This window comes from Panthera onca, chromosome C2, assembly GCF_046562875.1.
Source record: "Panthera onca isolate mPanOnc1 chromosome C2, mPanOnc1 haplotype 2, whole genome shotgun sequence".
Taxonomy (NCBI): Eukaryota; Metazoa; Chordata; class Mammalia; order Carnivora; family Felidae; genus Panthera; species Panthera onca.
This window is the reverse complement of record NC_138347.1, coordinates 113688389-113758202: the sequence shown is the minus strand read 5'-3', so window position 1 is coordinate 113758202 and position 69814 is coordinate 113688389. Positions and strand designations below refer to the sequence as shown.

The 69814-nt window shown below is 43.0% G+C and overlaps 1 protein-coding gene and 1 pseudogene across 3 annotated transcripts; one reads left to right on the top strand and one right to left on the bottom strand.

Annotated features, from left to right (window-relative positions):
- The first annotated feature begins 9138 nt into the window (after window positions 1-9138).
- On the top strand, window positions 9139-9311 carry LOC132684515 (U2 spliceosomal RNA; annotated as a pseudogene).
- A 3200-nt stretch (window positions 9312-12511) lies between these two features.
- ERICH6 (glutamate rich 6) lies at window positions 12512-41776 on the bottom strand. 3 transcript variants are annotated; one of them, XM_078432247.2, is made up of 14 exons: window positions 41300-41776; window positions 40175-40232; window positions 35852-35943; window positions 32787-32849; window positions 32466-32521; window positions 32256-32372; window positions 29793-29906; window positions 28450-28607; window positions 27244-27314; window positions 25758-25903; window positions 23183-23268; window positions 20453-20608; window positions 17100-17328; window positions 12512-12775 (listed from the first exon to the last, which is right to left on the bottom strand). In XM_078432247.2, the coding sequence occupies exons 1-14, from the start codon at window positions 41694-41696 to the stop codon at window positions 12512-12514; spliced, it is 2007 nt and encodes a 668-aa protein (XP_078288373.2). In that variant the 5' UTR covers window positions 41697-41776. The 3 variants fall into 3 exon arrangements, with proteins under 3 accessions (XP_078288373.2, XP_078288375.2, XP_078288374.2); XM_078432249.2 differs by having other exon boundaries at window positions 41643-41709; XM_078432248.2 differs by having other exon boundaries at window positions 25758-25852; window positions 41300-41562.
- Between the last annotated feature and the right edge of the window lie 28038 nt (window positions 41777-69814).

The following is a 69814-nucleotide window of genomic DNA, read 5'->3' as shown; positions in this document are numbered from 1 at the left end:
TAGGGCTTCAGTATATTGGAGGGAACACAATTGAGTTGGTAACAGAGGCACTTTCCAGACCAACGTGCAGAGATCCCAAGCAGAGCGCAGTCGTTTTACTAAGCTGAGGAGGCAGATTGGAGTTCAAGGAAGTGGCTAGAATTTTAGGAAAGAAACCACAGAGGTGGGAGCTATGTGAAGAAAGACCTCCAGAAGTCTCCATAGTTCTCTTGAGTGTAATGCTGAAACCCCATGAGGCTGTACAAAGAATGGAGGGTTGTAGGAGCATGATTCCCAGAGCTCAGAAAGGCTGAGAATCATTCATGTGTTGAGCTGCTAGAATGGAGACGTATACATGTAGGACATTCAGTCAAGACTCCAGAAGGTTACCCCTTGGCAGTAGGGCTGAACTAGCCCAGAGTAAAGACTGCCCTCAGCTCACACCAATAAGCTTAATAACAAGCCTTGAAAGGCTCACCATGATCCAAAATTAACCTAATTGCCTCACAGAGTGCTCCTAACGCCCTGTAAAGGAAACAATAAAATTTAACAATCCCCAATATAGAGTTTGTGATGCTGATTTAACAAAAAAATTACTGCGCATGGAAAAACTCAGGAAAACGTGAGTCATAGCCAGGAGAAAAAACTGATAAATGGAAGCTACCCAGAAATGACTAACATGATGGAATTAGCAGACAAAGATTTTCATACAGTTTTTTGTTTTTGTTTTTGTTTTTTTTACCATTTATTTATTTTTGAGAGACAGAAACCGAGAACGAGCAGGGGAGGTGCAGAGAGAGAGAGAGGGAGACACAGAATCTGAAACAGGCTCCAGGCCCTGAGCTGTCAGCACAGAGCCAGATGCGGAGCTCGAACCCACGAACCATGAAATCATGACCTGAGCTGAAGTCAAATGCTTAACCGATTGAGCCACTCAAACACCCCAATGCAGTTTTTATACACATGTTCAAATATTTAAAAACATGAATACAATCACAAGAGAAATTGGATGTATAAAAAAGGAACCAAATAGAACTTCTAGCAGCGGAACAATGCAATATCTTACATGAATAATTCACTGAGAAGCTTATAAGAAGATTAGACACTGATGAAAAGGTCAGTGAATTTGACACAGCAAAAGAAACTAAACTGAAGGAAGAGACAAAAGACTGAACATCAGTGACCTGTGGGACAATATTATGAGAGAGAATTTTTGAGTAACCAAAGTTTTGGGGCAGAGAGAAGAAAATATTTGAGAAATAATGGTGAAAAATGTTCCCAAAAGTCTGTGTTTTGTTGAAATACAATTCACGTGCCACACAATTCACTCATTTAAACTATACAAGTTGATGTCATTTAGTATATTTACAGGCTTGTGCAACTATCATTGCAACCTAATTTTAGATCATTTTTGTCCTCCCTAAATCCCCTCCAATCACAGTCGGTTTTAGAGTAATTTCATCACCTTCAAGAGAACCTCCAATACGATGATAATTAGAACTGGCTGGAGCAGACATCCTTGAATATTCCTGATTTTGGTGGAAAGCGTCTAGTCTTTCACCTTTAAGTCTGATACTAGCTGTGAAGTACCTAGAGATGTCCTCTATCAAGGTGAGGAAGTGCCCGTTTTTTCTGCGGTTATTAAAATGATCATATTTTCTCTTTATTCTGTGTTATTGTCTGTTACATTAATTGATTTTCAGATGTTAAGCCAACCTTATATTCTTCGAATAAATTTCACTTGGTCACGATGTATAATCTTTTTTATATGTTGCTGGATTCGGTTTGCTAGCATTGGTTGAGAATTTTTACATCTGTATTTCCAAGCCACATAGATCTTTAGTTTCTTTTCTTGTGCAATTTTTGTCCAATTGGCTATCAGGGTAATACTGGCCTCATAAAATGGGTTAGGAAGTGCCTATTCCTCTTCTGTTTTTTGGAACAACTTGTGAAGAATTCGTATTCTTCTCTGCATGTTTGGTAAAAATTTACCAGTGCTGCTCTCTTTTCTTTGGGCCTGAGCTTTGTAGAAAGTTAAAAATTACTGATTTGATCTCTTTACTTATTATAAACCAAGTCCCATTTTCCATTTCCTTTTTTTGAATTTTGTTTAATGTTTATTTATTTTTGAGAGACAGAGTGCAATTGGGGGAGGTGCAGAGAGAGAGGGAGACAGAATCCAAAGCAGGCTCCAGGCTCCATACTGTCAGCACAGAGCCTGATGTGGGACTCAAACTCTTGAATTGCAAGATCATGACCTGAGCCGAAGTCAGACGCTTAACTGACTGAACCACCCAGGCGCGCCTCTTTTATGTCAGTTTCAGTATTTTGTGTATTCCTGGCAATTTCTCCATTTCATTTAAACTACCTGATGTTAGTATACAGTTGTTCTTAGTTTTCCCTTATAATCCTTTTTATTTCTGTAAGTTTGGTAAATGTCCTCTCTTCCTGTTTGAAGTAATTTGAGCCTTCTCTCTTTTCCCTTGGCTAGTCTAGCTAAAGTTTTGTCAATTTTGTCTGTCTTTTCAAAGAACCAAATTTTGGTTTCATTGATTTTTTTTTTTCTACTGCTTTTCTACCTTGTGGAAACCAGTAATAAAGAGAAAAGTCTTTAAAACAGCCAGTGGAAAACAAGACACATTGATTACAGAGGAAGAGGTAGCCTTGCAATATAGGAGATAATATAATAGCACTACACTTAAAATGCATGCATTGATTCTTTTTAAAAGTTGATTAAACAAACAAAAAATCACATTTTCTTTGAGTCTGAGGTTGTCAGTTTGATGTCTGCATGAGACCGTATGCTTTACCAGGAAAAACGCTTCTTCCGTCCCTGAATTCCTAGACAACCACTGTGTCCCTGAGTTCTTCATAGTAGAGGTGGTGATTTTTCTTTCCGGCACAAAGGGAAAGAACAGAACTAATAGGTCCTGCTGATACTACCCACAGTGTAGGCACAAGTCTGTGCTGATCATGATGCTTGTAAGGAAATTTTTTTCTCGCTTAGTTTAGCCCTAACCCAGTCATTATCAACCTTGGCTGTTCTTTAGAATCAGCTGGGAAGCATTAAAAAAAAGGCTGAAGCCCATCCACATACCAGACCAATTTAAATTTAGAATCTAGTGGTGGAACCAGGCCCTCTGGTTTTGTGCGTGAATGTGTGTGTATAAATATAAAAAATAAGTGTATATAAAATATGTATGTATAGGTATTTGTATGTTATGGGGATTTTTTAGTGTTTTTATTTACTTTTGAGAGAGAGAGAGAGAGAGACACAGTGTGGGCAGGGGAGGGGCAGAGAGAGAGAGGGAGACACAGAATCCGAAGCAGGCTCCAGGCTCCCAGTCGTCAGCATAGAGCCCGATGAAGGGCTCGAACTCACAAACTGTGAGATCATGACTTGAGCCGAAGCCGGACAGTTAACCGACTGAGCCACCCAGGTGCCCTCTTTGTTTGTTTGTTTGTTTATTTATTTTATTTTTTCTATCACATGCGTCTTTTAAAATATATAACAAAGTGGAAAGAATAGTGATTTTCAAACAGGTGGTATGTTAAAGAAGAGTGAGTTTATGTATTTTTTTAAATGAATAAAGGTGGGCATCATATTGCCATAGCATTTAGAGTCCATCAGTCTCATTTTAGAAAGTAATGTTTTACTTCAAAATGTCCAGGTTTACAGTACATTATAAATTACATTCTTCACAACCACTTAAACTTATTATGAGTCCTTATAGATATCAAATGAAAATTGTGCAAGGGAGAACATGTATTAAAAACATTTTTTTAAGGGCAGGAGAAGGGAAGAGTTAGAAGATCACCAATCTGGATGGATTGCTTTCTTCCTTCTGGAGGCCCAAGGGCCATTCACTAGGATATAATTTATTTCAAACCTTGTCTTTATAGTTCAGTGAAGCAGAAATGGACCTGTGCTTTACAACTTCATCTATTTTATGATTGATGAACAGTAAGCACTACAGAAACTTAAATGTGTGCTTGCAGAATTGTGTGGGTGTTTCGGACATGGCACTTTCTATATATAATCTGTGGGCAACGGAGAAACACGTATGTCTTTGTGGCACAAAGTTACTTTTACTATTGTTAAAATGTATTAACATAGCTTATTTTAATAGTAATAATCAAATCATTCTCTTCTAACGGCATCTTTCACTTCCCGTTAGTACTTTATCTTGTGGGGCGCCTGAGTGGCTCAGTCAGTTAAGCATCTGACTCTTGTTTTCGGCTCAGGTCATGATCCCACAGTTTGTGAGGTCAAGCTCCATGTTGGGCTCTGCACTGACAGCGTGGAACCTGCTCGGGATTCTCTCTCTATCTCTCTCTTTGCTCCCACCCCCCCCCCCCCCCCACACACACAAAATAAATAAAAACATTTTTAAAAATCTTAAAAAAAATAAAATTATCTCACCTAACTGATCTATTTCTAGTTCTGTTAATCCTCAGAAGAGAGGTGAGATCCTTTCCTGGTTTGGGAAGGACCATGTGAATGGACTGCTGGGATCTGTGCACGTTTAATTCTGGGTCTTTGTAACAATCACGGTGGCTCCTTCCCGTCACTGAGCACAGCTTACCAGCAGGCCGGGTAGCTGTACCCACGTTCTCTCTAGTGGTCACTACAGCCGTGGGAAGTTGATTCTATCCTTTTCAGTTTATAGCTGAGAGAAGTGAGGCTTAGAGAGGTTAAGGATCTAGCCCAAGGGCACAGAGCTACTTGTGGGGAGGTGGGACTTGCCCCTGGATTGTCTAACTGATGATTTCCACTTCAGCACACACCTCTCTGGGCTCTGGCTCTTGGTGAAGAGCATCCAGGTGAGTAACAGAAGGAAGAACATTGGATGGGATCTAAAGACCAGGGCTCGCTTTCTAGTTCCAATGCCTGGTTAGCTGTGAGACCTAAGTAAGTCACTTAGCATCTTGCAGGCCGTGTTGTTCAAAATTTGCAGCATCATGTGAGATTTAAACTGTAATCAGTACAAGAGTAAGACAGAGGATTCATTTGTCCTGTTTCCTAGTTCTTATTTTGTTGTAGAAATAGTGAAAAACCATCATACCATCTTTTGATTACAGAAGAGTTCATAAAACATCATTTGATTTTGTGGAATTGGGAATGAGATTGTTTTTCCCCGTCTCTGTTGAATGGCGCAGTGAGTGGATTGTCAAAGCTTGCAAGCACATGGGTGTGTGTAGCATCCCTGCCTGATCTTGGGATTGGGCAAATGAATCAGGTGGTATGGGCACAGGAAAATGTAGCACATCTTTTTAGATAGAAAAATATCACCTGCGTGCATTCCAGACAGTCCACGAATTGAATGAACTCGAGTAGAGAATGCCTAAATTGTTCACGTTAAGCTCTGAATCTGGTCTCTGTCTCTGGAGAGTCGTGTAAGGGTTGAGTTAAAGAAAAAACAAGAATACCATTTGTATTAAAGGGACATCACTTATTCTGATGAGGAGAGAAGAAATTTCTAAGTTCCAGCTTACATGGCCTGATTCCCTACTCTAATTTCAAGAGCCCAGCTAAAGCTTCTGCTGACTCAAAGAATTGTTGCTTCTCCTAAAAAAATTGCTTCAAATGCCTTCTGTGTTTGCTCACCTGCTTCTGGTTAGTCTTGTAAAAAAGTGAAAAAGATCAACTTTGGCTATTAAATATATATATAAAGAATAATTAACGAAGGCCTATGAACTTATTAGCACCTTGCTTGAGAGCTAGTCAAAGCTCCTGTCCCCCCTGTCCCCATCACATACGCTTCAGTGGTAGCACCAGCCTGAAACTTGATGTCTATCACTCCCCTGCCTTTCTTTATACTTTCCTGCATAGGTAGGTGTGTCTACCTAAAGGATATATGGCATTGTTTTGCATGTTTTGAGACTTTATATAAATAGAATAATACTGAAGTATTCCTCTGCCCTTTTGATTTTTTCCTTCAAAGTGAGACTGTTTTTGAGGGTTATTTGTGTTGATTCAGATAGTCTAGTTCATTCACGTTCAATGCTGTTTGATATTCCACTGTATGAATACACCACGTCTTAGTTGAAGCTGGTAAAACAAGCACCACAGACTAGATGGCTTATCACCAACATGAATTTATTTCTCACAGTTCTGGAAGCTGGGAAGTCTGAGATCACAGTGTCAGTATGGCCGGGTTCTGGTGAGAGCTGTCTTCTGGGTTGCAGACTGCTGATTTCTCCTTTCATCCTTACATGGAGGAAGGAACGTAAGCTAACTCTCTGGGTTCTTTTGATAAGGGTACTATTCCCATTGTTTTGTTTTTAATGGTTATTTTATTTATTTTTGACAGAGAGCGTGGGGAGGGGCAGAGAGACAGGGAGACAGAGGACCTGAAGCGAGCTCTGTGCTGACAGCTTAGAGCCCAACGTGGGGCTGGATCTCATGAGCCATGAGATCATGACCTGAGCCAAGATCAAGAGTCAGACGCTTAACCAACTGCACCACCCAGGCGCCCCAACTATTCCCATTCTTAAGGGCTCTCTATCTTCATGACCTAATTATCTCCAAAGCCCCCACCCCCACCCCCTCCAAATACCACCACACTGGGAATTAGATTTCAACGTATGAGTTTTGGAGGAACACAAACATTCAGTCCATAACAACACAGTTTACCTGTTCTTCTGTCGGTGGACATTGTGTTTTGTGATTACAAACAATGCTGCAAACACAAGCTTGTTTTTTGTCCTCTTGTGTAAATGTGTGTTTCTCTAGGATTTATCTGTGTAGGGCTGGAACTTCCATGTGTTGGGTTCGCACATCCCCAGCTTTACCAGGTAGTGTAGATTGTTGTCCAGAATGATGCCACCAATTTACATTTTCTCCAAAGGTATTTGAGTGTTACTGCGTTTCATCCTTGCCCCCAGCTTATCATTACTGGGTAGGACAGAGAAAAAGTACAGGGCGATGAGCCGTTAGATCAACTCTGCAGACTTGAAACTGTCCTTAAAGAAAAGGACAAGTGTTTGCGGAATAAAATCCAAACTCCTTACCATGGCATACACAGCCCTGCCTTATCTGGCTTCCTCTTACCTGGCCACCCTCCCCGGCCTCCCCTCATTCAGGGTGGCCTTTTTTCTATGACTGGAACATACAGGCAAACTCATTCCCACCTCAGAACTCGTTTTGTCTGCCTGGAACACTGTCTTCCCAGTTCATTGCATGACTGGTTTCTTCTTAGCCTTTAAAAATCAGCCCTTCTGAGAGGCCTCCTCTGACCACACAATTTAAAGGAGTCCCCCTCTTTGTCTTCCTAATTACCCCATGGCTCTCATTCACATTACTCTGTGTGTTTTTTCATTGTATTTATCACAATTTGAAATTGCTTACTTTGTTTCTGTCACCGGAATGTAAATGCCATGAGAGCCACAAACAATGCCTGACACGTGCCAAATCTTTACTGAGTGAATGAATTGACGCTTTCTCTACTTGGTAACTTGTTATCCCTTCCTATCGCTTCTCTCGCATTCACTGTCCCAGTATTTTGCTGACCACTGGTGTATAGATTGGGGTGAATGTAGAGGACCCTGATAGTATCCTATATAGACACCCTGTCTAGTGCTATTTATGTCCTTCTGAGACGTCCCAAGATCTCATGCGTTGAATCTATCCACAGTTGAATCTTTCTCCTTTTCTTTTTTTTTTTTAAATGTTTATTTATTTTGAGAGAGATTGAGATAGCGCTAGCAGGAGAGGGGCAGAGAGAGAAGGAGAGAGAGAATCCCAAGCAGGCTCCCTGCTCTCAGCATGAACTGTGAGATCATGACCTGAGCCAAAATCGAGTTGGGACTCTCAACCAATGAGCCACCCAGGTGCCCTTGAATCTTTCTCTTTGGAGTAAAGTCAGACCATCCCCCTCTAGCCTCAGTGCCTGGAACCGATGACTATCATCCTTCTCTCTCCATCTTTCTGGAGGTCATTGTGGCTTCCATAAGTGCTTGGTAGAGGATGGGGTTTGCCTTAGTCATCTCTGGCCCTTTCTTGCCAACTGATGGTGTGGAAGACTCCTCAAGGGGCCGAGCATATATGCATTTACTCCTCATCTGGGTAGTGGCGACTTTGTGAGCATCACTTGAATCAGCTGTGATTCCTGAATCCAGCTGACCTACTAAAGGATTACTTGTTGCTTCTGGGAGAACATACGATGATTATTCTGAGACTGACCAGTTGATTCACTCACCTTTGTGCCCTCCGCCCCTCGTGACACCTCGTTCCTGGGCTGGGACAGGCGGTCTCTTTGGCGTTCTCCCTGTACCACTTCCAGTCACTGCCCTTAACCTCATTGTTTGTCATGGTCTCTTTTTCCCTGAGGAGAGGGAAATAGGTTTTTAAGCTTTGTATCATTAGTGCTTGGCACAAAGTAGTCATCTAATAAGTGTTTATTAAGCAGATGAACAAATAAGTAGATGGAATGAATTCTAGACCTGTAATGAAAACCTGGTTTATTAAGACATTCAGGGTGTAGAGAGACAGTGCCAGCCGTGTGTCTGCCAGGAATTTGTAACCCATGGCCGCTCAGCTCCAGAGAAAACCAGGTTTTCCACAGACTGTTGAGGTAAGAACCAGACTTTGAATGAGGCACCGTTAGTCTGTCCTCATCCCGCACTATCAGGCATGGATAGAGCGGCGACCAGGCGCCCAGAATTCTGCTCCACCCCCGTGCGTATCCCCGGCAGAGATTTCACTTTGTTTATTCAGTCAACATTTGTTAAGTGTTTATATGTTTTCACGTGAACAAGGGAGCAAGAAGCAGTGTGTTGCCACTTTGCTTCATAGTGTAACACAGAGAAAGCGTCTGTGTTATTTGGACAGTGATTCAACTGAGCATCATCTCTGAAGAATATGGGTAGACGTCGCACTGTCATCTTCGTTTCCCAGGGCCAGTCCTGTAGAGCGGTATGTCAAGAGTGGATGCGAATAGCGGTGTTGTTTTCCGCCCACACTCTTGTGTGCATTGTCTACTACTGGGTCACCACGAAGCGTGACAGAGAAACTTCAGGGGTTCTCTTTCTGGCTGTGGACACACATACAGTCTCTTTATCACCCGCTTTTGAATTGCTAGTTTGGCTCAAATGCGGGTATTCCTAATTTCTGGATTTCACTCTGTGCTGTAGTGGAAAACTGAAAAGACAGTCCCCATCGCTTCTCAGCCTTTTGGCTAAGATCAAGTGTAGTGTCTGATAAGACCCTCCCTCTAAGGAAACGCATAATTTGAAGAGGGTTATCTTTTCATTACAGATTGTCTTGTGCCAGCTTTAGCAAGGGGATTAGGGAAGGTGTGTTTGAAACAGTTCAACTCATTCCATATTGCCTCAATTGTATTTATGTTCTTTAAAATGATTTTATTTTTCTATGTTGAATATATTCCTGAAGGATTCCATACCTTGTGTCTGGAATAAGGTAGAGCATGAAATATACACACACAATATTTGTTGTCTTGTAGGAAAATAAAGCAACAGAATAATCATAATAAATTAATTTGAATGAAAATCTATTGTTAAATCTTCTTTTGTGTATTATCTAACATAGTTGGAGAAAAGTGCAGTGCAGTTCTGTGTTTTTAAAAAATTATTAAGTATAACATTTGCTTGTAAATATGTGATTGGCATCCCAAATGTTACCAATTTTATTTAGCACCTCCGTGAAAAGTTAGACTCTAAAAGATTTTGCTTTATTTGTTCATTTAGTTTTTTTATAAGCTGGTGGAAAATTTATAAGTGAAAAAGGAAATACTAACAGTTCCAGAAGATACTTGTTTCTTTACTAACAAATAATGTGCATTTAATTTAGTTGGCTTATTTGGTGTCTCTCTGTTAAATAGAGTTTAATTTTCTATAACTTTCTTTGGGGAGTAGAAATTTAGTTTTCTTCCTATCTTTCAAAATTCTTTTTTTTTTTTAATTTTTTTAACGTTTATTTATTTTTGAGACAGAGAGAGACAGAGCATGAACGGGGGAGGGTCAGAGAGAGGGAGACACAGAATCTGAAACAGGCTCCAGGCTCTGAGCTGTCAGCACAGAGCCCGACGCGGGGCTCGAACTCACGGACCGCGAGATCATGACCTGAGCCGAATTCGGCCGCTTAACCGACTGAGCCACCCAGGTGCCCCATATCTTTCAAAATTCTTATTGGCAATGACTGATTTCTCTGCGTGAATTTTTTTTTTCTTCAAAAACACACCCATACATGAATACAGATAAGGGCCTAGAAATAAATAGAGCACAATATTAGAGATGGCCATCACCATGTGGTCGGATTATGAGCACTTTTAAAATCTTTATACTTCTCCGTAATCTCCCAAATTTTCTACAAGGAGATGGTGTTACTTTAACCATTTATGGTGTTAGCATAAAAGGCCACCAACAAAATGTACTTTAAAATATTTGGCTCATACAGTGGAAAAGGTTTGCTTCGGCTAATACTCTGGACATGTTTTTTTACATCTTGATCCCGGCAGGGCTTTGCTGAGCACACTTTGCGGCCAACTTTACCTGGAGCAGAGTGTTTTCATCCCTTTACTTATCAGTTTCATTGAAGTGCATATATGTATCTTCTTAAAAGGTGATCATTTTATCTGTCAAAAAACATGTAAGATCTGAACTGTGCATAAACAAAATAAAAAAGTAATCCTGAGGTCAGGAATAAAGAGAGACACAGATTTGAAGTACTGCTTTAAGCTCTAAGTACATCAGTAGTTTCTTTAGCATTTACATCTGGAGAAACCTACACATTTAAAGTGTTTTCTTCTCCCTCAATTTATGCAGTACTAGTATATGACAACCTTGTGGCCCCAAGAGTTTAATTTTTTTGAAGAGGCTTTTATTGTGAAAAACTGAGAAGAGAAAAAACCACCCATGAGTTAGCAGAATGGATTATTCAAAACTGAGATTACCTAAAATAGACATATAGAAAAGCTGACAGCGATACATAAAATGTGTGGCATACCCCAATATATGTAGATACTCAAAATAAGATTTATTATTATTTTTAACAACTCAATCCTTTAAATAAAACTGCCTTGAAATATGACCCTAATAGAGTAGTAGATACAGATACAACTATTTTTCACTTGGAAACATTTTTATTTTTAATACATTTTTAAAGAAGCAGCATCAATTTCTTTATTACATGTAATTATCATTTTTAAAGTAACGATAATTTTTTTTTGAGAGAGAGAGCATGAGTGGGGAAAAGAGGCAGAAGGAAAGAGAGAGAATCTTTTTTCATTTTTTTTAATGTTTATTATTTATTTTTGAGAGAGAGAGAAAGAGTATGAGCAGGGGAGGGGCAGAGAGAGAGAGAGAGAGAGAGGAAGACACAGAATTTGAAGCAGCTCCAGGCTCCAGGCTGTCTGCAGAGAGCCTGACGCGGGGCTCGAACTCACGAACCGTGAGATCATGACCTGAGCTGAAGTTGGAAGCTTGACCGACTGAGCCACCTAGGCGCCCCCCGAGAGAGAGAGGATCTTAAGCAGGCTCCATACTCAGCAGGGAGCCCAACGTGGGACTTGGTCCCCTGAGATCGTGACTTGAGCTGAAATCAAAAGTTGGGTGGGTGCTTAATGGATGGAGCCACCCAGATGGCCCTACAGTAAAGATACTTTTAAATAACATTCTGTCACTAAACATGAAGCGACGAGGGAAAAGATGGCATCTCGTTCTCTCTCCAGTCTCCAATTAACCAAGGCTTTATTCAGTATCCACTATGGGTTTCGCACCCCAAAACAGTTCTTACTGTCATACAAAAACAGATTCAGTGAAGGCTTTGTTGTCACTGTTAGGAGTTGTACGGTTGTGTGCTATTTTTCCAGAGCTATATGGATGCATATTATTCCAATTAGTTTAATATTTGTCTCACTTGATAGAAACTGAAAGTTCACTCATGAGTGAAAAGAGAGGGGAAAAGGCAAAAGTTAAAAAAAAAAAGAGAGAGAGAGGCATCTAACACTGATCAAGCCATGAGTCTAGGCACCTCTGTTGACTTCTGGGGAGAGACCTGAGGTTTGCTAGGTGGGAGAGAAGCAGCAGCCTGGCTGACGGCAGGCGGCAGGCGGGGCGCCCGTGGGGTAAATGGCACTTTGTGACCCTGCGCTCCTGGGTGAGGCTGTAGCCCGCCCGCCCGAAGAGCTCCTGCCTCTCACTTTGGTGCTGTTGGCTTCACGGCTTCCTGAGACTCCTTCACTCCCAGATTGCCCGAAGGCCAGCAGGGGTTCTCCTTGACCTTCACTTCCTGAGGCTTCCGGGAGGTTTGGGAGCCATCGGATCCTCCTGCTCTCTGTCTTCCTGACAGAACTCTAACCTAGAATGGACACTGATGCTCATTTGCTCCTCCTCTGGCGTCCTGAAGAGCGGATTTCGTTTTCCAGCTACAGATGTAAGCCAGTGATGACTCGGGCTGTATTCTAAATGTGTAATAGAGCATATTTCTTGGTATTTCCTGGTCCTTACACTTACTTGAAATCTCGCACACACCCCCTCCCCCCGAAAAACAAAACAAATGGGAGTGCCGGCATTAAATATTTTCGTTTATTATAGCCGCTATTGTTCTTACTGTATCTTGCTTTACACCAGAATTGTGACAAAGGGCAATTAGTTTTAGAGAAAGTGAAGACAGGTAGGAAGGTAGCTTCAACTTTTCCCAAACCTGGCTGGAGGGGAAATTCGCACATCCTTCAAGTTTGTGAAACAGGCGTCGAATCTTTATTAAATGGGCCAGCAGAAGAAGGTCATCCCCATTCAGGTATCGGAGAACTGGAATCTCCTCAGGGTTAGGTAGCTTTTCAGCACAGAGAAAGAGAAGAGAAGCTCAGGGTCCATCTGCGGAAACTGGGAGGCAGGAGGAGGTGTAGGGTGGTACTAATTTGGAGTTGGAATCCCTCAAGTCTCGTTAGCTACACAAGGGGGCTGTGGTCGTGTTATTCTAACCTGGAGGAGGAAGGGGCTGAAATGCCGTGGAGATATGAGAGACCAGAGCAGGCCAGAGCACATAGAATTTGGGTACTTTCAAGGGCTTACAATTTATGCAAGTAACTTATGAGCATATGCTGAGGGGAGCACAAAGATGCCGCAAACACAGTCCCTTCCCCGGGAGATGCCCCGTGGGGAGAGCATGGTCCGTGCTGGACTGGAGCTAGGAAAGGCACTGAGTGGGCAGCCTTCCTCAGAGAAGGTAGCAGCTGAGCCGAGTTTTCAAGAAGGACCGGGATGGCTGAAATTCCTTTCCTTCCAGAACGTGCCCCTCCCACCAGGAGGCCATTCCACGTTAACCTCTCCATGACCCCTCCTCACAGCCTTTGGTGATTCAGGCTGATGGTCTCCTTGCAGCTGCAGGTAGGGAAATGGCTCTGCAGGACGGTCTTGCCTGAATGTTTCCAGAGCGTGGATTCAGGGCCGGCCTCAGTGGGTGGGCTAAATACAAGCTGAACTGCTACGTTCTGCAAGCAGAGTGACCACTTACCTGCAAGGGATACAAGAACTCACAGCATTTTCATCCCTCCCTGCATCAGAAGGTAAGGAGGGAGGGAGGGAGGGACAGAGGAATATGAGATGGATGAATAACAGGAATGGACCAGCATTTTTAACTTCCCTTCAATCCCAAATTCCAGAAGATGACAGAAAACTTTTTAAGAGAGTAAATCGACAATGGCTATAGGAAATAGGAAAGATTTTTGGGGCGCCTGGGTGGCTCAGTCGTTTAAGTGTCCGACTTCAGCTTGGGTCATGATCTTGCAGGTTATGAGTTCGAACTCCGCGTCAGGCTCTGTGCTGACGGCTCAGAGCCTGGAGCCTGCTTCGGATTCTGTGTCTCCCTCGCTCGTGTTCTGTCTCTCTCTCTCTCTCTCAAAAATAAACAAACATTAAAAAACGTTTTTTTAAATAAAAAAATTTTTAAAAAGGAAATAGGAAAGAATTTGATCAGCAGGAATAATCTTATTGAATTCCTGAAAATCATAAAGCAAACAGGACCATATCCACAGAGAGATAAATGACCAAATGAAACCACTAACCCAAAACACACAATCTGAGATCAACGTTAATAAAAGTGAGAAGCAGGAGGGGCCCTGAGGTAAATATTAGGATGACCAGTTGGGAGCCAGCCCTCACCTCGCCCTCCACGTTGAACCATGGCGCCCCCAGGCTGGGGCTGGAAGTCTGGCACTGGGGCCAGCCTTCTGCCCCTCTGCAGTACATACTACTTTCCCACAGTCCCCACAAACTAACTTCAGTAAGCAGAACATGCGGGAAAGCCAGGATCCTCAGTTACAAAATGAACACATGGCCAGGAATCACCAAATATCTGAGGAAAATTGAGGCCTTGAAAGAGAGGACAGATTTACTTATAAGGGATACTAATACTCAAGGAGACAGCATTCGTAGCCAGAGGGAGGCCTTGGAATATATATGGTTAATATTTTCTGAGGACTTTGAGAGAACAGTTGTCAAAGAGAAGAAATAACTAGAAGACTTGGAAATTAATTCTATGCACATAGAAAAAAAAAGATGTGTTAATTTTAGAGTGACCATTAAAATACAATGTATTAAAAGATTGAGTCTAATAGGCTGAGGAAAACAACGAAATCCAGTTATATACTGTTTGCAAGAGACGCGTCTAAAACTATATAAAAACACTGAAAATCAAAGAATGAAAAAAAAAATGTACCAAGCAAATGCTAACTAAAAAGAAAGCAGGTGTGGGAATTTAACACCATGTAGAATAGCATTTAAGGCAAAGGTCACCAGGAGGGAAATTGGGAATAACACCTATTGATAATGTTACAGTTTTGTTGTTGTTGTCAAAAAGAAAAACCTTCACTGATACACTGACTCACATAATGGGTGCAGCTGAAGAGCGAATAAGCGAGGAAAACCCCAGGAAGATGGTCAGCATCTGTAATTTCCTAGCCTATATTTCTAAAGATACAGAAAGCAAAACCTGATAGGAATAGTGGGAGAAAGGAACATGTTCGCAATCATCTTTCATAGGTTGCACAGAAGTAAGCCAATAATATAAAAAGAAAAGGATAGAGAAGTGTCAATGGGACCATTAGACATACACAAGCTTGTGACAACAGTGCACTTTTTTGGGGGGTCGAATATACATGGAACAGTCACAAAAATTCTGGACTCGGCCACCAATAAAAATGATCAATACATTTCGAACAGCAGGGAAAACAGTGCAAGCCATATTCCTTGATCATGTAGAAATGAACAAGAGAAGGATGGCAAATTGTAAAAATCTATTTGAAAATGCAATTAACTACGGAGTTGAAGAAACCAAAGCAGATAGGACAAACTATTTAGAAGGGAAAGAAAACAAGAGGACTCCATATGGCCAGAGAGGCACAGAGAGGGCAGGGTGGGGGTGGGGAGGAGGCGCTACTAGTTTAGATTGGGTCCTGCAGAGAGGACTCTGAACAGAAACCTGAAAGAAGTGGCGCAGCAGCTGTGTGCTAAGTGGGGGAGGGGTGTTTTAGGTTGAGGGAAGAGCAGGTGCAAAAGCCTGTGGCAGGGATATGCCTGGTGTCGTTGAGGAACAGTGAGAAGGCCAGCGTGGCTGGAGCACGCCGAGGGAGGAGAGAGCAGAACAGAGGGAACATTAAGGAAGTCCAGAGCCTGTACAGGATTGCAGGTCTCTTCTAGGACCTTGGCTTTTACTCTGAGTAGGATTAGAAGCCGCTGGATAGTTGGGAGCCTGAACAGCTGACTGCGGTGGCCGGACTGATGGCAAGTGGCGGGGATAGTGCTGAGCACTTCGTAGATCCTCAGTCCCTGTTGGCTGGATCTGAAGTCTCCCTTCTGTTTGGTGTGTATGAGATAGGCCTGCCTGTACTGAATACGGAGGTCCTATTTCCACTTACCGAGAAGTGTAGAATTTTTAGAGGTTGACAACACCTTTGAGGTCTGGAGCAATCTCTTCCTTTAATCATTGATGAAATGAAAGGCCTCAGAGGTGAAGGGGCGTGTTTGGAGCCGCACACTAGATATGCTACATAGATCTCTCTTTTTTTAAATACATACTTTTGAATGTTTCTTTTTGGGAGGGAGCGAGAGCCTGGGAGCACACACCAGTGGGAGAGGGGCAGAGGGACAGAGGGAGAAGGAAGATCCCAAGCAGGGCCTGCACTGATGCAGGGCTCAAACCCACAAACTGCAAGATCATGACCTGAGCTGAAGTCGGATACTTACCCAACTGAGCCACCCAGTGTCCCCCATAGATCTCTCTTTATATCTATCTAAATTTCAACTTTATTGAGGTATAATTGACTAACATAGAGAGCTATCATTTACTGAGTACTTTGTCGGTGCCAAGCACCACACCAAGTACTTTGCATTCCCTTTGAATCTTCACAGCCATCTATTTGGTAGGAAGCATTATCCACATCTAATAGAGAAGGGCCGTGAAGTTCAAGTTCACCCAGTAAGCTAAGTGGCAAGGTTGAGGCATGAAACTACATCCCCGTAACCCGAAGACCAGGATATTAACCATTGCCAGTCGCTGAGCATGTCCTCTAAGCCGTGCCCTGGGTGGGATAGAGGAATCAGTAAGGCAGAGATTTTGTGCTTCCGGAGCTCACCATCCAGTAGGAAAGGCAGCCATAAGGGCAGGTAAGGCAGCATGGTTCAGTGAGCATAGGGACCAAGGGCAGTACGTGCACGACCCAGAGAAGGCCGTGATTGGGCAAAGGACTAGGAGGTCTGGGAAGTGTCTCCAAGGAGATGGCACATATGTGTGGTCTCGCACATGGTGAGAACCCAGGTCTCCTGACTCAGTCCAGGGCTTTCTACTATAGCACAGTGGAGAAACAAACACAGTACAAAACCCTAAAACCAAACCCCCAAAGCAGCACTACTTGGTGTCAGAGTAAACACAGTCAATGTTAGTTGGATCTAAGTGTGAACTAAAAGGAATTTCTGAAGAACAAACAATAAGGCTGCCTCATTTCCACCTGAAATTTTCACTATGTGTTTTTTTCATTGAATTCCAAAACTCTTAATAGGCCGTAGATTACACGCAAGTATAATCTGAGTAATAACACCGACAAAAGCCATTTACTCTTATTATTCTAAGTGCTTTGAACTGTTTTCAAAAATGTACCTACCTTCACTTTGGTCCCGACACTGATTCTTGCCTGTTGGCCCATTGCCAGAAAGGCGATTGAAATCTTGTCTTGTTCTAAGATGCGAACTCCAATGTAATGATTCAAAGCCAGAAAGACAGGTTTAAATGACACAAAGGGTGAGGTAGGGGCAGAACTGGACCAATTCCAAGCCCTTACTCTGTTGCCAGCTTGATCTGAATATTGACCTCCCAAGATATTGATGTATACCCTGGGCAGAAAGGAAATTAAAAATTATAAACAGGTAACGTTACGATCCAACCTTGAAATTAGCCCTGTCACTTGCTGGCCAAGGGGAGCTACAGTTCATGCTAGCCAGTAGCGTATGGAGAGTGCGAAACCGCAGGTAACCTTTGGCATGGTGATACCGCCAGTGAATTTTATGCTAATTTGAAGTAGTGGGTCCAGACTGGGTCCAAAAGGCAGAACCAGGATGGTAAAGGGGTCTGGAAAACTATGCGCTGGGAAGAATGAAGGGGAAGCAGGAAAGGATTAGTCTGGACGAGCAGACATACAGGACACCAGGCGATCCCTGAAAGAGGGGAGAAGAACAGTGGTTGGATTTTCTCCAGGACGAAATGCAGAGCAGCGGGGGAAGGCCTAGTTGGCCTCAGTACAGAATGGGTGTGTTTTCGTAGTACCCAGCAACTGGGAGCCCGGAGTCCTTCCGGGAGGGCTCTCAGCAGGGCCGGGTGTGGGCAGGAGTGGCTCGGGGAACATCTCTGAGATGGCTCAGAGCGCTGCTGAAGAGCCCTGTGATGGAGCACAAGGTGGAAGTTAGACTAATGGGGCCTCTCCAGTCTCTCAGCATAGCTGACACTACATTTTACATCATTACATACATATCAAGCCTGACCAAGTGTGGGGATCTGGTGGCACTAATGACTGCCCTTCTACCTCATGCTCTCTCACCTAATTCCAACTTGGATCACCACCCCTTTCTTGAGCTCTGGGTATTTAGAGTTGGCTGAATTTGATAACAAATTATTTTTTTAACTAGACGAGTTGGCCATGACGGCCCCTAGAGTAAGATAACTAACATCTTCTTTCCCCACTGTTGATTAGTGGTAGTGATCTAATAACAAAAGCGCAAATGAGAAATTGAGGTAATTATCTTACTGTATCTGGGAGGAGGAAGGCTTGGTTTCATCTCGAAATGTGGATGAAAATAATATTTGGCTAAAATTATTTACATAGATTGTTCATTTGATAAATATTCTGTGAGTGCAGATACATGCTGGTAGTGGTAAGGATTCAGAATGTGGCTTCAAAGAACATCCGTCTAAGGGCACCTGGGCGGCTCAGTCAGTTAAACGTCCAACTTCCGCTCAGGTCATGATCTCATAGTTCATGAGTTCGAGCCCCGTGTCAGGCTCTGTGCTGACAGCTCAGGGCCTGGAGCCTGCTTCAGATTCTGTGTCTCCCTCTCTTTCTACCCCACCCCTGCTTGTGCTCTCTCTCTCTCTTTCTCTGGCTCTCAAAAATGAATAAATGTTAAAAAAAAATTAAAAAACATAAAGCAAAGAACATCGGTCCAGCAGGGGGATGGGCTTGCTGCACAAGAGGCAGCTAGAAGGGGTCTGTGAGAGTATGTGGAAGTTCCATCAGAGCACCAGGAATTGAGCTGCTGGATCAGGGCACTTCACAGACAAGGGAAAAGTCCTAGAAACCAATGAATATTTATTTGGTGACAATACAGTACCCCACCAAACGTAATAAAGCATCACTATTGAACCCGGAAGGATGAGTAGAAATTCTCCAGTAATACAAATAGGGATAATGGACTGAGTGCTGCTTTGGACTTAAAAAACACAGGGGCACCTGGGTGGCTCAGTCGGTTGAGCGTCCAACTTCGGCTCAGGTCATGATCTCACAGCTCGTGAGTTCGAGCCCCGCGTCGGGCTCTGTGCTGACAGCTCAGAGCCTGGAGCCTGTTTCAGATTCTGTGTCTCCCTCTCTCTCTGCCCCTAACCCACTCGCATTCTGTCTCTGTCAAAAATAAATAAACATTAAAAAAAAGAATTAAAAAAAAAAACACAAATGTCCTAAGTTTCTCAAATACTGGCAGAATGTCCAAATTTTGTCAATTACTGACAGAATTTCTCAAGATGAGATTGCTATTCCTGTAAGTAATTTAAAGGGGGGAGAATATCTCTTTCTGAAAACTCAAAGAGTTTGAACTGCATTTGAAGGTCAGCCCGGGTGGCTCAGTCAGTTAAGCATCTGACATCAGCTCAGGTGATATTCTCCCAGTTTGTGGGTTTGAGCCCCATATCGGGCTCTGTGCTGACAGCTCAGAGCCTGGACCCTGCTTGGGATTCTGTGTCTCCCTGTCTGTGCCCCTACCCTGCTCGTACGCTATTCCTCCCTCACAAATAAATAAATATTAAAAAAATAAAAATAAATGAAATTAAGACCCAAATTTCATTTTTTCAGGTTAAATGAAATAATGTGAAGTCATAGAGTATATAAGTTAGTAGGTCAAAATTGGATCAGGATCTTAATTTCTCTAGAGATTTTGTTTGTATGTTATTGTTGGTTGTGGCTATAGGAATATAGGAACAGTTACAAATATATCTCAAATTATGATAACACACACACACACACAAACACAAACTATAACAACACAGTGTAGCAGCTATCCATTGTAAATTATTTCCATAGATGAGTCAGTATAACATTATCAGGGCACAGGCTCTAGGAAGATCACTAGATTCATATCCCAAATCCTTAGGGTGACCATATAGTTTATTGAGAGTTTTTTTCTAATATTGAAATCATATAGTTCGTGTTTCTTGCTGTTTATAGAAAGAATATGATGAGCTTTGTTTTACATAGTTGCCTGGGATTTTTCCACTGGGAAGCAAATGGAATGACATAAATAAAAAATTTCTCTGAGTTGAATATTACTGCCAAAGACTAACTTAAATAAATCTTAAAGCCATTTAAAAGGAAAAAGAAAGCTTCTAGTTATAAGATGAATAAGTTCTAGGGATTTAATGTACAACATAGAGATTATAGCTAGTAATACTGTATATATACTTGAAAGTTGCTAAGAGAGTGTATCTTAAATGTTCTCAACACAAAAAAGAAATGGTAATTATGTGATGTGATGATGTTAGATAATGCAATGGGATAATCATTTTGAAATATATCAAGTATATCAAATCAACACATTTTATGCCTTTAATTTACACAATGTTGAATGTCAATTATATCTCAATAGAGTTGGAAAAAATAAAAGAAAAAATGAAATTTCACAACACCCCCACCGCCCCCCTCCCCCCCCCCCCCCCCCCCAGCCAAATGGCAGCAAGAGAAACTTAGAAGCCTACCAGACATTTCCATTGGGATGATAGCAGGAAATTCTGCCAGAAGAATCTAGCAATGCTAAAATTGCAGGGTCAGTGGGCATGTCTTCTTGGACTATACAAGTGAAGCCATTTATTTTGTTGGGCACTCGGATGATGGCTAGGTTTCCAGATGGGTAGCTGAGATTAGATAAGGTTATTTGAGTTGTTCTAATGGTCCTTGACTATTCTGGGTATAAATTTATGAGAGAGCCCTTTGAAACCATCCTAGAATGGGAGTTACTGTTATTACAAAAAGGATTTTATGCTTTTTATGGGCTCAAAGTATATTTACAAGACGCAAAAATCCTCAACAAAATACTGGTAAATGGAATCCATGACATATAAAAAGGATTATATAGTATTAGATAAAGAGGAATTTATCCCATGAATGCAAGGTTGGCTTAACATCTAAAAATCCATCAATGAAATATACTATATTGATAGAATAAAAAGAAAAAAAAATCATCTCAGTATACACAGAAAGAGCATTTGAGGGGCACCTGGGTGGCTCAGTCAGTTAAGCGTCTGACTTCAGCTCATGTCATGATCTCACAGTTGGTGGGTTCGAGCCCTGCGTCGGGCTCTATGCTGACAGCTCAGAGCCTGGAGCCTGTTTCAGATTCTGTGTCTCCCTCTCTCCCTGCCCCTCCCCTGTTCATGCTCTGTCTCTGTCTCAAGAATAAATAAACATTAAAAAAAATTTTTTTTAAGAAAAAAAAAGAAAAAGCATTTGACAAAAACTTACACCTCTTCATGATAACAACTCAGTGAACTAGGAATGAAAGGGAGACTCCTCAATCTAATAGAGTGTCTAACAAAAACCCACAACTAACATCATACTTAATGGTGAAAGACTGATTTCCCGCTAAGATCAGTAACTAAACAAAAATGTCCATTCTCCCTACTTCTATTCAACATTACACTAAACGTTCTAACCAGGGAAATTTTATGCAAGAAAAAGAAATGAATGGCATCCAGATTGCAAATGAAAGATGTAAAACTTTGTTTGCAGATGACATGCTCTTGTATTTAGAAAATCCAAAGGAATCCACAAAACAATATATTAGAACAAACAAGTTCAGCAGGGTTGTAGGCTACAAGACCAACATATAAAAATAAATTGTATTTCTATATACTAGCAGTGAACATTCTGAAAGTGTAATTAAGAAAATAATTCCATTTACAATAGCATCAAAAAGAATAAAGTCTACTGAGGATAATTTACCGTTAATACTCAGTCCTATCTAAGCTGATCAGAAGCCCAGAGGTGAAGTAAACACAAGATTGACTCTGAATCATTTTGAAAAGCAGCCATGGCCTTCAAGAATTAAAGCCAGGGAATTAACTGATAATAATAATAAAAGAAGGGGGGATTTATTTAAAATGTACTGTATTTATTTAAATGTATTTATTTAAAACAAAACTTGCACTCTTTCTCATAGGGCCTACAGACTAAAACTTCATTATAATTCCTATGACATGAAAGTTATTTTTCTGGTTGATTATTGGGATTTGACTAGACTTTTAGGAAACTATGACTAAACATGACTTTCTCCTAAAAATTGGGGCCTTTAGTCACCAAAAAGCCCACCTCATTTTATAGTTTTGTTTGTTTTTTACTTTCCTGAAAGTATTAAATGGCCTTTATGTCAGAATAGCAAATGGCTTGGCCATCAGGCAGAAGTTCAAGTGATGAATCACTTAGCGTTTCATAAAACAGATACTGAATTTTTGTACTAAAAAATAATGTGCTGCTCACAGATGTGTAAATCGGTACATATTTTCTGGGGGAGAAAGTCTACCAAAGTTTTAAAATGCCTGTAATTTCTTTTTTTAATAATTTATTCAGATTTCTTTAGGTTTTTTGTTTGTGTGTGTATGTGTTTAAGTAACCTCTACACCCAATGTGGGGTTTGAACTCGCATCCCTGAGATACAGAGTCAAATGCTCTACTGACTGGGCCAGCCAGGTGCCCCAAATATCTGCAATTTCTTACCCAGAATTTCTACCCCTAGGCATCTAGGCATTTAATTCAAAGAAATAAGTGATAAGTACGCAAAGAAGTCTGCACAAAGCTGTTCATTTAGCTGTTGTATATAGTAGCAAAAAAAAAAAAAAAAAAGAAAAGTGAAACAACCTTTGTGGTTAGGTTAAATGAATTATAATACATCCCCATTATTAAATACCTTATGGTTATAAAAATGGTGATGTATCTCTATATTTATTGCATATTATATACTCATAACATTATTACATATTATGCAGAAAGGGAAAGTTATAAAATATGAATAGCTAGTTGAAGAATTGACTTTTAAAGAATTATATAGGGGCACCTGGGTGGCTCAGTCAATTGAGCGTCCAGCTTTGGCTCAGGTCATAATCTCACAGTTTGTGGGTTCAAGCCCCACATTGGGCTCTGTGCTGACAGCTCAGGGCCTGGAGCCTGCTTCATATTCTGTGTCTCCCTCTCTTTCTGTCCCTCCCCTGCTTGTGCACACACTCTATCTCTCAAAAATAAATAAATAAAAATGAAAAAAATATATATATGCTCATAGAAAGAAATAGGAAAGTTATATAAGATGTTAATAGCTTTTCATTGGGTGGTGGGATTTGGGGTATAACTATTTTTTTCTTTATAGTTTTCTATATATTTTTTCTATATCATTTTTGTAAAGAAATAAAACTAATAAAAATAACTTGTTGAAAGGATACAATATTTGTGTTGTTCCATCTGGAAATGAAGTCAGAAACTTGCTCCCATGTTTGTAGTGCTTCTCTAAGAGCTCATTCCTCATGATCTGACCACGAAAAATGAAAGGACCCTTAACCATTAATTGTTCCAGATATAACACATCAATTATGATAGTAACAAGCATCCTTTGCTTGCTAGACAGTGATACAAAGTATTTCTTAATTTAAATTTTTGGGGGACACCTGGGTGGCTCAGCTAGGTAAGCGTCTGACTTCAGCTCAGGTCATGATCTTGTGATTCATGGGTTTGAGCCCTGTGTCAGTCTCTGTGCTGACAGCTCAGAGCCTGGAGCCTGCTTCAGAGTCTGTATCTCCCTCTCTATGCCCCTTTCCCACTCACACTCTGTCTCTCTCCCTCAAAAATAAAATAAACATTAAAAAAATTTTTTTAAATAAATAAATGTTTGGCCCTGCAACAGTGACCGGGAATAATCCTTAGGAATCATTAAAGAGTATTCCTAACCCCTGCAGATAACTTGATAAAAGTTTTCAGGCAGGGATCTGACATTACATATCTGTTTGATTTTTTTTTTTTTAATTTTTACCTTATTCACATCTTACTGTAAAAATAAAACAGGAGATTACAAACCAGCTCTAGCCCAATGGAAAGATTCAATATACTGATTGTAGTAGTGATTACATAACTGCCAAAATTCATAGAGCTGTACATCCGAAAAAGGTGAATCTTACTGTATATAAATTATACTTCAACAGACTGCAGTTGCATTGGATGTATAAATCAATTTGGGAAGGATGTCATCTTTAAAATATTTAATCTTTCAATCCATAAATATTAGGTCAAATTTATTACATGGATTGTACAAATATTCTATTGTATTGCTACTTTTTTTATCTAATAGCCCTTGCAATTTTTGAGACAGGTAGGCTAAAATATCCCATTATAATTATGGATTTAAAAGTTTTTCCTTTTGTGAAATTTTGCTTTACATATTTTGAGCCTATCTTAAACTGGGAAAAATATTTTGTAATGTTGTATCTTCCTGGTGGATTAAAACTTTTATCATTATGAAGTAATCTTCTTTATCTCTAGTAATACTCTTTAATATTTTCATGATATATCATTTTTATTTATAATCTTCTTGTATCCTTATATTGTAGATGTGTCTCTTATAAACTATCTAGTTGGAATTTTTTCCCTAAAAAAAGAACTAATCTGACATTCTTTGTCTATTAACTGGAATATTTAGTCTATTTACATATAATTACTCACATTCCTTGATATTTTCTATATGTTCCCTGTTATGTGATTTTTTTTCCCTTATGCAATTTTGTCTTTTGGAGGGGGGGTAATTAAAATATATAATCCTATTTTCTGTTCTGTCTCTATGCATTTGGAACTTATACTCTCTGCTTCTGTTATTTTTTCTGGCTACTCTAGAAATTTCAGCAAGCAAACTTAATTTATCAAAGTCTGAAGTTAAGCTTTAATATTTGCCCTTCTCCCAAACCAAGGGCTTTATAGTACCATAATTACATTTAATCTATTTCCCATCATGTACTATTTTTAAATGTATTTTTATTCTTTTCTGTTTTTTGAAGTGCCACAAGCTATTATTATTGTTGTTTTATTAGCCAACTTTTAGTTTTATCCATAAAAACTATGTACCACTTTCTTTTCATCTTTCTTGAATCTCAGACCATCCAGTGACACAAAGTACATTCTTTAGAATGTCCTTTAATGAAGGGCTACTAGTGACAAATTATCTTTGACTTTACCAGACAGTGTTTTGGGGGGCCATATTTTCTTGAAAAATATGTTAGCTGGTTATCAACTTTCTGGATTGACCACTATTTTCTTTAAGACATTCCACTGTCTTCTGACTTCCAGTGTTGCTGTTGGGAGGTTATCTGACAGTTTCTCTATTTTTTTTTAATGTTTTATTATTTTTGAGACAGAGAGGGAGACAGAGTGTGAGCGGTGGGGCAGAGAGAGAGGGAGACACAGACTCTGAAGCAGGCTCCGGGCTCTGAGCTGTCAGCATAAAGCCTGACACAGGGCTCGAACCCATGAGCCATGAGATCATGACTGGAGCCAAAGTTGGATGTTTAACCAACTGAGCCACGCAGGCAGCCCTCTAACTCTTTTCCTTTAAATGTAAACAGAATTTCTTTTTCTGTGCTGCTTTTAAGGTTTTTTTTTCCTTTGGTGTTCTCCAGTTTGTTCATGTTGAAATATTAATAATGATTTTGGGAAAGTGCTTGAGGTTTTGGTGATATTTCTCCCCTTCTTTTTTAGTTTTTAAGCGTTCCAGACATTTTTTAATGTACAACAATCACATTTTAAAATAAAAAGGCTTTAGCCAAAATAGACTACCATAAAACATGTAAAAGCATTGTTTTAAAGTCTAGGAGAAGTTAAAAAGCCACATCTGTACCATTTCTTCTTGACAAAGAGTTAAATGTGTCATGTAGCCAACCTGTTATATTCATTATGACAGCTTTTACAACTTCAGGTAAAACTGATTTTAAAGAGTAGCAAGTAAAAAAAAAAAAAAAAAAAAGGCAAGATAATTACCTTTCCACATGCTATTCTAGCATCACAACAAACAATGGATATGTTTCTGTTTTCTAGTTGGAAATCAAGTAGTCTGTCATCAAATAGCTCTTTTTCTGGAATATCCACGGAAAGTTGGTAAGAAATTGTTTTTAAGTGCTTTGGCTCTAATGGGAAAAGAATCACATATTTGTTTTAAATTTTCCAAAGCCTCTCTTCTAAAATGAAATTTCAAACCTTATTACAAATGTATTGATTCATCAGACTTCTTTTAATGGCAGAAAAATGAGGCTTTTCATTAAATTAAAGTGAGTGTGTTCTTTTGTTAAAAAATTCCCTTGTTAAGCAAAGACGTTGTTAAAAAGACATTCCCTTGTTAAGCAAAGAATGATGATTTTCATTAAGTGGAACTTTCTGGCCTTGTGTTTAGTAGGAAACACTTGAATATTAAGGAACTTTGTACCAGGGATTTAGTTTAAACCAAAACAAATGTCCGTCTTTCCTAAGTATCTTTTTTTGTTGTTGTTGTTGAAATTTTTTTAACGTTTATTTATTTTTGAGACAGAGAGACAGAGCATGAACAGGTGAGGGTCAGAGAGAGGGAGACACAGAATCCGAAACAGGCTCCAGGCTCTGAGCTGTCCACACAGAGCCCGACGCGGGGCTCGAACTCATAGACCGCGAGATCATGACCTGAGCCGAAGTCGGCCGCCCAACCGACTGAGCCACCCAGGCGCCCCCTAAGTATCTTTTTTTTTTTAATTTTTTTTTTTTGTTTTTAAGTTTATTTATTTTGAGAGAGTGCATGGACGGGGCAGAGAGAGAGAAAGAGAGAGAGAATCCCAAGCAGGCTCTGCACTGTCAGTTGGAGCCCGATGCAGGGCTCAAACCCACGAACCATGAGATCATGGCCTGAGCTGGAATCAAGAGTCAGCCACTTAACCTACTGAGCCACCCAGGCGCCCCTCTAATACTTTTCAATAGCTCTGAGTGGTAGAGGAGGAGCCTGTGCTCAGAAAGATTAAATACTTTGCCCCAAATCGGACAGCCTATAAGGAGAAAAGCAAGTACATAAATCAAGAACTTGATTCTAAAAATCAGTGCTCTTTCCATTTCACCCACCCTATAGCTATACTGGTCCACGTATGAAGAAACAATTGTGATTTATTTTTTGACGGATTTTTCCATATCCCAGCTTGAAAACAGAAGGGAATGTGTGCTTAATAAACCAAGAGACAATGAATTCAGTAAGCTCTTTTCAGCTATCTGTAAAGTGTTCTATAGATGTTGCTAATTTATTTCAGTCAATAACAATAGTAAGCTGAAGACTAAAAACTTCGAAAGCCAGAAAGCTGAAACACCAGCCTTTCTGAGCCATTTTAACTGCTACATTGACTGAAATGAACATTTTAAATATATTTTTTAAAATACCAATTGTAGCTCTTGGTCAAACATCTGAGCTTTCTGATGTACAACTGACCCATAACACCAGCATTGAGGAACTCACCGTCTTCAGCTAAATTAGTCTGTTCATTTGTCATTAGTGCAAATTGTCTGGCCATTTGTCGCTCCTGTTTTCTACAAAATTAAAAAATATGCTGTATAAATCCAAAATGTGTTTGAAGCTTAAAACAGAATTTTAGTACAAATTTTAACTGTTTACATACTATCCATTATTATTTTTATCTATTATTACTTGTGAATCCAGGCATTTAATCCATACATATAAGTTTCTACTCTCTTCAGGCAACAAATTCAACAAATTTCTCCAATATGGGAATTCCAAATTGCCCTGAGAATTTGCAATTGGTAAATTTCTTTTTTTTTTTTTTTTTTAATATTTTTTTAATGTTTGAGACAGAGAGAGACAGAACATGAACAGGGGAGGGTCAGAGAGAGAGGGAGACACAGAATCCGAAACAGGCTCCAGGCTCTGAGCTGTCAGCACAGAGCCCGACGCGGGGCTCAAACCCACGAACCGTGAGATCATGACCTGACTCAAAGTCAGACGCTTAACCGACTGAGCCACCCAGGCGCCCCACAATTGGTAAATTTCTACTTTATTTTATTTTTATTTTTAAAAAATGTTTATTTATTTTCAGAGAGAGAGCACGAGCAGGGAAGGGGCAGAGAGAGGGAGGGAGGAGGAGAATCCTAAGCAGGCTCCATGCTCAGCACAGAGCCTGATGCAGGGCTTGATCCCACAACCGTGAGATCACGACCCCAGCCCAAATCAAGAGTTAGACACTTCGCTGACTGAGCCAACCAGGCACCCTGGTAAATTTCTACTTTGAATTGGTGAGTTTCCAGAGTTTCTGGGAGCTTCTGAATCTCAATAACATCTACCAGGAATTTTATTTTATTTTTATTTAACAAATTAAATTTTTTTCTTAATTTTAGAGAGAAAGCTCAAATTGGGGAAAGGGGCAGAAGGAAAGAGACAGAATCTCAAACAGGCTCCAGGCTCAGCTTGGAGCCCAGCATGGGGCTCGATCCCATGACTCTAGGATCCTGGCTTCAGCTGAAATCAAGAGTCGATTGCTCAACCAAGTCACCCAGGCGCCCCCACCAGGAATTTTTATAGGTTTGCTTTGGCCAATTTTTATTTCATTACTGAGAACACATCTTCAAAATTAAATATTTTGAAAAAACAAGGTTCATTTACAAAAAGCTTAAGTGGGCCTGAGTCTCAATATCAAAGGCTCAATGTTACCTCCGCAGGGCTTTTTCCTTTGCTTTGAGTCTATCAAGTTCACTGCCATGGGCTGCATGAGGGTCAATACAGATTAATTCAGCTTTAGAGCTTTGAATTTTTTGTTTTTCCTCATAGATGTAGTCAATCAGATTTTGAAAATAACTACAACAGGAGACCTGGAAAACAAAGAGGTCATGTTCATCTCATTAGTCCTAGAGGAAGATAATTACAGGGGGCAAAAATGGCTAATGAAATTTGGATAACAATCTATGGTAGCTTTTTCCTAGTAACAGCTTGATTGAGATAGAGTTCACATACCGTACAATTCATCCATTTCAAATGTACTAGTCAATGGCTTTTAGTGTATTCACAGAGTTGTGCAAAACCATCACTGCGGCCAACTTTTAGAACACGAACTCTTATCCGTTAACCCTCCCCATCTCTCCCCTCAGCCTCTGGAAACCACTAAGCTAAATTCTGTCTGCATACATTTGCCTGTTCTGTTCAGCTCATATATGTGGAATCATACAATTGTGGTACTTTGTGATTGGCTTCTTTTGCTTAGCATAATGTTTTCAGGGTTCATCTATGTTGTAGCATGTATCAGCCCTTCATTTCTTTTTATGGTTAAATAATATTCCATTGTATGGATACATCACATTTACTTACCCATTCATCAGTTGATGGATGTTTGGGTTGTTTTCATTTTTGGCTGTTAGGACTCATGCTGCTATGAACATTGTGTGTTAAGTTTTTGTGTAGGTGTATGTTGTCAGTTCTCTTGAGTATATATCTAGAAGTGTAACTGCTGGGCTATAGGTAACTATGTCTCTAACTTTTGGGGGAATTGCCAGACAGTTTCTCAAAGTGGCTACACCGTATTACATTCCCCCTTTCCAGTATATGAGAGCACCGGTTTCTCTACATCCTTGCCAACACTTGTTATTATCTGTCTTTTTGATTATAGCCATCCTAGTGGGTATGGAATGGTATCCCATTGTGATTATGATTTGCATTTCCCCAACAGCTAACATGTAACTCTTTTAAGACTTGCAGTGCGGGGGAGGAAACACTTCGTGTGTTTAAAAATAACACCATTTCCGGGGTGCCTGGGTGGCTCAGTCGGTTAAGCGGCCGACTTCGGCTCAGGTCATGATCTCGCAGTCCGTGAGTTGGAGCCCCGCGTCGGGCTCTGTGCTGACAGCTCAGAGCCTGGAGCCTGTTTCAGATTCTGTGTCTCCCTCTCTCTGGCCCTCCCCCGTTCATGCTCTGTCTCTCCCTGTCTCAAAAATAAATAAAACGTTAAAAAAAAATTTTTTTAAATAACACCATTTCCTCAGTGAACCTGCATTAGAACTCACATCTTCTATTGGTTTAGAGCTATCATCGTCACAGTAAACATCCATATTGGAAAGAAATGATTTTAGATCGCCTCCACAAAATTCACACGTGGGCGATATCTCCTCCTCTTCTTCCTTCAGAGAGAGGAAAACAAGAATAAATGAGTGCCCACAAGAGGGTCCAGAGCCCCTGGGAGCAGAAGATGCTGCTGGGACTCTGGGCAAGGCCAGCAAAAGTCCAGAAGGAGAGCAGGGCTGGTGGGCTGTGTGCCAACCTGCCTGAGAACTCCTGCCGGAATCCCTGGGGGCCCCCTGAACTAGCTGGTGGGGAACTTTCAGGGGGCTAAGATCCTCTACCAGAAGGCACCAAGCTAGTAAGATCTGTGTATTCCAGTAATGAGACATTATTTCTACTCAAGGGCTGGTGAGGACTGAAGAGGCTGAGGTGGTGTATTGAGGGCCTCTTTTTGGCACCGTTCACCAGAGCACAGCTGAGCCCATCAGGAGCTTGTGGATCCTTAGGATGTCTCCTCATCGCAAGAAGAAAGTTGCACAAATGACTTTACTATTGACAGCCGAGTTCCTCATGGGGGAGGGGCGCTATGGCGTGTAACTGGAGGCACGAGACAGAGGATAACGCGTTAGCCCCAGCTTGGGGCTCTGGATTCTCCTGACTGTGCTGTGAAGGTAATTCAGAAGGGGTGGGGGAGACCCGGAGAAGCAACAGGACACAGGGGAGTTAGGGGTTCAAGGGTTGGTGCACTATGGCCATGTTTATGATCTGAGGTCACGACTGTGACTGCAGGGGCTCTTGGGCAAGCAAGCAGCCTTAGCACAGGCCTCCAGGAAAAACCCACATCATGTATGAGTCGCAGGTCATGAACACTACCAAGCCAGCTGTAATTTGCCATTCTCTGGGACTAGCAAAATGGCCACTGTGGGGCCAAAGGGTGGCGAGGGGGCCTGTGCAGCCAGGCATTCACCACCAGAGTGATGGCCCGTATCTTGAGGTTACCGAAACTACCCAATGGCAAGTACTGCACATCGCTGACAGCAGAACCCTTGGAGAGTAAAGCCCCACCATAGAGAGATGGTGGTGACACATGTAGTTTGTCACCTAAGTGACAGAGCAGGCAGAAAAAGAGTGTGGCGATTCCAGGCCATCCACAGCCCTTCCATATGAGGGTCTTGCTAATGAGCTCCTCAGCCCATGGTCCCTTCACCCCTTCACCTGTGGGGGAAGCAAGGTGGAGATTCTTCCAAAGACCATGAATGGGGCTGGAATCTGCTCCTGGAGACAGTGTAGCTGGAGAGGAGAGCTGGCGAGCCAGCTACTGCCGCCCCTGAACTACACTAGTGTCAAAGCCCCATCTAGGCGGACCTGAAGGATCTGCCCAAGATCCAGGAGAAGCCAGCCCTGCCTTGGTGCCAATGCAGGCACAACTCCCTGGAAGAAAGGCTACAAGGCTTTCCTCATGTTTAGGACCATCTTCGGGTGTCAGCAGAAGAAAACTCGAGACACTTCCTTGACTACAAACTTCTGTGGTTCAGAAAGAGAAAGGAGCTAGGTTTGAATAAAAGAATTTCAGCCTGAAGAGTCTATAGGGTGGCCATAAAGTTTAGAAACATGGACAGATATAAAGAGCAAATATTGACTGATACTACATGACATTTAGTGTGCAACTCCTTGTGAGACTTGCATAGTTTAATGTGCTGCACAAAGCGGCAATGAGCAGCACGTTATTGTGTCCACACAGCGTTCCCATCGACCCTGCGTAACATCTGTGGGGCGCAGGCTCACACAATTGATGGCTCTTATTTCCAGTGGATAAGCCTGCACCGTTAGCAGACCCCAGAAGAAATAAGGGGGTGCCAATCTGGGGAGCATGCTGTTCTCTCCACATGGCCAGGTCACCAGAGTTTGCAAATAATCATACCACCATTCGGTCCCCCACTGCTCTGGTGTGTTGAATTTTGTCCCCTGAAAAGATAGGTTGAAGTTGTAACTAATTTACGTAATCTACATAATTTACATAATCTAATTTAAGTGGTGTGCCTGGAGAAGAGGGACATTTGGAAACAGATGCAGAGAACGCCAGGACAACTGAGGCAGAGATCGGAATGGAGAAGCCACAAGCCAAGGAAAGCCAAGGGTTGATGGCCACACCGGAACGAGGAAGAGGCAAGGAGGGATGCTCCCCTACAGGCTGGCCTCGCTGACATACTGATTTTGAACCTCTAGCCGTCAGAACGACGAGACAACAAGTCGCTACGGTTCTAAGCCACCCAGTTTGTGGTATTTGGATACAGCAGCCCCAGGAAACAAACACAGCCGCCCTAAGTGCTATTCCAAATAAATGAGCTCTTCGTGTATTTTTTAAAAAGCATGTTCATTGTCTTGTGTGCAAATCATCATGTGGCTTATGACATCATTTATCAATAAAAAACATTTTCAAATTTAAAAATAATATGAATTAAAATCACCTTGAAGTTAATGCCTATATTGGAACTCTCTTGTTTGAATTTCAGAATGGATGGTGGCCCAATGCTGGGCAGTGTTTTCAGAGCTGGCTCAAACAGTGTTATGAAGTCTTCTTTAAACTACATTTTTAAAAAGAGAGAGAGAATCGACGTTTGAATAAGTGATATTTACAACGAACCCTGTGTACTATTGGACTGATAAACATTTCTTACCTCCAACTCACATAAAACATTCAGTTTTCGCTCTTCTGGATTAATTACCCATTTTTCTGCAGAGAAAAGCATCAATTTAGAAAGGAAGTTTAAAACCTTAGTACAGTGTGTTCCATTTTCTCCTAACCCACTACCCCGTGTCAAACATACACACACACACACACACACACACACACACACACAGAGTTTAAATGCCCTGAAACCTTTTCACCACCTTCTTGAGCATATTCTTAGGGGAGGGCTTTTCTAGAGGGGGTGTGCCCTGTCTGAGTTAAGGCTGGTTTGCCTTTGCCGGCAGAGGGAAGGACTCTATCTATTTACCTCTTAACTTAGAAGCCAGATTTTCATGTTCAGGTTCCTTAATTATAGAGGGTACTTTCTTCCCTGTAAAACGAGCATACACTTGTCATCAATCCTGACAAAGTAGAAAAGAAGTTTAATACAAAAGAAAATATGCCTTTTGGAAAAGTAAGTACCCTTATTTGTGTTTGTTTGACCTTTTACTTTTTTGCTCTTTCCAAATAACATTTTATCAACAATAAGGAACAGAGGGAAGGCACCACTGATCTATCACATCGAAAAAGGTTTCCCTGTTCCTTTCTAGTCCTAACATACTACAGAGATGCATACTTCACTTGACTATAAACATTGGTGCAGACTCTTATGTTTTCTGCTTTTTTTTCCAGCTTATTTATTTTGAGAGAGAGTGTGTGTGTGCGAGTACAAGTTGGGGAGGGGCAGAGGGCAAGAGAGAAAGAATCCCAAGCAGCCTCCACATTGGCAGCACAGAGCCTGATGCGGGGCTGGATATCACGAACTGTGAGATCATGACCTGAGCCGAAATCGAGAGTCGGATGCTTAACCAACTGAGCCACCGAGGTGTTCCCTTTTCTGGTTTTTAAAAGTACTATGTTGTCTACCTTCTACCTGTTACTTTGTAAAAGATTTTTCAGGTAGAAGGGTGCTAGAGGTTCTAACTCAAGACTGTTAACTCAACCAGGAGGATTATTCCCTCCACAGATTCCAGGGCAGTATTAGAAATGGGGAAGGCGGACATCAGCAACTTGGAATAACCGTCTAGGAGATTCAAGCTGATAGAATTGGAATGATGAGAACCAGTGAGATCAACCTACAGTGGGGCAGGGGTAAAGGGGGGGGGGGGGAGCTGGCCCATTTCCTCCCAGAGCCATGGGCGGCAAGGACTGCTACTGGAGAAAGAGGTGGGCTTCAGAAAGTGATGTGTTTTCCTATGTGGAGTATCTGAAAAAATTTTGAATATGTTTTAGGCATGTTGTCCAACAGAAATGCCAGTATAGGTATGAAAAAATTAATGCACACAGATGTTTATTAAGGCATTATTTGTTATAGGGACGAGCTCAAAACATCAAACCACACCAACTCTGAAATACCTAGCAATCCGTTTTATTACATAAGCCATAATAACTGTATATAAGGGAATATTATGCAGTTGTTTCATTGAATTAGATCAATCTTTCCTGACATGGAAAGATATCCATGATAAACTGCTAAGTAAAAGAATTAGAGAAGAGATAAAGTTGCCGTTACAGGAAATATAATTGTTTCCTAGACTTTCAACTTAGAAACTATTAGAATAAGAAATTTCAGCAAGGGGGTCCGATACAAGATTAATACATAGAAATCAATAATTTCCTTCTTGTTGACAATAATCAATTAGTAAATATAACAGGAAAAAAGTTTCCAATTGTTACATCAATACAAGACTATAAACTAGTAAGAACTGCACGAGTCCTATATGGGGGGGGGGGGGGGGGCTATAAAAGAAGGTCTGAAAGAAATGGAGAGCTACACTAGGTTCCTGCTGTTAAAGTAATCAAGTGGCCATCAGATGAGGTGGCCCTAATGCCTTCGTGTGTAGCCTAGGAAAGCAAACTGAAACCTGAGCCAGAGTCAATTTCTGTAAATGCCTCAAGGTTAGGAACAGCCAACCACGAACAGCCAACCAGGCTTTCCCAAGTAATACAACCCCTTAAGCCATAGCCAGTCAAAAAATGTCCTCGTTTTGCTCTGGTGTCTTCTCTGTAAAAATCTCCTTACTGTTGTCTGGGAAGCCCTCCCACCTATTTCCAGTTTGGCACTGCTCCATTCCATTCATGTTTGCTCAAATTTAGAAATCTGAAAATACCTCAGTTTGTCTTTTAACACTGCGAAGCAAGGGCGACAAATCGACTTGTCAAATTCCATTGAAACATCCCATCAGAATTACACTGTGTAGATTAATTTGGGAATTATTAGCATCTGCCTAATATTTGGTCCCTTTTTATGTTCGATTTTGTCACTCTTCTGTACAAATCCTCAGGGATCTTTCTACTTCATTCCCATTGAAAAAGATTTGGTCCTCAGTTAGTCCTTTGACCTTATCCCCCCCTCAGTTCTCCTCCTGGTGACTTTACCGCAACCACACCAACTGCCTCCTTGTTCTAGGGGGAGGCACCTGCTAGTCCGTGTGCCTGGAATAATCTTTCCCTAAGATCATCCTGGCTCACTGTCTCATGTCCTTGAGGTCTTTGCTCAAATATTTTAGCTTCTTAGTAAAGATTTCCCTGAGCACCCTGGGTAAACTTACCCCTCCCACCCAACATTTTCCATCCTTTCCTCTGCTTTTCCTCCTTAGCACTTAATGTATTATATATAATATATGTAATGTATATATAATACATATATTATCACCTAATTATATATTATATATATTTCCTTATTTTCCTTATTTTTTATGATCTCTCTCACCATCACCTCCACCCTCCACACTTTCATGCCAGATCACGAGGACCGGCATTTTCGTTTTTTTGTTTTTGTTTTTGTTTTCATTGCCATTTCCCTAGAACAGGGTTTGGACTATGATGGGTGCTTGGCATATGATAGGTGCTCAATAAACATCTGATGAATAGGTGACATAAAACAAATACAAAAGTTACCAGGAAATGCTATTCATAAATCCTTATACTGGGATAAATTAAAATTTTAATTTTTGTATTATCTATCTCTTGATGGTTGACAATGAGACTACAGCGTGCATGTTACTGCTTTGATAAAAAACGAAGATACGCATCAACATAGAATGGCAGATTTTTTTTTTATGAGAACATAAACATTAGCATTTATTACAGACGAAATGCCAAAGGGCTTCGCTATTTAATCTCATTTTGCTTTTCATAAAAATTCTGTGACAGAAGTATTACTATTATTACTGACAGGGGAAGAACCTGGGACTCCATGAGGCCCTCATCTCCGTGTCAGTTTGTGTTGGGCTGGGATTCAAACCTGGCTCTCCCCCAGTGCCTGCAGCTAGGCTCTTTCTGATGTGCAATCCCATCTCTGAGCAAAAGCTAAGAAATCAAACTACTCACTTGGCCGCCTTTTGCCAGAAAATTTTTGAAGCCAGCTTTCTTCTGTTTGTACTGACGTTGGAATTCCTGGATACAAACTGTGATACATAGTCCTGAAGTTGAGACAAAATCTTAATTGTGAGTATGCCTACATAATTGTTAGCCATTCTTCCAAATATAGCACATTTAGCCATCAAGTAACACACGTAGGCAGAAGATCCGGCTTTCTATTTTCTTTGAAATATTTTCCTCCATTCTTACCTCTCAGTAAAGTCAGGCACAGTGTGTTTGCATTATAGGGAAAGTACTCCTTTCTAAGTGCTGGAGTCTCCCGATACCATATTTTTCCCCCCAGAGAATAAATTACGACCACTATGTCTGTGCATGTGTGTTGATGGTGGTGGTGATGGTGTGTGTGTTTAAACATATACTTGAATTTAAATGAGACATATTATTCATTTTATTTTTATGTATTTTTAAGTTTTATTTATTTAAGTAATCTCTACACCCAAAATGGGGCTTGAGCTCACAACCTCGAGTTCAAGAGCCCTATGTACCTCCGACTAAACCAGCCAGGCGACCCAATTAAGTAGCCTAAAAATAACCCAAACTTTTTTTTTTTAAGAGTTGAAGTGAAATGTGCTGTAATCAAACAATTTGTATTATTTATTCTTTCTGCAGGTAGTTCAGTTACTTGAGTTGTCATTGACATGATAGGAAGGCAGAAACGTATTGATTTTTACTAGTTACAATGACTGTTACTGGTAACAAGTAAGTAATAACTAGTGCTTCAAGTTCCTTTGCCTCTTTGAATTTCAATTATTTTGCACGATTAGCAAATTGTGATGATTTGCTGGATCTTCTAAAATTATCACATTTTTTCAAATGATTGAATCAATTTTAGGGTTGTCACTTTTTCACCTTTCTTAGTTCTTTCTCCACCTTCCTTTCTTGGTGCTTTGTTCCTTGGCACATTGCATCGGTGGGGTGCTTTAGTTCCAAAATGACTCTGTCTTGTAATAAGCGAAGAACGACTCAGCCAAAGCCACCTGTGCAAGTCTCTGGGGGAGTCCTGTTTGTCTAACTTCCCAAACAAGCTACAGGGACCGAGGGTAAAAAAGAATATTAAGGAGCAATCCCTAGACAACATTGAACGTTTGGCCATTTTTCCAGTTCAGTGGTGAACAAAATGAGACCTACATGGCTCCTCTAGGTCTCTCTGCCTTCCTTAAACCGACACCAAAGATTGTTTCTGAAATTCTGCGGAAGGGTGGCAGATGACGAGATGACGGAGGCTAACAAAATGAACATTTCCTGAGAACTGACTGTGTAGTGGTACATTCGTAGTAGTTGCTTTATTCACATGATTTCATTGATATTAACAGACTAATCAAGGCATGTATCGATCTTCCCTCCTCTACAGGCAAGGAAACTGAGACTCTAGGGAACCCCTGAAAAACGGTATTGTGCCAGATGCAAATGGGGCCTGGGCCTGTTTGGCTTCAAAACCTGTGTTTCTCCGTATTTATCTGCCATGTATAGTTGGCCCCATTTTCAACCAGAATAGTAATAGGGCAATAAAACATAGAAGGTGAGCCAATATTGATTGATTTTTATGACATTTAAGGATAGATTTCCTTCAAAACACAATCTCACCAAATTCACCAGAGAATGCTTTGAAATATAAAAGAAGCATCTTAGGAAGATTTATGAGGAGAAATTAAGAAACTGATCAAGTAAGGAGAGGCTCCCATATTAATAGGAAGTCCAGGTCAAGATGGCAGTTGAGCACCCAATTCTCCTTCCCTTCCTTTCCCAGATCTTACTGAAATAACAAACACAAACAAATAAACAAATAGCCCTGGAAAATAAGAAAGGTGTCATTGGTAGACAAGTAATATTGAAGTCCCAAAAGAACGAAAATAAATGGCTTTAGTTTGATGGAAAACCAGGGTGGAGAACACCACAGCTCAAAGCAAGAGAAGTAAGTAAAATTCTTCTGGGAAGTCCCTAGCTCAGACTCAACCAAATGCAGAGAGGAGGGGACTGGAGACTGCAATCAGAGGAGTTCAGGGAGTCATCTCAGAGCAGCTGGCCAGGCAGCTGTTCTTTTTATTTCTAGATAAAGCCCCCCAAGCTGCTTCCTACAAAGAGTGGGCAGCCTATCTCAGGAGGTTGTAGGTGTGAAAGAGAAGCAGAGCATAGTATGAGGTTACACAGAAGCTGCCCAATAGGCCTGGATGAGAAAGGAGGAGGGGACATCCCGCCCAGAAGTGAAATTCGTGAAGAACTCCAACCACACAGTGAAGTGTCCTTATCCAAACTCCAGTAATAGTGGGGTATGCAGCTTGCCTGCCTCCTACCAACGCTCCACAAGCTGCCGCCTCTTACATCCCCCATCCACCCACGTAGGACACAGTCAACCTTCCAGATACACCCTGTTAAGAGCTACTCAGCTGCAGAAGGACTCCATTCTGGTTACCTACTGGCCATTCATTTGTAAATACAAATTGATAATGAAGGATTGCCAGTTACTTAAGGGCAATCAATAGCATAAAAGAGAAAGACCAAGACAAATAGAATTAATCCCGAAAAAAGAACTTCAAAGAACAACAACAAAAAAGAACCTTAGTATAAAAGTACCCTTAAAAGAGATTAAAAAATAACTATTTGAACAGAAAGAAATTCTGGGTTCTTGGGAATTACAAATATGAATACGAAAATAAAAACTTTTGTACAAGGGCTGCATGTTATCATAAATACAAAAAAATCTTGATATCCAAGAGGGCCAATAGCCATCTAGTAGGAGTTCTAAAGAAGACACATGAAGGGGAGGAAATAAATATCAGAAGTGTTTCAGAATCAGACTGATCAGCAATACCGGATACTAGAAGGCAAAAAAGCAATGTCTTCAGAGCTCTGAGGAAAATGGTTTTAAATGTATTCTTTAATGCCAGGTTATGTTATTAATTAAGTATGATGGTAAAAATGAAGAAATCTCCAGACAGGCAAGAACTCAGGAATCTGACTACCCATGAGATCTACATGAAATAATTACCTGTGGAGTTTCTCCAGCAAAGAGAAAAGGAATAAAAGAAAGCAAGCAATATGGGAATCAGGAAAGTGTGGCCCTTTAACCCCAATCAGGAAAGCTGAAGACAATTAAAAACTGAGAGTTGAAAAGTTCTCCTTTTAGGAGTCAAGTTTTATGGACATAGGAATCTGGGGTTTTGTGCAGAATCCAATCACATTATTGGCTTCTTAGCATGAAATTGTGAGTATTGTTGATTGTTTTTCAATTTTCACAATTAACCTGTATTGAGTTAATTATGATTATAAAATATAATACAAATACAATAAAACTTGGCAAAGTAATATGACTTTATATGAATTTATATGACTTTATATGAATATATAAATACTCATATATTTATAAAATATATAATTTGCTGTTAACTGGGAGAAGAAAGGGTGAGAGGAAAGATAGAAGTAGAAGTGCATTGGCTCAATCTGTAGAGCATGCAACTCTTGATCTTGGGGTTGTGAGTTCGAGCCCCATGTTGGGTGTAGAGATTACTTAAAAATAAAATCTTTAAAATAAATAAACATAAAATTAGAAACAAAATAAGCTGTTAACAATATGTTAACCCTGGTGGGTGGGAGTGTGGGGGTGAAGAAGGGCATGGAATTTTTTTTTTTATTTTACACCTTTGTATACTTTAATATTTTAACCATGTACATGTATTATTTTTGAAGTTGAATTAAAAGGATAAATAAAAACGTAAGAGCGGGACAGAACAATCCTGTTTATGCTTAGGACTTTAAAAGTTGCTTGTAAAAGCAAAGCTTAAGTGAACAGTAATTCAAGATCGTGGACTCAGCTTTATAAAGATTTATAAAGATGTTCCAAAAGGTATTTCTCTGGTGTCTTCCTGTGCTTGGCAGCTAATAGCAATAACAACAAGAAAAAGAGAGAGGAAAAAAATAAGACCATAATTTCCACTTTCCTTCACAGGAGGTGTGTCTAATCACGGTCTCATTTCGCCAATAGAGACCAATGTCCTAAATGTTCAGAGCACTTGCTATTGTACAGTGTTATTATTTCATGTTATATCAAGTGGGCATGTCTTCTCTGTAGGTAGATAATAAGCTGCAGATGGGCAGGGACTGTGTCTCTATCCCCAAAGTGTCTAACAGTAATAGATTTTTAAAAATCCTTTTTTAATAAATTGGTTGTAAGTGCCCTGGATTATTTTTCCTCTACTTCCAGACATATTTATCCACGAGGTAAAAGTAAACATCATCAGCTTCAAAAAATTATATGAAAACAAAACATTTTCTTACCTATCTAAATCCGCTTCAGACATGTCTTTCCTAAATGTCTGGAATATCTTAGGAAAACCTGTTGAATGAAACGTTGACGAATTTAGCCACTCCTTCTACATCAGTGGTTCTCAAAAGGACAACTTCTGCCCCCCAGGAGACATTTGGCAACTCTGAAGATATTTTTTTTTCTTATCTTTTTAATGGTTATTTATTTTCGAGAGAGGGAGCGTGAGCGGGGAGGGGTGGGGGGGGGGGGGACAGAAGATTGGAAGTGGGTTCTGCACTGATAGCAAAGAGCCTATGCGGGGCTTGAACTGAACTGAGTCGAATTCAGATCATGACCTAAGGTCATGACCTGAGCCAAATTCAGACACTTAACCCACTGAGGTGCCCAGGCGCCCCTGAAGACATTTTTGATTGTCCCAGATCAGAGTGGGGGCTCACGGCACAGCCAGGGCTAGAGGCCAGGGATGCTGGTAAACATCCTATATTGCCAGGGACACCTCCTCCCACCTTCTTCTACTCAACAAAGATGGTCCTGATGGAAATGTCAACACTCAAAATAAGTGCTGTCTTTCTTTTTAAGGAAGTGACTGAAGTGGTTTTAGCATAGGAACCTAAACACAATTTTTTTTTTTTTTTTTTTTTTACAGGACTGTCTTGGTAGCACAACACCCTGAAGGGACTGCTCTTCTGGGAGCGGCATGTTCCTGTGTGTGTTTCTGAGAAAGAGAGAAAGAGGGACTGGGAAGGGGAGACAGGAACAGAGGGGGAGACGCAGGGAGAGGGAGGTGTGAGAGAGGCCTAGACAGAGGGGAGGGGGTGGGGAGAGAGAGACGGAGGGAGGGAACAGCATCATGGCCCGAATGCACATAGAGGTATTGCAAATGCACTCGGTGAAGCACTACCCAAGTTTCCAGTCTCACCAAGCGTTACACCGATGTCCTAAATCGTGAGCCAACAGAACGCTCAGCCAAGATTTCAGTGCCTTTGAATAAAGGGACCAAGATAGACTGGGTTGTGTGTGGGGTGGTGCATGTGTTTAGAAACCAGACACTCAGGTAGACCAAGGCTCTGGAGTGGCGGGACCAGCGGTCCGAGGGCCAGGGAAGCCTTAGGGTAAGGGGCGGGCAGGGGATGTACTTTTCTGGGAGGAGACGCTCGAGTGTGAGCTCGAGATCGGTGTCTCGCTCCACAGCGTCCCGCTGAGCGTGGGGGTCGGGCTCAGGCTGGGGCTGGTGATGCTGGTTAATCGGGGAAGGAAGGCCTTTGAGTTTTCGTCACTGCTGTCATCGATGTCCATCATTTTCCAGAAGTACTCTTCGCTGAACGTCCCTTGGACCTCCAGCTTCTTCTCCTCCGCGTCCCCTGTCTTCCCCTCCACTGCTTCCACCTCCTTCTCCTCCACCAACTCCTCCTCCTCCTCCTCCTCCTCCTCCTCCTCCTCCTCCTCCTCCTCCTCCTCCTCCTCTTCTTCCTCCGGGACCTCCTCCTCCTCCTCCGGCTTTCTGGAGCCGTGACGCGGGTGCGGGTTGGCCATGGCTGGGGGGAAGCAGGGTCGCCGCTAGCGCAGTGGCGGGTGCGGCCGCCAGTCCCAGTCAGGTGTCCAGCTCCCTACGGTGCGCGCGTCTCCCGTCTCCCGGGGCAACGGCCAGCGGCGCGACGCCAAGCCTCTGGGATTTAAAGCGGCAGCACAGAACCGGAGGGGTGGGGACAGGGGCGTCGGGGCAGAGAGCCGCTAAGGAGCCAGGACCTCTGCAAGCTTCTTTCTCACCTCCTTTCCGGGGTCACGGAGACCCCTCACAGCATGTGGCGAACTGATCTCCCTTTCCTCCTCCCTCCTTTGGAGCGTTGTTTCTTTGTTTGGGGTAGAGGCTACCAGAGATGGACGCTGTTAGGCCAGTGGTATTGCTGACGCTGGACTTTGGTTTTTCAGTAGACACATGCTTATTCAAACTTAACGATAAAACTTTATAATAAGATCAGGCACGGGTGGGAGTTTGCTGATTTGATTTTTTAAGATATTGCCTTCATTATTTATCTTGATTAATGAGATTTTTGATGCCGTTTAAATTCTGTGCCCGAGATGGGTGTCTCCCTCTAGACCCAGTCGTGCTTGTTGCAAGGCCTGAGACATCTGGCTACCTAGGTAACACCTGTGTCTTTCTGGGTCTTTGTTTCCAGTTCACTGTATTTTTGTTAAAATGTTTGTACACACACAAAGAGGAATACAGTATAAGGTATAATGGACATCTGTTTACTTACCACCCAGGCTGGAATGTACATGTTCAGTGCAGAGTTCAGCTTCCTTTCAAAGGCCTTTCAAGACTGAGAAATGTTCCTGGCGGGAGGGATTGTGTTGCTGCTGTTTGACTTCTAAGGTAAAGAAAGCAAAGGTAAAGAAAGCAAAGATTTTCTGTGGCTGAAGATATCTGGGTGTTGTAAAAAGGGCCTGGACTGATTCTTAGGTTAAGTGAACAGTATGAGGCCTAGAAGTCTCCTTGTATGAGCTCTTAAATCACCTGACGTCTTTCAGCTTCGCTTTCCCTCTGTGTAAATTGGGACTAGTACAACTTTGCCCCTAACTTGCTTGTGGGTATCCGTGAATGTGAAATGACAGCCTACAACTGTCAGTGCATTTCAGCCAAAGACCACCAGGAACACACAGGTAGTTAAATAAGTTATCCCCTATTACAGCAAGGTGTCTTAGTAAGAAAACGGTAGAAAGAACCTCCAGGGTCTAGGCTTTGGTTAGATGATTTGGGAGATGGTCTAAGCAAGCAGGGTTCTGCTCTAAGTTGGATGCTGTCAAAGTGGGGGCAATTCTACGATGGAGTGTTCGGTCGTGGCACAGTGACCTTATTTTTATGCTTAGACAAAATTATGAAGTGGCTTTGTTTCATTTTATCATGGTGTCCCAGTAACCTGTGTATTGCTTAGTTTGGGCTGCTATAGCAGCCATAGGCAGTGTGGCTTATAAACAACAGAAATTCTAGGGGCTGGGAAGAACAAGATCGGGCGGACGTGATGTCTGGTGAGAATCTGCATCCTGCCTCATACACCTCTGTCTTTGGGCTCTGTCTTCAGGTGGCAGAAGGAACAAGGGAAACCCCTGGGGCCTCTTTTATATGAACACAAATCCCATTCATGAGGACTCTGCCCATCTGACCTAATCACCTCCCAAAGGCCCCACCTCTAAATACCATCACCTGATGGAAACCATACCAAACCTAATGGAAATTAGGCTTCAGCATAAGAATTTTAAGAGGACACATTCAGACTATAGCATCTTGTCTGAGGTTGTTATTCTTCAAGACTGTTTCTGTCCAACAAGAAAACCAAATGGCCTGGCTGTGTCAGACCAGCTTGTAATAATTATGAGATCTAGCTGTGAATATTGGGTCGGTTCATGGCATCAGGGAATTCTATGTGTGAGCTTTCCGGCCCAGAAGACTTGTACTCACAGGGCTCTCAAGGGAGCAGGAAGTGAGAAGTTAGGTGTCTGCAATCACTGAGCAATATTTTATGACTGTCCAATATTTCATGAGCACTGTGAGCTAGCCCTCTGCTTGGTGCTAGGCCATGGCAGTGAATGGGAGAGGCATGGTTCTTCACTACCTCTTGGGGTACCTGTGCATGTAGCAGGAGTCTGGCAAGCTGTGGGGCGCTGGGGCGGAGCAGGTCACGTGAAGACACAAAACCGACCATGCGCTCTAGAGAGTCAGAGAGAAAATGCACAGAATATTGTTGGAAGAAGGAGATAACTCATAGGCTAGCAGAGCAGTTGGTACAGATGAGAGAAGACAGTTGAGCTGCTCTGGAAGGAAGGGTAAAGTGTGGGTGTTTGGAGAGGAGCGAAAAAGCATTTAAAAGCATTCCAGCCAGGCTCAGGGCGGGGAAAGAGGGCCAGCACAGGGAGGTGCGGTAGAGAGGTCGAGGTACAAATAAGTTAAGTGGTATTAAAAAAAAAAAAAGAAAGAAAGAAAGAAAGAAAAAAAAAGCCCAACCCTTTCTGGGCAATAAAAGCATTTTGATGCTGGAAGGGACCTTAGAGGTCATGAAATTCACCAGCTACTTGTACATGGGGAAGTGATTTGTTCTAGAGGAGGCAAGCTTGTTTGTTCCCAGGGTCCTTGGAGAGCAGAATGGAAATCAGTATGTGGGTGTGACTGCGGGGCTGGAGAGAGCAAGGGTAAAAACGCTTGCACTTATGATGAGTTGTCTGCCCCCCCGGCCCCCCCCCCCCGGCTTGGTTCTGTGGCTGCTATAGCATCTTTGCAATTGTGCAGTGAATTCATTTTTAAGGAAGCCATATGTAGACCCTCTGTTAAGGCCATTCTGAAAGTCATAGGAATCCCTTCCCTTGGATCCACTTACTCTACAAAGAACCATTTATCTTCTGTAATGAAACATCATTCCCTCTTTTGGCCAATCAGAGACAAGATGACACTGAGCCGTTATTGGTCCCCTCCCCCCTTTCCCCTTCCCCCCCTCCTCACTGGAGTTGGGGGCTTGGGATTTGAGAACTAGGCACCACCCCTCGCTAACTGACTCAGCTTATTCAGCCTTGGTCCCCTGATCTGAGATTTCTGATCTGCCTTATTCACAGAGCTATTTTTTATTATTGTTATTATATTACATGCATGTCATTAAAATATTTTTCTTATTAAGAACGAATCTTGTATTTTACCTTCGGGCCCCCATAGTTTTGTTTAGAAAATACTGTCACTTTTATGTAATCTCTAAAATGTTTTAGGTGCTTCCAATGCTAAGTTGATTTAAAACTTTTTTTTCTCCTATCAAAAGTATATAGTTCTATGTAATTGTTCTCTGTTGTCATCAGTTGGTATATTGTTTCTCTTTCTATTTACCATTGTGTCTCTGAAGACTGCCATGAATACATCCACATTGAGAAAGGCAAGAGAGAGAATTTTTGCCCAGTGCAAACAATATTTGCATGCAAAGATAGCTCTCAGTTCAGAAAGAAAGCACAGAGTCTCTTCAGAATGCTTTTGGTAAGCATCGCTCTCATTCACAGTGAAGGAACAATAGCAAAGACCCACAGCCTTGATGAGGGCTGATTAGTGTCTTTGTCTATTTGGGCCGCTATAACAAAATACCACAGACTGAGTGGCTTAAAACAACATAAATTTATTTCTCATAGTTCTAAACATTTGCAAGTCCATGATTGAGGCAGTGAGAGATTTGGTGCCTGGTGAGAGCCAGCTTCCAGGTTTATAGACCTCTGATTTTTTTGCTCTGTCCTCAGGTGCTGGAAGGGGAAGGGGCTCTGTGGGGGTCTCTTTTATAAGAACACAAATCCCATTCACCAGGGCTCTACCCTCAGGACCCAAGCGCCTTCCAAAGGCCCTACCTCCTAATACCATCACATTGGGCTTTATTTAGTATGTCAGCATAGGATCTTTTGGGAGCACACAGCATTCAGACCATAATAATGAGCTATGAGGGGCATCTTTGTAAATGTCAGATCCCCCCTCCTTTCCCACAAGCTCCTTTCACAAGATGATTTCTGAAAGCATGTTTAATGCCTTTTAATTAGCAGTGACGTCTACTTTATCTTTCCCTTTAATATTTTATATCAAACACTCTTCCCAATTGCTATGCATGCTGCAGAGACTGCCTTTGGGAAATGTGCCGTAGCAAACACTTTCTCTACCCCTAAGTCCCTAAATCCTCCTGCCCTCTCCTCCCTGTCTTCATATCTTCTCACTGTGTTCTTTTGAGGTCAAGCCTGGCTTTATAGCCCTTTTGATTCCATCCCTTTCAATCTGTAAGCCTAATTCTATTTCTTGTTTCTTGTCTCTGGACTGTCCCTGCAGTTACAGGGCAGGAGACGCCCTTCCTTGGTGAAACTAACCACTCCTGGGCCATCCCTTTCCTTCCTGCCTCCTACGCAACTCCCCATTCATCCATTCATTCATTCTCATTTAGTATACTCAGTAATTCACTCATTCAAAAAATATGTATCGAGGGGATGCTGTAGAGTAGGCACTGTTTCAGGCCCTGGGGAAGCAGCGGTGTAGATGGTTTCTGCTGTCACTCATGGTGCTTAGATTGAGGAGGACCATACAATAAATAATATGTCTGAAGGTCATAAGCGCTATGGAGAAACATAAAGTGAATGTGTGTAGGAGGGGTGCAGAGTTGTGGGCAGGAATAGTTGCTTTTTTATGGAGGTGGGCACAGAAGACCTCTCTAGAAGGGCAGAGGCCTGAGGTAAGCGAGGGAGCTATCAGGGGGATCTCTGGAAAGAGGGGGAAGAGTGTTTCAGGCGTGGGGAGAGGGGAGGGGGGCAGTGTGGCTGGAGTGGAGGAAGCAAGTGATCAATTGTTAAGGGCCTTTGTCTTTTTCCTCTGAGGAAGATGGGGAGCCGTTGGAGGCTCTGAGCAAGGCGTGGTTACATTTAGACTAGACTGCTAGACTCTACAGATTATGGGAGAGCAAGATCAGGGAGAAGAGAAAAAAGGAGAGATAAAAGGTTATGGTGATGGGCAGTATGTTTGAAGTACAGCCCAAGGGCCAAAGAAATACTGCAGGGAATACAGAAACGAGTAAGGAAGGCTTCTGCCTTTGGGAAGGAGAGACAGAGGGGAGATGTGACAAGTTCCCAAATAACTATACCAGAAGCTGAAACAAGTAGCCTATTGCCAGACAGGCACAGAGGATGTCCTAGAGCTTGACCAGATTGCTCCTGGGTAGGGATCAAGGGGAGGGGAATCAGGAGACACTCAGGAAAGAGGCAGCCGTTACCCGGTATGACCTGGTAGATTATATCTAACCCAGAGCCCCAGATATTTGAAAAGTAATAATACATGCTGCTACAGAAAAATCTGGAAATGCAGAAAATAAAAACAAAAGGGGGAACAAATCCTATCCATATTTCTAGCAACCTGAAACAAACGCTATTAACATTTAGAGGTATTTTCTTTCGGTCACCTTTTTTCATATATTTGTTTTACATCTTGTGAGTATACATAATTTTGTATCATGCTTTCCATCCTTTTAACATGATGTCGTAAACATTCTCATCATTTAATTTTTATATTACATCAAGCAGATGTACCTCAGTTGACTCCCTCATTTTTTGCATCCAGTTAGAGAATTATCCAACAAATACTTGATCTCGGTGCTTTAGTCTCTGAGGATACAGCTGGGAGTAAGACCGACCAGACCCTTGCCTTCATGAAGTTTACATTCTGGAAGGAAGTTACAAGAAGGCATTAAAGAATGAAACAGATGAATAAGCAATTCCATCTGTACGATAGTAAATCAGTAGTCTTTTAAGCCAGTATGTTTGTGGTAATTTATTACAGCAGCAACAGGAAACCAATACATGAAGCTGTTTCCTCCTCTGGGCTCTTGCTCTCACCCTGCCCTCAGCGATCTGCACGTGTGGTTCCTCCTCGTTCGTGTCTGACCTCAAGTGGCACCCCCAGGCCTCCATCACATCATCCTCTTTTATTTTTGCCAAATTCTCCCTTAGAGCCTCTAGAAGGAACCAGCCCTGCCAACATGGCAGACTTTAGTCCCAAAGATTCATTTCAGACTTCTGACCCTGGGAGAAAGGAAAGCCTTCTCCTCTCACCTACTGGAGGACTAGGTTTTCCCACCATATCAGTCACTTAGAGCTGCTATAATAAAATACCACAGAGTGGTTGGCTGAAAAAACGGAAATTAATTTTCTCACAGTTGTAGAGGCTAGAAGTCATGACCAAGGAGTCAGCGAATTTGGTTTCTAGTGAGAGCCCTCTTCCTGGCTTGCAGATGGCTGCTTCTCCCCCGGTCTTCACTTGGCCTTTTCTTCTTGGCTGCGTGAGCACAGTGGAGTGGGTTTGGGCTCTCTGGTGTCTCCTCTTATTTTTTTTATTTTTTAATTTTTTTTATAATTTTTTTTTTTTAATTTTTTTTTAACGTTTATTTATTTTTGAGACAGAGAGAGACAGAGCATGAACGGGGGAGGGTCAGAGAGAGGGAGACACAGAATCTGAAGCAGGCTCCAGGCTCTGAGCTGTCAGCACAGAGCCCGACGCGGGGCTCGAACTCACGGACCGTGAGATCATGACCTGAGCCGAAGTCGGCTGCTTAACCGACTGAGCCACCCAGGCGCCCCTATAATTTTTTTTTTTAACGTTTATTTATTTTTGAGACAGAGAGAGACAGAGCATGAACGGGGGAGGGTCACAGAGAGAGGGAGACACAGAATCCGAAACGGGCTCCAGGCTCTGAGCTGTCAGAGCCCGACGCGGGGCTCGAACTCACGGACCGCGAGATCACGACCTGAGCCGAAGTCGGACGCTCAACCGACCGAGCCACCCAGGCGCCCCTGGTGTCTCCTCTTATAGGGACACTAATCCTATTGGACCCTGGCCCCACCCTTTTACCTCACTTAGCTTTGATTCCTTTGAGGCCTTATCTCCAGATGTCATCAGGAATTAGGGCTTCAGCATAGGGATCTGGGGAAGGCACAAATATTCAGTCCACAACATCTACCTTGAAGGAAACAAAGGAGCCAAGATTTCAGATGAGCCGTTGTGCCAGAGGTGGTGACCAAGGCCTGAGAAAAGACTACTGGATCTTGGTGACTAGATTACTGATGTTGTAAGGGCAGGTTCAGGGACATGGCAGAAGTGTGCTCATCCTTCAGGAGCTTTGTGTTCGTTTGGATTCTCCAAGAGGTAAACACCAAGATGGGGAAAGGTCTAAGAAGAAAAGGGGAGAAGGAGCCGGAAGAGGCTGGGAGAGTCATCCAATTATATTGCAGGTGTGAACCCTGTGCAGGAGATGGGGAAGGAAGGCAGGCAGGCTAGGTGGAAGACTGTTAGCCAGCAGTACAATTCTCTGGAAGTTCGGCAAAGCCAACGGGAGTCCCCGAGACGATGTTGACTGTCAGGCAGTCTGCATCTTGCAGGAATAGGCCTGTCCTGGTGTCCCTACTACACTCAGTCTTTGGCTGGGAGGTACGACTTACGGTGAATGTGGTATGGGATTCACAGTGCTGCAGCTGGAGCCATCAGTCTGCCACCCTCCACCCCTCCCTTAGCAGCAGGGAGTGAGTAGGGCATTTTCATGGCTGTCATGGCCATGCTTAAGTCTGCCTTCCCTTCATAATACCCCCTGACTCCTTTCCTGGAACGTAGGCATAGCCTTCTTAGAGGACTCTTTGGAGCTCCGCAGAACACTTGGCAGGAGGTGTTACTGAGAAACACAATAGTAAAATGGCTAAGGGCATGGATTCGAGGAACAAGACTACTTGGGTTTAAACGATCGCCTTGAAGCTGACCAGCTGCGTGACCTAAGACACCTATCTTCTCCATGCCTCAGTCTGCACATGGAGACTGTTAACTATTAACAGGAGCGATCGTTAATCCTCCTGACAAGCCCATGAAGTGGGCACTAATATGCTTCATACTTGTTTTATAGGCCAGTCATGAGGGTTCAATGAGTTAATTATGTAATAAGCTAGAACAGCTCCTGGCACATTGTAAATATTGCATTATCTATTTACATTTTTTAAAGTTTTTTTTTAAATTTATTACTTAATTTTGAGAAAGACAGAGAGAGAGAGTGAGAATCTCAAGCAGGTTCTGCACTGTCAGCTTAGAGCCGGGATGTGGGCCTGAGCCAAAATCAAGAGTTAGATGTTTAACTGACTGAGCCACCCCTGCGCCCCTCTATTTACATTTTTAGTCTTGCAATTAGAATGCAGTAACAGCTTGTGGGTGGGGGCAGTCATGTAGATGCCTCTTTCAAAGCTTGTCAGTGATCTGAAAAATAATTGAGGTCAAGAAAAGAGAGATTTAAAGGTACAGATAATAAATACTCAAGCGTATTTATGGCCTGAGAAGGAAGTGGCAGGTTGATAATAAACTGCTTGTTGGATCAGACTCTCATCCACTCGTTAGTTCCTTCCTGTCCCAGTGGTTTTTAGCAAATGAGCGACTTAATAAATGTCAGCTGACCCTAGATGAATGTTATATGCAGGAAAATTGTGGAGGTACAACATCTATGAGCAGGGGAGATATGGGCAGGTTTTCTCGTTATTTTTTGGATTACCGTTTTTATTTCATCCGTTGACTCAAGTAAGTGTTGATAATGCATCAGGCCTTACACATGCAAGCAGTAGCTTGCCATGGGGTTCAAAATCTTGCTTTATTTCCTACTGTGGGTTTAATGGGGGGGGGGCGAGTAAGTCATATGGCCTCTTTGTATCAAAGAGGTCCTTTGAGGGTGTTTCAGGTCTCTGGGTGGTGTTTACATGTTCACTCTGTCCTGTGAGGGACTTTTGCTGGCCAACGGGTCAGCCAGGGTTCAGGTGCAGGCTGATCTAATGAGCTGCAGGCCCCTGCTTCTCCAGCTGTGTCTTGTAAGACCTTTACCCACTCCTGCATTCAGGTTCTACCCAATGTTTTTGCATTCTTTAGATGCGTCCTGTCATCTCTCTCTTCTCGGGACCCGTAGCATGCTGTTCCCACTACCCGTGTGCTCTTCCCCTGTGCCTCACCTAGCTCACTCACCTCACTCATCTTTCATGATTTCCACAAGGCTCCCCCCCCCCCCCCCATTCCCCTGTGCTACTCCTTTCAGGAGATGATACGGATCACAGGCAGTTTCTGCTTGTGTACTTCTCTGTCTGTACTTACTAAGTTGTAAGTCCCATTAGGGCAGGAAACGTATCTGTCTTATCCTCCGATGTGTCCTGATGGCCTAGTAGGTTTTTAATAAAAGGAGGTGGATCACATAAAATTAAATGGGTTTCAGGTATGATTTATAATCTCTCACTTTACAGGTGAACAACTCTGGCTCCGAGAAGCTTGGTGGTTTCTCTTCTCCCAGAACTAGTTAGTGGCAACATGAAGGCCACAACTCAAGTCATCTGGCTCCCAGGGCAATATTATCTTCACAAAAACACAAAAATGTCCTTAGCGCTGTTATGCTCAACCTGGGGGCAATTTTTAAAAAATACAAGCTTGTAATTAAAATATACACATAGAAATGTGTACAAACGATAAGTGTACACCTTGGCAAATTTCTCAAAGTAAACCCATCAGGACAAGTTTTTTTTTTTTTTTTTTTTTTAATGTATGTGTGTGTGTGTGTGTGTGTGTGTGTTTTGAGAGATGGGGAGAGTCAGAGACAGAGGGGGCAAAGGATCCAGGCACGTTCCGTGCCGACAGCAGTGAACCCGACGTGGGGCTGGAACCCACGAACCATGAAATCACGACTTGAGCTGAAGTCAGATGCTCAACCGACTGAGCCACCCAGGTGCCCTTAGGACAAGTTTTAATGATGAAAAGTCAACTAAAATATGTATAATTAGTATAAACTGCACAAACCTGGTGTGAAAATGGTCACATTTTCTTTTCCCAGTTAATCACTTAAGCCCTGAAATTAACTCACCTGACAGAGGCTGCTTCCCTGGGCTTTGCAGAGAGGATAATCCACTCCCTGGTTGTTAAATGCCCCTTACTTAAATTCATAAACATACAGCTCTTAGCCCCTTCGTTCCGTCATAACGGCCCCAGACCAGGTCCCAGGATCCACCACCTCTCAGACCCAGAACTCCTGTCAGCCTTCTCTCCTGAGTCTGGCACTTGAGGAAAGACATTTTCCAGAGCACAAAGGATCTCAAGAAGGGTGTGCTTTTCCCCTCGACATCGGAGCTGCTTGCGCTTCTGACCAGATGATCCAGCTTCCAGGAGAGACCTCTCGAGGAATTCCCAGGTACCCTCCACGTGCCCTCAGGGAGTCCGGTGGCTTGAATAGGCTGCAAAGTCCCTCCCTCCGGGTCCATACACTCCTTCGCAATGTAATTTTGCTCCTCCCAGCAAGCAGTGCGCCCATTTCTCCACTCCAGAATCTGGGTTTGGTCGTGTGACTTGCTTTGGCCAATGGGGCGTTAGCAAACACGATGTGCGTGGAAGGAAGCCCAGAGCCCTCGTTAGGCAGCTTGGCCCTTTTTGCCGCTGGGAACTCTGAGATCGCCCTGTGATGAACCCTGGGCTAGCCTGCTGGAGGACGTGAGACCGCGTGGAGCTGGGACAAGCTGGTGCGACTGAGGGCCCTTGCACCTGCTAGCCCGCAAACCGGCCAAATGTGAATGAGAACTTCAGGTCACCCACCAGCTGCCCACGGGGATGTATCGTCTGGCCCCGCACAGCCGAGCTACCGGGAACTAACTAAAATGGTGAGTTTGTCGTTGCTTTGAAGTCCCTAAGTTTCGCGGTGGTTTGTTGTATGGCAATAGAACTAAAAGTGGTTTTCTGTTGTAGCCTAATAGTGCAGTAGCTGGAACTTCTGGAAAGAAATAAGTAAACGCACGTTTGACACTCATCAGATATGGTAGCATCGAGGTATGGTTGGAGATAAACACGTGTATGCACATACATATGGGAGAGGGCTTGTTTTTTTTTTTTTTTAATCTTAGAAACAAATACCCCTGAGGAGTAGGAATGAGTTGGGGGTGGGGAGAGTGAAGAAGCCCTTTAAACTTTAGCTCTGTATTCACCTCTATATAGATATTTTTGGAAGAAATATACATTTACAATACCACCTGGGTCATTTTTAAAGTTAAATACCCACATCATGCTGAGGAGCTTCTGTTATGTCCCCAACTTGTGGCCTGGGGGACCCAGTCCCCTTCCCTCTCAAGCACAGCCCTATGGGGTTTTCCTTCCCTCAGGAGATGGGAGGAGATCCTCTCCATAAGCCTAAATGTTAGAGGCCACACAGAAGCCTTGGAAAGCTCTCTGCGCCCCTTCAGTCCTTGTGTCCCTTGGTGGGTGTGGGGCGGTGGAGAGAAGCAGTGGAAGAAAGGAGAGGAGGAGGAAGGAGTAGAAATGTGTTCTGCTCTTTCCAGAGGTGAGGAAATAACCTCAGATCTTTGGGCCTGGGGTGGGAGAGACTGCCCAGGGGCTTGTTCCATCAACCCATTTGCGGAGTCAGAAGTTCCTTCCACTGGATGACTCAGTGGGAAAGTTGTGGGAGCTTAGGTTTTGAGTGCACAGCAGTTGAGAGCAGACGGGGTCTGGGATTTCCAGAGACCAAAAAACTGAGAAAACAAAAAGCAGGGGCTGTGTAGGAAAAAAAAACATGGCTAAGTAGAGAGGAAAATATAGGTCATTGAAGTTCTTTACTAGGGATGAGTTTAATTTGGAAACTTCCTGAAAGTTTACATGTCCCCTTATTTAATTTTATTAGCTATCCACTCTCTGTCACTGTCATTATAAAGCTTTCGGGTGGGCAATGATTGTTATTGGTGACCCGACATTCCTTGTCTCTACTCGTCTTTCTTGAGGAGAACCCATGTCCTGGGATTTCGGTGGGGATGACCTCAAAATCTCTCTCCATGATCAGGAGTCAGCCCACAGTTTCCTAATCCTTGGAGATCCCGAATTCTTTTTGGAAACTCTAGAATTCTAGAAATTCTAGGAAAAAAGAAACAGACTCTGCTGTGTCCTTTTTTTATATTTTCAGATCCCCTCTTGAAATTCAGCCTGCCTCTGGTCTCTATTAACCTTGTGAGCATAGTTATTTTTAAGCTTATGTCTAGTAGCTCCAATATTCAGAACCCTCCAGGTTTGTTTCTGTTGTTTCTTTCTCTCCTCATTTTGTTGTTATCGGTCATATAGTCTTGTCTCTTTAAGTACCTGGGTTTTTTTTCTTTTTTTACATAGTTCATACACGTTACATTAGTTTTAGGCGTACGATATTACTATATGTTCAATATACTATATTCAATATACTATATGTTATGTTGTGCTCCCCACAAATGTAGCCACCATCTGTCACCATAATACCTGGTTATTTTTTTTTATCATGTGCCAGACATTGTTATTTGAAAAAATCGAAGTAATGTGAGGTTTTTATATAATATAATCTTTCTCTGGAGAGGAATTCCATTTGCTCCAAGAGGGAACCTAGGAATGCTCATAATCCAGGATTACCTTAATCCAATTTCAGTGATTATGGTGATTCAAAGCTAGATTGCATCGCTAATGAGGATTCTTTTTTTTTTTTTTTTTTTAATGTTTATTTTTGAGAGAGAGAGGAGGAGGAGGGGCAGAGAGAGAGGGAGAGAGGATCTGAAGCAGGCTTGCACTGACGGCAGAGAGTCCAATGGGGGGCTTGAACTCACGTACCATGAACTCATGCCCTGAGCCGAAGTTGAGGTTTAACCGACTGAGCCACAGAGGCACCCTTTAACAAGGATTATTCTTTTTTTTAAATTTTTTTTTTAACGTTTATTTATTTTTGAGACAGAGAGAGACAGAGCATGAACGGGGGAGGGTCAGAGAGAGGGAGACACAGAATCTGAAACAGGCTCCAGGCTCTGAGATGTCAGCACAGAGCCCGACGCGGGGCTTGAACTCACGGACCGCGAGATCATGACCTGAGCCGAAGTTGGCCGCTTAACCGACTGAGCCACCCAGGCGCCCCAACAAGGATTATTCTACTTCCGTTTCATCCTATGCTTGGAATGCAGCCTTCAGCGTCCCAGTCTCAAGTGTAGGAGTTACCAGCACCTCTCTCCCATACTTGATGGGCTCTCTCACTTTTTAAAATTTCCTTAGTCCATTCAAGGCTATCAGAAATCTTTAAAAAAATTTTTTTTAATGTTTATTTATTATCTGAGAAAGAGAGAGTGCCAGCAGGGAAGGGGCAGAGAGAGAGGGAGACAGAATCTGAAGCAGGCTCCAGGCTCTGAGCTGTCAGCACAGAGTCCAACACGGGGCTCAAACTCACGAGCTATGAGCTGAACTCTGAGCTAAAGTCGGATGCTTAACCGAATGAGCCACCCAGGTGCCCCCAAGGCTGTCAGAAATCTTTCTCATCCTCTCAGTCACCTCTCCTAGAATTGGCAAATGCTCAGGGAAAAAGCAAGCCCAAAAGTACTACTTTGGATTTCCCCCTTCTCCATTAACTTAGTTATTAAACTGCCTTGTTATTGTTACCTCTTTGGTGACTTTAAGTAGACTTTTAAAAAATTAAATGGACATGTCTGGCTTTTGTAGAGGTCCTCAGTGGGCAAGTTGGTCCAAATTACCAAGCCCATCATTACTAGAGGAAGAAGTCCTTTGTGTAAAGTGTCAGCTGTCTTGGGTGGGAATATATATATGTGGAAGGTGGATTTATGGGATTGAGTGCATGAAGTCTCAGCTTTAGGAAAGGAAATAAGACTAAAGCTCTGGGAAGGAAGCTCTACCCACTGAGGAAGTGCAGACTAGGTTGTAACAGAGAGAAATACAGCAGTTCAAATAAAATCACAGTGTATTTCTTTCTCTCTCACACAATAGTCCAAAAGAAGGCAGTTAAGGTTCTTGAGGCAACTCTGATCCCGAAGCATTCAAGGACCCAGGTGTTGGGTACCTTGTTGCTTCACCAGAGCAATGTGGTCCTCACCCTCAGAGCCAAAGAACCATATTAGCATTCTGATTGGGATGGGGGTGGGCAAGAGAAAGAGGAGGGCAACCAGGTAGTTGGGGATTTTTTAAAAAAATAGAATCTGGAAGTTGACCGCATCACTTCCATCCATGTGTTCTTGATCCAAACTAATTATCTGCCTAGTCCTATCTAGAGGTAAGAGAGGATTAGATATGTAAGTTCTTGTTGGAAAGCCCTTTGGCCGGTTAAAAGTTGTGGTGGAATGGGGTGGGCGATGATTGTAATAGTAAGAGGGTAAGGAAGGAATGGATCCTGAGGAACTGTTAGCAATTTCTGTCATGGCCCTAGTTAGGAGAGGCAGAGAATGACATCTCATACCCAGGTAGGGCTAATGGGACAAGGAGGAGATATACCAGTATGACTTCACACAAAAGTAGGGGTACCTGGTATTTCTGTGTGTTAGGGGAAAATGAATTCAAGTCAAAACTTGAGTATGCATCAGAATTACCTAGAAAGCTTGTCAAAATCTAGATTGTTGGACGTTACCCCTAGAGCTTTGATTCTGTGGGTCCGAGGTGGTTCCAAGAATTTTTATTTCTAACAATTTGCTGGATGATGCTGATGTTACTGGTCCAGGAATTAAACATTGAGAACGCTCTATCTGTGCCAACACGCTTGGATTGGTTTTGTTTGTAAGAATTGACAAAGACAAGTGTGTATAGCAATAATAATATAATTGAGCCCTACGTTTTCAGTTGTCAAGTTCTGGAATCCTTCACCGTTATATTACTTTGGAGATAATTGTAGTTTCGACTCGTTCAACTCCTTAACAAAGATGAGCATAACCACTTTACTTTTGATTTCCTAATACTCTTTTTCTTTCTCCAGGCTAATTCCAATAGAATATCTTGGAAAGCCATTTAAACCCCTTCACTTGAAGTATCTCTGATAAGCAGATTTCACTATTTCACAAAGATACGTGCAGTGTGTTATTTTTATGGCTGTTTATCTATATTTTAATGAGAATTTTATGAATAGAGGACTGGGTTCTTCAGGACAAAAAGGAACACGATTGATTTATTTGCTTCCTCCCTTTCTTGAGGTAGCTGAATTTCTACATACCAATTTATAGAATGAAATAACAAACAAAGGCAGATCAATTTGAAAATAATTATGTTTCCTGAGGAAATTACCAAAAACTGGAAGGAACCTATTTATAGGCTTTATTTTTTATTTTATTTTTTTTTAAAGTTTATTTATTTTGAGAAAGAGAGAGAGAAAGCACAAGTAAGGGAGGGTCAGAGAGAAGTAGAGACAGAATCCCAAGCAGACTCTGCAGTATCAGCACAGAGCCCAATGTGGGGCTTGAACTCACGAACTGTGAGACCATTACCTGAGCTGAGATCAAGAGTTGGACGCTTAACCAACTGCACCACCCAGGCGCCCCTTACAGGCTTTGTTTTTGATGACTGATAGGTAGGTGCAGCTTAGCTGAGTGTGGATTGTTTTCTTTCCAGTTCCAAGTGGCATTTAGCAGGCACGCAGGGGAAAGAGAGAGGGGACATTTTTAACCCTGTAGTGTCACAGTCGGCCCCAAGCAGGACGTGAGAAGACGCACCTCGGAAAATGGGAAGGAGAGCAAATATAAAGAGTACAAGAAATGAGGGATCAGGAGAGACAGAATCAAGACCCAGGGAGGAGGCCACCCCTCAAGTCAAGTCCCAGGCAGCATGTGACTCAGCCAGTGCAGTTTTTGGTTTTTTTTTTAGTGTTCATTCATTCATTCATTTAGAGACAGAGAGAGAGAAGGTTGGGGGTGGGGGTGGAAGGCCAGAGAAAGGAAGATACAGAATCCCAAACAGGCTTTGCACTGTCAGCACAGAGCCCAGTGCAGGGCTCAAACACACAAACCATGAGATCATGACCTGAGCTCAGATCAAGCATCAGACACTTAACCGACCGAGCCACCCAGGCGCCCCCCCCCCCCCCCCCCCCCATGCAGTGCAGTTCTTATTTTCTGAGATCATAGGGGTTCCAGTATGGTGGAAACAAGCTGAAGGAACAATTTGAGAGAAAATTTGGTAAGTATCTTGATATTAGGTTCAGAGCTAGGTCACTCCAATCATTCTGTCAGAAATCCAGGCAAAAGCTCTGAATGAAGAGAAAAATAAGGTCAAGAGACCCGGGCAGGAGAAGGTGAGGTGGGGCTATGACTGCTCCTCAGCTTTGTCCCAGAAACATTCAGGGATTTCCACGAGAGACGAGAAGTGACTGTCAGTCAAGCATGCCATAGTGAGAGGGTCAGCAGTTAGAGGCTGGTTCAAACAAGTAGGTGAGACTTCGGGGCTTCCACTGTGACTCTCCCTGAGGCTGAGTCAGGAAGACGCTTCCTTTAAAGCTACCCATCCAGAATGTCCGGAGTAAATGAAAGACCTCAAATCCTCAGAAAACATGAGAGATATTCCCTCTGCAAAGTGGCGACTCTTAAACACCTTTCATAGCGTCTGGGGTCATTGCCTTTGTGGGAACAATGCAAAAACTGTTCCTGCTTTGCGTTTCAGAATGTACATATTTATTTCACCAACCCGATAAAGGAACTTGAACTTGAAAGATGCCTATAGAGCATATCCAGCAGTATTTTTTCCAAATAGGTCCTTTATTTAATGTTTTCTTAAAAATTAGGATTACAGTACATGTTAGCATCCCCCCAGGAAACCCCCTTTTGTCTCAACCTCCCCCACTTCTGGTCACTACCCACCCCCAACAGAAATCCCTGTCCTGGTAGCTAACAGTGTTGATTAGTTTTGTCTGTTTTTGTCCTTTATATAAATAGAACCATACAACGTACATTCTTTTGCATCTGGCTTCATGCTCACTGCTGTGTGTAGTGGTAGATTATGTATTCTCGTTGCCTTACGGTATTCATTGTCTGAATATACCAGCTTATTTATTGGTTATTCTGTTGATGGGCATTTGAGTAGTTTCCAATCTGAGGCTACTATGAATCATGCTTCTCTGAACGTTCTGGTTTATGACTTCTGGTGAGCATACGCTCACGTTCTGTTGGTGCTTTATTTTTAATTGTAGAAACAGTTTCCATCACACCCTTTGGATCAGGAATTATCTGGTAGTTGCTGTCGGAATTTCTGAGGGAGCAAATGGGGGTCTCTAAGCAAAGCTCAGGTGACTAGTGAAGGTGGTCAGTGTGGTTCCGACATCCTGCGTTGGCAAAGTGACTCTCCCCAAATGTCATCCCTCTCCGTAAGTGCTCTTATTTAACCCTCCCAACAGTAGTTCCGTTTCCCCCCCCTACATTTTAGAAATGAGGAAACTGAGGCACAGAGAAGCCAAAATACCACTCAAAGCCACACAGGCAGCAGATAGAGGAGCCAGAATTGAATTCAAGAGGTCTGGCTTCAGAAACCGAACTCTTCGTCGCTCAGCTTTGTCACCTCTGTGCCATCATCCTCCTGTCTCTGTCGGTAGGGTGGGTCCTTCTCATCCACATTTCAATATGCCTCAGCTTGCCATCTTAAATGCGACCCTCCCATGACCACACATCTCCTTTGAGCCGTCCCCCCTCTTCTGCCCTTCACCCCCTTCGTTCTTGAAGGAGTTGCCTGCTTGTCTCCTCTCAGGTTCCTCACCTCACTCCAGCCTGACTTCAGCCCCTACCACTTAACATATTAAATCCTGCTAAGGTCACCAGTGACCTCTGTGTTGCTAAATCCAGTGGTCGTCGTGTTGTTTCTAATATTGTTGATCATTCTCTCTTGAAACTCTGATTTCATGACTCAAGCAACTTTCCCAGTTCTCATCCTACCTCTTTAATCTCTCCTCAGCCTCTTCTGCTGGTGAGTCCTCTTCCATGTGACTTTGAATATTGCAGTGACTCTTGCCTCATCAGTGGGATCCTTCTCTTCTAATTCCACACCTTTCCCCTAAATCAGCTCATCTCCACCCAAGGCTCCACCTTTTCCATCTGTACCTTGAGTGTCCCACGTGAGTCTCTCCCTGAGGAGATCTAGCTGGGATCTTTCCTCTGAGTTCAAAACTTGTATACCAGACTGTCCACTCCACCTCTCCACTTGGTACTTCCTGGGCACCTAACTTTAGCTTCTCTGGAATAAACTCATGAGCTCTCCCATCTGCAACCTGCTCCTTCCCTCAGAATCCCAGTATCAAGTCTATGGCGCCATTATTTATCCAACTGCACAGTCATCCTTGACATCTTCCACTTCCTGGCCCCCGAATCTAATCATTGACTAGGTTTCTTCAAAATTTCTCCTAGTTACTTCTCAAATATCTCCACTGTCCCCAATTCTGGGCTCGAGTTACCTTTATCTCTGACCTGGATTAGTTAAAATCACTTCCTGAAAGGTTTGCTTACATTCCTTCTTATCTTTGCCTTCTTCAAACGGCAGCCAGAGTGATCATTGAAAAGTGCAGATCCAATCCTGTCACTCAGCTCCCCAATTTGACACCCTTCAAACAGTGGCTTCTTACTGCTTTCTGGGAGAAAGGTCAAAACCCTGAACACAAGTTGTCATACCTCGTATGATCTGGCTTGTGCCTCTGGCCTCCTTCCTCAGTGTCTATACTGTGGCCACACTGCCAGCTCTCAGTCCCTCACACTTGTTCAGCTTCCTTGCCCCACATGGCCCCCACCTCTTCAGCACCTTCTATGCCAGCACCCTCTCTTGTGACCATGAACTCGTCCTGCAGATCTCCACTCAAACGTCACTTCCTCTGAGAAGCCTTCCCTGAGCCCTCAGACGAAGTCAGGACCCTCTGTAATGTCTCAGAGCCTCCCCTACTTGTCTTTCACAGAGCCGTTCATGACTATAATTACTTCATTATGTAAATAGTTGCTTGGCTAGTGTCCCCTGATAGAATGTTAAGCTCCAAAAGCGCAGTAACTCTTCTGGGTGTGGCTGCCGACCTTGTTTCCAGCACCCCAAATGGTCTCTTACCTCCAACGGGCTCAAATAAATGAATAAGTAAATGAATGACCTGTCATCTTTAGAATTTTCGACTCCATCTCTCCTGATTGTTCCTTACTCCTATTTTATCAGTATGTTTAGGCTGTTCATAAAAATCAGACTAGATTGTGTGAATTTGGCCTGTGTGGCTACTGTGCTACCAGTATCACAACCAGATGGTTTTAGGGGCACCTGCGTGGCTCAGTCGGTTAAGCATCCAACTCTTGATTTCGGCTCGGGTTACGATCTCGCAGTTTGTCACTTGGAGCTCCACATCAGGTTCTGTGCTGACAGTGCAGAGCCTGCTTGGGATCCTTGCTCTCCCTCTCTCTCTGTGCTTCCTTTGCTCACGCTCGTGCTCTCTCTCTCAAAAAATAATAAATAAACTTAAAAAAAAAAAGAGATGGTTTTATACATTCAACATCAGTAGCCATCAGAGACATGCAAAACAAAACCACGATGAGATACTATTTCACGCTCGCTGAGATGGCTGCAGTCAAAAAAACACGTGTTGGGAGAATGGAGAAGGTGGAACTCTTCTATACTACTGGTGGGAAAGCAAAATGGTGTTGTCACTTTGGAAAACAGTCCGGCAGTTCCTCGATATGTTAAACACAGAGTCACCATGCATCCTAGCAATTCCACTTCTAGAAATAGGCCTAAGAGAAATGAAACCATGTCCATATGAAAGCTTGTGCATGAATGTCTGTATCAGCATTATTCATAATAGGCGAAAAGTGAAAATAATCCAAATGTTTACTTTTATTTAAAGTTTTTATTTATTGATTTGAAGAGGGAGAGGACACCAGTGGGGTAGGGGCAGGGAGAGCAGGCGAGAGAGGATCCCAAGCAAGCTCCCTGCTGTCAGCGCAGAGCCTGGCACGGGGCTGGAACCCAGGAACTGTGAGATCATGACCTGAGCTGAGATCGAGAGCTGGACGGACGCTTAACCAACGAAGCCAGCCAGGCGTCCCAGTAACCCAAATGTTTATAAACTGGTAAATGCGTGATCAATGTGCGGTATATCCATACAATGAAATATTATTTGCCGGCAAAAAGGAATGAAGTACCTACGCAATTCTACGACGTGGATGAACCTTGAAAACGTGCTGAGTGAAAGAAGCCAGTCACAGAAGACCATGTAGTATGTGACTCCACTGTTAGAAAATGCACAATAGGCAATTTTACAGAGACAAAAAGTGGATTAGTGGTTGTCTAGGATCAGCGGGGGCTGGGGAGATGGGGAGTGCCCGCTAATGGGCAGCCCTTGAAGTGGGTGAATTGTACGATATGTGGATCATATCTCAATAAGCTGTTAAGAAGAAACAGATGGCTTACTTTTGTGGGTAAACGGAAAGCACATCATCCAGGTAGCATCAGCGACAACGAATGTGATGAGATTATGGAACACAGCCCTGGCCATCTGTATGTGGCTCTTCATTCCTGTACTCTCTCTGCACGTCCTGGGCCCTTCGGCTTTGTTTGCTTTGTTTTGATGTAACATTTCATGCCTATATCCTCCCTTGAATTGCGAGGTACTGCACAAGCTCAGAGCAGCTAATAGTTTTCCCCTCTTAGGATTGTTGTGAGCATTAAGTGAGTTAATATATGCAGTACACTTAGCATCATGCCTGGCACATGGTAAGTGCACGCTAAATATTACCTGTTATTATCCGGGTCAAAAACTAAAAGATTTAACATTGTTAGAGGAAAAAAAATAGAGCCATGGCTTATATTTTGCTTAAATATAAATGGCTGTTATTTGTGTACCTTGGCAAGTCCTATCACATATCCACTACATTCATTTTTCCCCTTCTGGGGAAGTCAAGGGCCCAGACCTCCCTCCACCTCGTCCTTGCCCTGTTACAACAGGGTGCAATAATATCAATGAACACGAGGGGGCAACATGTAATTGCAATTAAAAAAAAAAAATGGCACACTTGAAAGGCAGACCAGATCTAAACCATCTGGTATAAAGGAAAGTGAAACATCTTTCTTTAATAGAGTGTCTTGTAGTATTATTCTACAGGAGGGAAATATTACTGTATCAGAAGGGTATTGCTGCTAGAAGGCTGACCGCAGCGTTACTCAGATTCCACCGACATGTGTCTGCCGTAAAGAAGCTTCTAGACATTTTCTCCCATGCTGCACACTCTATATGCTGGCTGGCCTTCGTGAGAAGACTTAGCTTTTCCTGTGAGCTGGCCCCTCTGAGGGGAGGCTATGACGGGAGACATTTGGGAGCCTATGTTAGTATAGAGCTGCCTTTCGTATTTCTTTTTTTTTTTTTTTAAATGTTTATTCATTTTTGACAGAGAGAGAACATGAGCAGGGGAGGGGCAGAGAGAGAGGGAGACACAGAATCCGAAGCAGGCTCCAGGCTCTGAGCTGTCAGCACAGAGCCTGACACGGGGCTCGAACCCACAGACCGCGAGACCGTGACCTGAGCCGAAGTCGGACGCTCAACCGACTGAGCCACCCAGGCGCCCCTAGAGCTGCCTTTCAAACACTTTACTGTAGTATCTGATCTTGGGGGATAGGGACAGTTGTGCTTGAAATCGTAGGCTTCCCTTGGATTTTTGATGACTTCTTGGTAAGGTATGTGTGTTCCCACTTGACACGAGTTCTTCAAGACCCGGAACCATACCGCACCATCACTGTCGTGTGCCCAGAAATTTGTATTTGGCATGTCCTAGGGAAGCTGGATGTCTACTGGACTAAACTATTCCATGAGCGGAGCCTGGAAAAAGAGAGAAATGCTGATCAGCTTGTACATGAGCCATGGGACTCCCCCCCAGTAGGACTATTCTTTAATTATTCTTTCTATAGTACAAAAGCAGTTTGTGCTCAGAATGGGAAAAGGAACCAAAGAGAACATCTAAACTACTCATAATCCCATCTCCCCAAATCTGAGGAATACCACAGATTGTTTAGTTTTCACTTTATGTCCGGGCATGTGTGTGTGTGTGTGTGTGTGTGTGTGTGTGCGTGTGCGTGCGTGTGCATGTAAACACACAGTGTTTACATTTATAGCAGCATGGAACATAGTATTCCATTGTATGGTGATACTATCTTTAGCTAATCCCCTTCTTTTGGGAATCTATGTTGCTTCTAAATTTTCTTTTAAAGAGCACTCTGGTGAATATCCTTACAGCTAAATCTTACCCCAGATTCTTGATTAGTTCCTCAGGATAAATTCCCAGAAGCAGACTTTCTGGGTGATGGGTAACTTCCATTGTCACCAACGGTGACTGTGCCCTTGATCAGATATAAAGTTTTGATTAAACGTCACACCAGAACTCTATAATCTTGTCTGCATAGTGTCATCACCACTGAAAACATTTGGTGAACTACAGGCTAGAACTCATGTTCAAAAAAAATCTTAATCTTTCCTCTTGACTTTGATCTTGGACTATTCAAGAGAATCCAATTTATCTCAAAAGAACAAAGAAAGCAACTCTGGAGGAGATTCATATGAATGTGCCACCAGAGTCAGGAGGTAAAACAGAGAAACACAGCGAACACAGAGTGTAAGCGTTACGTGCCCCCCAAAGCCAGCTCTCATTGTCCTGATAGAATTGCTTAAGAAATTGAAAGAGTAGGATCATGGCATTTGCCAGGTGTATTCTGCTTGATTCTTTACCAGTTGGAAGGTGTTTTCTTTTTTCTTGTTTTTCTTTGACCTAGCATGTTTTTCTAAACCTTTTTGGAAATTAGAATAGAATTACTTCCTCAGTAGCTAAAGACCCTGCTGGGTTGCAACAAGGAAGCCTCTCGTGACTGACTTTTTTCGTAAAGCTTCCCAAGCTCCTCTTTCTTTAGATCTTCAAGATGCACAACACAAAGAACGAAATATTTAAAAAATATGTTTATGGGGATTTTGTCGTGGGAGGAGGGAGAGAGGGAGAGAGAGATGGCCGTACAAACTGGCGCTTAGTATTTCTGACTCAAGGGGCCTGTCTGGGCGTGGCTATGGATCGATGGGAAGAGGAGTATAGCAGTTGCACTGGTTCTTGCTAAATTCTGTTCATTTGGAGAGGTCTGGGGAGAGGGCTTATTAGTTCATGGAGGGACCAGACCACAGCTAACTCAGGCCACCCCTTGGTGCTGCCGTATACATTACTGCGTTGTATAGAAACTCGTAACGGCTCTGGGAAACCTACCTTGTTAACACCGTAGGCTGATTTTCCAGACCCTCCGCAGGATAACCTTCACCCTGCTTTTCTAGCCTTAATATCTACGCCTTCTGTAGACACGCATGGAAGCTTGGCATCCTTTTTGGCAGTTGCCACTCTAGCCACTGTTGTGGCCAACAGCTCTGTGCACGTGCGGCCCAACAGCTCTCACTTGAACCGCGCTGGGAATCACACCCTTGCTGCCTGACCCTGCAGGGTGGACACGCTTGCCTCCTGGTTGCCCTCTGGGTATGTGAGGGACTCACCATGCTGCAGGGCAAACTTTGGTCAATGGGGGATGGGAACTGAAGGGCAAAGGCCCCCCTCTTCTGTCTGTCAGGTGGGTAATTTTCAGGTCCTTCTACATGACTCCTCAGAAGCCTCCAGTGGGATTAGGCCCCAGATATCCCCACGGTGACCAGCTGATATCACACCCTTGTGCTGGCTTTCTCTCCTTGCCTGTTCCCCCTTCCCCTCTATTCCCTGTGGGAAACAACAGTCACCCTCCTATCTATCTGCTACTTTCTGGTTATGTTCCTAGCTCTTCATCTATTCATTTCTTTAATAGCACTTGGGGACCATCTACTATGTTCCTGGTCTGGGGAAGGGCCCTAAAATATAAAAAGGAATCAGTCACTAGCCTTGTTCGTGAGGAGCTTGGGGTTTAAGAGGAGACAGACAGCTAAAAACTGGCAGTGGGACATGGTGAGTATTGTTCCAGAAAACCAAGAAGTCGGGCACAGGCGAGGGGACAAGTGATCCAGTTTGGAGTATCTGGGGAGGTTTTCTTGAGTGGAAAGTAATTTGCTGGAGGAAAGTGGAGAAAAACTTTCTAGGCTGAGGGAACGTTATGAATGCTTTATGTTTGGAACCTGTGGAAAGTTCAGGGACACCGGAGTGGAGGGCGCATGAGGAATGTTCACAGAAGAGTGTCTCAGAATCTGGGGGCTTGCGACACCCAGAGAGGTCAGAGAAGGTACAGAGAAGAGAAGGTCTGAGTGGCTTCTTGTCTGTCACCAGCCTGGTTTCATCCTTCTGTACAGCTGGCCTATCCACTCTGGCCATAGCTTCTGCCTGAGGTGGACATCTACAGGGATGGACTTGGGACAGGCCTGAGGCCCGAGTCTGCCGCCATGCTCCTAAGAAACTAAGTCTTGCCTCACCTAGCTCGTGGTAGTATACGGGAGTTATTTAGTATCAGCTTCTTGCTCTCAAGGAGAGCCAGCACATGACCAGTGTCTCCAGAACTGTTAGAAGTGATAAGAAGGTCTATCCTTCATCTCCCACGGGAATGCCCATATCTCTGCCCTGGCAGACGGGCTCTTGTGAGTTTCTGTTTTCTCAGCCACGAAATAATCCCGCAGCGCAGCTGATGGTGGCTTTCCACTGACCCCCATCCCTTTGTGGTGACCATGCAGCTCCTGACCCAGGGCCAGGCCAGTGACTTTCAGAGTGGAACAGACCACCTGATTGGTGGCTGGCCCAATCAAGCAGGCCCCCTCTTGCGGCGGGCAGTGGCGGGGGTGGGGGGGGTTGTGTCAGCAGCAGGTGGTGGAGGTTAGAAATTAAAGGGCATGCAGAGAAGGCTCTGGGCAGAAGCGCTGAGGGCAAGAGGAGAGCAGAGAGGGGCAGGGTGCTGGTGACAGGAGGGGCAGAGACAATGTGGCTGAGTCACGGTGATGTGGCAGTACTGGGAGCTATGAGATAGGGAAGGATCCTCAAAGTGGCCTGGAGGGTCTTTCTGTTTCTGAACGACACTCCAGACTCCAGAAGCCTATGTGTATGGCTGGGCCTGTGCTCTCAGCAAAAACAGACACATATGTTCCTGTTCCCTTACATATCCTAACACAGAAGAGCATCAGGAGTTAAACTGCCTGAGTGTGATGCTGGCCCTGCCACTTACTCCTGGGTGCACTTGGGCAATTAATTGCTCTCTCTGTGCCGCAGTTTCCTCTTTTGTAAACCAGGCTAATATTGGTAGTACCTCATGGGATTGTGATGATGACTGAATGAGTTAACGGATAGAAAAGGCAGAAAGCAGACAGGCCCATGTTGAACACTCTCTAACCAGGTAGCAGTCTGGGTCTGGACTGGACCCTCATTTGGCTAATTGAGAGTGTGAGGGACCATTTACAAATGGGCGTAGGTGAGACGGGGGTGGGGGGGGGGGTGGGGGTGGGGTGGTGGGTTGGGGGGGTTGGGGGGGAGCTTGGGGGGGATACCAACAAAGGATGGTGGAGCAGCCTGGGGCTAGTGCCTGCAGGGGGCCTTTACCATTCCTGGCTTGATGGGGTGGGGGAGGGGCAAGACACCCAGCAATCTCTCAAGAGGATGGCGGGACAGGAACTGTGGGCTCCAGACAAGGGTGCGGCTGGGCCAGTTGGCCCTATGGGGAAGAAGCGGAGGGGTCACAGACCCCCAAGCCCTCTCCTCCTTCACTCTGAGCTCCAGCCCATGCCACTCAAAGACCAATCCAGTTGGAAGCCAAAGTGCAAGGCATTTCTGCGGATGCACAACGCGGAAATCCACCTGCTGGGGCCCAGAGCAGGTGGTGAAGGGTGGGGAGAGGATGGACAGCCCGTGGAGTCTCTTCGGCACAAATGCCCACTGACACAAATACTGCTGTTGTGATGATTGCAGTAAATGCCTGTCGCCTAAGAACTCAACTGATTTCCATTCCTTGCAAGCCAAACAGCCCAGCACCATCAGAAAACAAACGGTGAGGCCTTATGGGGCCACCTGGTCTGGTGGCGATCACAACGCACACTGCTGTTGACAGCTGCTCCCCTCACTAGTTGGTCAAAACTCTGCAGGCAAGGCCAGAGGCCTTTCGGCTTTAATGACTTCAGTGCGTAACACAGGACCAGGCACATGTCACCAGGCACTCTGATGGGCCCTACCTGAAGGAACCTGGGAGAAGCATCAGGACGTTTTATTTAAACGACAAGGTCTCTGATTTCACCCTCAAAGCCAATACAGAGGGATGAAAACTCTTACAACCAATGTCTGACTGTACTTATCTTTCAAAGTTGATTTTACCCACTCAAAAAGTACCCTTTAATCCCCCACTTTGGGAAGTTAAAACAAAAGATGAAAAGCAGAAGTCAAACTGTGGCAGTGGGATTTTTATTCTGCTCTGTCGGGGCCTCCGGCAGATAGGAGTGGAGAGGCAGCTTGCACTGGGAATGCTGAGTCACTGCGAGAGGGCGCTGGCTGCTGGGCTGATTTACTGAAGCAAAAATTCTGTGCGTGTGTGTGAATATAGCATTTACATTACACAAGTCAGAGAGAGGAGGTTGAAGGCGTTGCCTGGTTTGGGTTGAGGAGGAGGCCGAGACCAGCCCAGGCTCCTCCTGGGTCCCCTCTGGAGGCTGCGGCTTTGGTGCCAGGCCCTGGGCGTCCCTAATCTCACTGACTCAGGTCCCTGCCAGCACCGAGGCTGTAAATTCAAAAAGCCAGTGGTCATTTGGAATGCCTGAATTGGAGCCCAGGTGCATGTTTTCACAGCCTGTGTTCTTAGTCACTGAGTTAGTGTTGCCCAAAGTGGTTAAGTCACTGCAGCCCACCATTTGGATTTTTGCCCCTTCTGTGTTTTACCTGCATCCTTCACTGAATGGTTTTCCTTTGGAAACTAACCTTTTTGGGGGTACTTTAAACGATTTGTGTTTGAAAAGGAAACTGTATCACTACCATAAATGGAGAGCTAGTCTCACCTACCATAAAGTAACCATCCGTAGAAATGCAAAGAAATTCCTGGTGTCCAGCCTGGCTAACTGAATTTTAGAGCAGAATGATTTCAAAGTAACTCCATCCCTTTCAGCTGATTGGCTGTCCTGAGAAACCTCTCTCCCTTCTATCTGTTGGTCCCTATGATCCGTAATCGCTGATTCAAAGTTGGATTGGAGCCAGAGGGGTGCTGGGAGCTGGTAAATGTTTAACAACCAACTCTCCAAAAATAAATATAAACACACACACACACACACACACACACACACAGTACACGTCTTACTGTTACCAATGACCTGTGGCATACAATTTACAAAGAAAAATGTTTATAATGCTTTTCATTGTAAATTCTATATAGTCCGTCGATTCCCTCAGAATGTTTTCATTGCTTTTTGATGCACTCACTTATCTGTACCAACCTGAGGTTGTAATTGACGAACAAGTGTAGTTACAACACAAACCTTGGTTGATACTAGCAAGGTCAAAGTGAAGAAACAAAGACATTTGTCAGCACTTCACTAGTTTATCAATGTCACAAATGATGTGAGTGACTTCTTTGCCAAATTGTGTAATAGTTTTCAAGTACTGGAAAAATATTTCCTATTTTGCTGTATTTACGATGCAATGATTCCAGATATGACACACTTTTTAGTTAAAGCGGTATGACTAGTATTTTTTCTTCACTTCTTTAAGCCTAGACAAAACAAAACTATAAGTCAAGGCGCAATTTGGAGCATTTGCTGATTTCTGTGGTGTAAATACTCCGACCACGACCCATTTCAAATTACCTATGCGCCATTGCACTGAGCGTGACGTAGAGTTGAGAGACGTGCCCCAGCTCACTCTTTCTAGGATTTCCACCATATAGACACAATAGACACAAATAACCTCAGCAACCTGGGTGCTAGTTAATGTAGCAAAATAATTGGAAAGGTGGGAGTATTTAATGCTTTTTAAAAATTTTTTTAAAATTTTTACTTTTACTTTTTTATTTTTTTAAATTTACATCCAAATTAGCATATAGTGAAACAATGATTTCAGGAGTAGATCCTTAGTGCCCCTTACCCATTTAGCCCATCCCCCCCTCCCACAACCCCTCCAGTAACCCTCAGTTTGTTCTCCATATTTATGAGTCTCTTCTGTTTTGTCCTCCTCCCTGTTTTTATATTATTTTTGTTTCCCTTCCCTTAGGTTCATCTGTTTTGTCTCTTAAACTCCTCATATGAGTGAAGCCATAAGATTTTTGTCTTTCTCTGACTGACTAATTTCACTTAGCATTATACCCTCCAGTTCCATCCACGTAGTTGCAAATGGCAAGATTTCATTCTTTTTCATTGCTGAATAGTATTCCATTGTGTATATATACCGCATCT

Coding starts and splice junctions, on each gene's coding strand:
- ERICH6 (XM_078432247.2), bottom strand. CDS start 41,696: ATGGCCAACCCGCACCCGCGTCACGGCTCCAGAAAGCCGGAGGAGGAG. Junction 32,522..32,786: donor TCTGGCTTCTAAGTTAAGAG/GTAAATAGATAG, acceptor TTTTCTCTGCAG/AAAAATGGGTAATTAATCCA. Junction 23,269..25,757: donor CTAGAATAGCATGTGGAAAG/GTAATTATCTTG, acceptor TTTCGTGGTCAG/ATCATGAGGAATGAGCTCTT.